Source organism: Lactuca saligna, chromosome 3, assembly GCF_052625555.1.
Source record: "Lactuca saligna cultivar CGN05327 chromosome 3, ASM5262555v1, whole genome shotgun sequence".
Classification (NCBI taxonomy): Eukaryota; Viridiplantae; Streptophyta; class Magnoliopsida; order Asterales; family Asteraceae; genus Lactuca; species Lactuca saligna.
The window spans coordinates 176,557,027-176,629,115 of record NC_136419.1 but is presented as its reverse complement, the minus strand read 5'-3'; the positions used below and the strand labels follow the sequence as shown (position 1 = coordinate 176,629,115).

General features: G+C 36.0%; 2 protein-coding genes and 2 long non-coding RNA genes across 6 annotated transcripts; 2 read left to right on the top strand and 2 right to left on the bottom strand.

The window, feature by feature from the left end:
- Window positions 1–17,173: 17,173 nt before the first annotated feature.
- LOC145036196 (F-box protein At5g46170-like) lies at window positions 17,174–18,046 on the top strand. Its single transcript, XM_078984661.1, has one exon. It carries the CDS (start codon window positions 17,174–17,176, stop codon window positions 18,044–18,046), a length of 873 nt encoding a protein of 290 aa, XP_078840787.1.
- Window positions 18,047–25,198: 7,152 nt separating this feature from the next.
- LOC145034051 (uncharacterized) lies at window positions 25,199–26,859 on the bottom strand. 3 transcript variants are annotated; one of them, XR_013677852.1, is made up of 4 exons: window positions 26,625–26,858; window positions 26,286–26,473; window positions 26,071–26,153; window positions 25,199–25,428 (listed from the first exon to the last, which is right to left on the bottom strand). It is a non-coding gene; the product is annotated as an uncharacterized LOC145034051 (long non-coding RNA). The 3 variants fall into 3 exon arrangements; XR_013677853.1 differs by lacking the exon at window positions 25,199–25,428 and adding an exon at window positions 25,637–25,949 and having other exon boundaries at window positions 26,625–26,859; XR_013677851.1 differs by lacking the exon at window positions 25,199–25,428 and having other exon boundaries at window positions 25,637–26,153; window positions 26,625–26,856.
- A 36,386-nt stretch (window positions 26,860–63,245) lies between these two features.
- Window positions 63,246–64,217, bottom strand: LOC145034049 (uncharacterized). The gene is made up of 2 exons (XR_013677850.1): window positions 63,675–64,217; window positions 63,246–63,452 (listed from the first exon to the last, which is right to left on the bottom strand). It is a non-coding gene; the product is annotated as an uncharacterized LOC145034049 (long non-coding RNA).
- Window positions 64,218–67,731: 3,514 nt separating this feature from the next.
- On the top strand, window positions 67,732–70,568 carry LOC145037523 (F-box protein AUF1-like). The gene is made up of 2 exons (XM_078986209.1): window positions 67,732–68,751; window positions 70,075–70,568. The coding sequence occupies exon 1, from the start codon at window positions 67,761–67,763 to the stop codon at window positions 68,739–68,741; it is 981 nt and encodes a 326-aa protein (XP_078842335.1). The 5' UTR covers window positions 67,732–67,760; the 3' UTR covers window positions 68,742–68,751; window positions 70,075–70,568.
- Window positions 70,569–72,089: the final 1,521 nt, after the last annotated feature.

Genomic DNA, 72,089 nt, shown 5'->3' with positions numbered 1-72,089 from the left:
AGATGAGGAAGGAAATAAACATAACTTAAACTATGTTACACTAATCAAGTCAAGAAAAATAGTTTATATGGTTAGGATGAACATACTTGAACATAAAACCCATTTTTGGACATAAAATGTCAAAAATACAAAACTTAGGGGCCAAACCGACAAATGATAATTTCTGGAGGTTCAAAAGGGTCCAAACAGTTTCTATAATAAATTTTCTAGAACATCAACATTGTTGAGGGGCTTAAAATGTAAAATTTGAATTTAATGGGCTAAATATGGGCTTTTCGGCCCAATAAGCTTCAAAATGCGAGATTTCTAAATTTGAGGGGCTAAAAATGCAATTTTCTGTAAAAACAGGGGATTTGAAGTGTAATAAAACTATTCCAATGGTCAAAAATGCTTTTCAAATTAAAAAATGATCAAAAATGTAAAAATTTCCTATTTTGGGCCAAAATTATCAAAGTTGCGAAATTGAGGGTTTTAACCGAGAAAACATCAATCTGGAAGGACTAAAGTTGTTTACAAAATAAATTTTGGCTAAAAATGTCTTTTCAACAAGTTTATGATACAAAAGTGTCAAAATAATGTTTTAAGGACTAAAATGAAATTCTTTTATATAAAGGACTAAAAGTGCTATTTTTATAAAAGAAAGGTTGTGAAAAGGTAAAAATCTTACTTTTAAACATATTAATTCATTAAGACAAAATACAAGATCCACGACTACTGACGAAATGTAAAAACAAATACACTCTCAACAACCAATATCGTTACAAAACGAATTGATTCGGTCTCGAATCAATAACAAAACAAAAATCAATAAACCATAATATTTCAATAAACGCGTGATAACTACAAGGAGTCAACATTCAATCTTTGGGCTTGAAAGTTTCAAATCGTGCTTGTTGGGCCTTGCTAGCCTAATAACATGATCTTTGGGCCCGAAGTGAACGCGCTTACATGTTAATGGGCCTTCTATGACCCAATTACATATAAAAGGACTTTCAATAGCTCTATTATGCTATTGGGCCCTAATGGTCCATTAGTACTGCTAGTGAGGTCGAGAAGTCAAATGCGAGTTGGGCCAAGTACCTTTCACATTCCCGATAGCCTTGAATAACTTATGGAAATAAAGGGGGCTTCGTACCCTCCTTTCTCCTCGGTTGTTGGGCTTATGAGAATTTGAGTTATCAGATTTGTGGCGTTAATCAAGAGAAGTCAGGGTGGTTGGATTGTGTGAGTAGTACGGACGACGCCTTAGGGATCATTCGTAACCTGTAGTTATAAACTAGTCATTTTCATTAATGCGTGATTGTCACCACTCACAAACCCTAGTTAATCCAATGTCACCTGGGTAATCAAAAACATTCGTCGTATCAGTATAACAATAAACAAGCATGTAATTTGCGTATTGGGAAAACATCGGGTTTTCCCGGAAGGTTCAACATTTTCACCTGTGTGATGTATACAAAGTTCAACAATTATAGATGTTTTCAAAATCGACAAGCATATTTACGGATCTTCACACTTTTTTTATAAACAAATACTCTTTTCAGAAAATATCGGATTTTCTGGGTGTTTCAAACTTCACGAAAATCACTTTTCCATAACATTACTTATGAACTCACCAACATTTCATATGTTGACGTTTTTCAAAATAACTTGTATTCTCAGGTAACAGGTAAGCCGAAGAATAAGTACCAAGTCATGTCATGGTGTTTTGCTTAAATTATCTATTAGACAGTCTATGTTATGGAATTGTAATGATTAAAACAATGTACTGAATGTAAACAATATCAGTTGTAATATTCCAATGCATGGTGATGATTTGTGTTATGATTCATGTATATTCATTGTGATGGTATTCAATTTGAGTCACAAGAGCCCTCGAACGTTTCCGCCGACACAAAATGCCATACTAACTCATAATATGAGATGGAATGAAGATTAGGGTTCACAAAGTTGATACTAGGGTTTGAAGGTTTATAAAAGATCAACCTCAAAGGATGTTATATAAGGTGCAAACCTAAAATTTAGGGTTTCTCAACCAGCCGCCAACTCGTCGTGTTTTCCTCACCAACTCGTCGACTTGGTCCAAGAAGATGTGTGACCCAAAAGCCTTCAACACGTCAAGCTGGGGCTATCAACTCGATAAGTTCCAAGAAAAATTTGTCTTTTAAGGAATAAATCTCATACCTAGAAATCGGAATGTTACAAAAGTCATCAAAACGAAGAAATCATGATTGTTATAGAGAAAAGGAAGAGCCCAATGACTCATGGGGAAACGTAAGTCTTAATGTCTATTCAATGTAATGAGATATAAAAACTCTTTGATCGATTAGCTCTTTGTAACAGGTAGATAATGAAAGCAAAACAATGAAACAATACTCAAGAATGGATCTGAATAAGTCGAATGATTAGAACGTTCAATCCTCAGCAGAGCTCGATGAAGAACTTCCGCTGTCGAGGATTTTAGGGTTACAAAAGAGATCTTCTTAATTACACGTAAAAAACGATCTATCGGTTACCAAAAAGATGCATGCAAGCATCTATTAATACACAAACCCTAGTAAAACAAGATACGGATGGACAGGCCCATGCCGTATACAAAATGGGCTAGCAAGCGAGCCCAAGACGCAACATCAAGTACCCAACAATCTCCCCCTTTGCGTCAATTGGGGCGAGACCTCACTCCAACTTGCTTACCCCCGCGACACTGGCTTTCTTTACAGTCTTGAACAGGCAGGGAATGATAGCAAGAAGTGTTTGTCGGAAGTGAATGTACCAATTGATCATATCGTTGAAGTACTTTTTATAACTTTCCGAGTTCTGTTTGCACCGATTGATGATACCCAGAACATGCTCCGAGCAGGTAGTGGTGTAAACATGTTTGTCAGCATTTCTGACCTTCTGCCTTGGTGAACATGACTGAGTTCTGTTTCGGATCAATCTTTCCCATCTTCATTCGGTTTATATCGCTTGCTGAACCGATTGGAGTGATGATGGGCTTCTTCCTGAGAACATTAGCAACCTCTTGATCCAGCTTAGCCACCTCCAAAATATAGCAAACTAACATTCTTTTGAAATGGTCTATGATCGGACCATATTCTGCTTCATTGACAAGAAGAATGTTGTGCAAGACAATCCAATCATGAGGGTTTAAGTTCGGAAGATCAGCCAGAGAGATGGAATGCTCGGATTTGTCAGATCCCCTTAGGACCTTGAATCTAACATTGACGAAGTTGCCCTCACGAACAGGTTTGAGAACCCGAACGTTGGTTATCTTCAGTGCGCTCCATGTCTGATACTAAGGTTGAGCGACCCTCAGATAATAGTCTACAAGCTCCCTATCAACCTTCGGGTGAGGATGAGGAACTTAAGCTATATGAGCGAATGCATGGAAGATAAAGGCTTTTCGGGTCAGGGGCATGTCGAACTGGGAATTGACCGAATTGAAACGGTCTAAGGAGATCACCGGTTTTAACCAAAGAGTGCAGGGGGACTCAATGGCTTCTTTGATAAGCACTTCGAGAGTCCAAGGAGGAAATAAAGTTTTCCTGCTTTCAAGGAGATCATGAGCCTCCTTTATCTTCCTCTCCTTGGCTTTGGCTTCTCTAACAATGCGAGCGTTTTCATCCATCTCCTTCTCTCTGGTTTGTTTCCTCACTAAGCTGACAATCGGTTTTTGATCATCACTTTCATCACTGTCATCAATAATTTGTTTGTCTTTTCTTGGAGCACTCAAACCTGATGCAGAAACAGTTGTTGGTTTGGGTGCTTTCGGAGGGACAAGTGATGAAAATGGAAGTGATTGAGCTTTGGAACTCGGAGGGGGTTTTGATTGAGCTGTGGGCTTCTTTTCTCCCCCTTGTTTCGGATGGTCCTCCTGCTTAGGAATGCCTTCAATGCGGCTAAGCAGGGCAAGAGCAGGAGCGAGCTTCTCTGCAAGAGTACGCCTCACCGAATAGTTAAGTATCGGATCATGGGCTTCGATAATGTTAGACAGAGCTCCATGGACATCTGAAACACAACTCCTGACCACAACTTTCTCAGACCGAAGAGAATTGATCTCCTTCTCGGCTTGGGAGAGCTGATGAGTTGCTAGAGTAAGCTCGGACGATTTTCGAGCAAGCCGTCCTTTGTAGTGGATTCGGCGGCAAGAGTGGCTTGAAAGGAAAGAAGACGATCCGCAACCAAAGATTGAAAAGATTGGTTGTCTTCTTTGAGTTTTTGGCGGAAGCTGGCAAATTGGTCTTTTTCGGTTTCGAAAGAATGGACCAGCGTCTCCACAACGGTGCGAATCTTCTTGGTGTTTGTTTCTGATGCCGCCTGCAAAGACTCCAGCCAGATCTGGGCGTCTTGAAATAGTTTTTCGACTTTTTCGGTCCCAACAGCACTAGCCTTTATCGATTTATCAATAGCAGCAGCAGCTGAGCTGATGGAGGCTTCGTGTGCTTTGGAGAGAGATTTCACCATTCCCTGAATGGCAGCCTCCGAAAAGTGAGATGTTGAGGAAGAGGAAGAAGCCACAAGATTGTCAATCTTCTCGTGGAGTTCCTTGATGTGCTTTTTAGTAACTGGAGTATCATCATCATCATCACTTTGAAGTTGGTAGGGTCTGTAGTAGATGGAATCAAAAACCATATCCTCCCCTCCCAAAAAGGTTTCGGTTTCAGCAGATGGAGTGGGAGATAAGGGTGCGGTGGGTGGTTCGGTAGTGGTAGTGGGTTCGGGAACGGAAGTGGGTTCAGGTTGTGAAGTTGGAACCCCCCGTATCAGATACGTTGGTTGGAACCTCATTGGTGGTGGTTTTGGTGGCTTCTGTGAAGAGTGGTGGGGGAATGGAAGTTGTTGTGGTTGAAAGGGTAGTAGAGGTAGTTATGGAGGGAATAGAAATAGGGTTAGATATGGAGGGAATGGAAATGGAGGAGGTTAAGATGGGAATGGAAGAGGTGATTATAGGAGAAGGGGAAGCAGGTTTGGATGAAATAGGTACCTCATGAGCAGGCGAGTGAGGAGGAGTTTCGCCTCTAGCCGACTCGTCTGAGTCAGAATGGTTATCTTCTGAATCGCTGGATGAAGAAGAGAGAATAAGTTTCCTCTTCGGCTGTACTTTCTTCTTCTTCGCTGGGGGGGGGGGGGGGAAGATCTGTCTTTGAGGGTTTTCGCTTCTTAGGAGAAGGACCCTTTGCCCCCTTTGCTGCTTTCTTGATCTTCCCTTTCTCGGGTTTCTTCCCTCTAGCAGCTGGTTTATCTGCATCATTGATGGACTGAACCATTTCTGCAGAAAGTTCCCGTGGACCCGAAGGACGAAAGTCCTTGTAGGCCTTCATTATAACGCTCTCCTTGGACACCCCAGCAGATATAGAATCCGGAATGGATCCGACAAAGGAAAACTTGGTCGGATCGGTAACGATGATCTTGGTGGTGTGGAAGACACTGATGGAGGAGAGAAGGGAACCTGCAACTGTAGGAACATGAAGTTTATCCATGGCCCACTTGGTGATTAGCATCCAAAATCTGGCGTAGGGCACTTCAGTGTGGCGAGAGGAGGAGGCTAGGCTCTGAATGAGTTGTTGCTAGAGAACCGAGCCGTAGTCGAGGTTGATGCCATGATATAGACCATAGAGAATGGTCATGAACAACTTGTTGGCCCCATCAGAACCAGAACTGCGCTCAGAGAGCCCTTTGAACAGAATGGTGAAGAAACCATTCCATGGAGGAGGAAGACACGACTTCTTGAACTTAGTGATCGTCGTGAGAATCTCCGTGTAGCCCATGTAGTAGAACATCGAAAATAACTGTCCTACTGTGATGGAATCGGGATTAACCCTAGATTCATCGGCTTCAAAACCTAGGAGCCAGTAGAATCGTTGCTTGGAGATGGAGGTCTTGTGAGAAAGAAGGTCGAAGTAGATTCGATCCACTGATCTATCATAATGGGCAGTGGAGAAGACCTGGGAAAGGCATTCCATGGGCACAATCTCGACCTTGGAAAGAGCTAGCACCAATGGAGAGTATTTGAGACACTCCACCATGGGATACATATAATTCTCGTAAGATTTAGGGTTTAAATCGATCACCAGACTTTGTTAAGCGCGGATGGGAAGAATGTTGGTGCGGAAAGAGGTTTCCTGAACAGAGGAAGAGTCCGTCATTGTTGAATGTGGAAGATGATGAACAGTAGAGTATAAATCGCCTTATTTTGCTCGTTTGATTTTTGAATCCTGTAAGTACGGAATGAAGCAGAGGTGTTCCTTTTACACTGTGGGTAGAGGAAAGAGAAAAATCATCCCCCAAATCTTCTTGATACATGAAACGGTTTCGGATGTGACAGAAACGCAACGGTTGGCACCCCCGATGATTACGCATGAGAGAGAAAAACTGTTCCGTTTTGCACGCCTGCCCGTCACCTCACTATTGAAGCCGTTACTCTGTCAGCTGAGTCAGCATCTTATCTGTTAAATAGCTGTAATCCAAACACAAGATTATAATGGAACCGAACGAGATTTTTGGAAAATCAAAGATTTTCGTGCATAGAGTGTGAAAGATAAGGAAATAAAGCGAGATATATGAGGGAATTTGTGATGTCAATATAGACACAAAACAGTTGATCCCGGGCACGAATCACTTTCTTCAAGGTCAAGAGAGACCTTAAAGTGTCTGTATGGATTCCCGTTGAATTACGATCAATCACTTTCTAAGAAGTGTTGAAAGGCATCTTTTTATAAGGCTTAAAAGGGTGGCTTTCGCTTCAGTTTAGAATCTCGGACCTTGACATAAGACCGAGACTAAATGAAGTACCTGTGAGACCGATGTGGTCTATTGAACAAGTAGGTTGGATTATGTATATAGTGACTTATTGAAGATGTTTGATGGTGAAATCTCAAAAAAAAAAAATTAAAACTGGATTCTAAGGGAAGAAATGTTATGGTAAATAACACTTTCATAAGAATCTCACAACGAAAAGAGATTTCATGTTTACCGTCAATTCATGTTAGGTATTGAATTTTGGGTTTCACTAAGCACGTAGTGACACGAGGCTCAGATCATAAACACAGAGATTGTGTAACCATAAACCTCAGTGGTTAATTCTGAGAGTCTCAAGGGTTACGATATGAGACCGAAATATGATGGAGAAAAATATTGAGGTGGTGAAGAGAAACTATAGTACCTCTGCTGAAAATAGTGACCAAGCAGTAAACTCTTAACCCATATGAGAAAAGAGTAAGGTAGCTCAGGATTGAATAATTGGAGCAGCCTTATTGGGAAGACAAGGTTTGTGTATACCTAGTCATTAAGGCTTTTATTCAAAATCAGTTGAGGCTTTGGACAACATGCAGCAGCATGCTTCTAGGGACGCTTAACTATTATAAAGTGTGAGAACGAAACCTGTCCCAACGATATTTAAACAAGAATGAAAGAAAAAGAAGAAAAATATTTTTGGAGATTTTAAGTTTTTGAAAAGAGAAAAACCAAATATAATTAAAAAAAAAATTGAACCGAACCCGAAATGGACCGAACGCTCGGTTCATTTCGGTTCCTAAAAAAATATTTTTGGATTTTTGGAAAACAACTTTACAAAGGTTTACAACCATAGACAACACCTTTTTGAGATTGAGCGAAAATATGTGCAATGGGACCGAACCCGAAATAGACCGAGCGTTCGGTTCATTTTGGTTCCCATGTGAACCGAACCCGAAATAGACCGAGCGTTCGGTTCATTTCGCTTCTAACTTTTAACTTTGAGATGGTGTTTTTGGTACCGATTCTGATTCCATCATTCCTAGACCTTGAAGAATTTTATTGAAACTTGCTTCAGGTAGGGCTTTGGTGAAGATATCGGCCAGTTGATCAGTGGTTCGAACAAAGTGAATTTCGACATTTCCATCCTCCACATGATCCTTAATGAAGTGATACCTCAGTGCTATATGCTTGGTCTTAGAGTGTTGCACTGGGTTATGACAGATCCTAATTGCACTTTCTGAATCGCAATATAGTGGGATCTTTTTCATGTTGAGTCCATAATCTCTGAGCTGGCTTTGGATCCAAATGACTTGAGATGTGCAAGACGCGGCTGTGATGTACTCTGCTTCGGCTGTAGAAAGGGAAACGCGGGTTTGCTTCTTTGACTGCCAGCTGACCAACTTCCCATCAAGGAATTGGCAGCCTCCTGTGGTGCTTTTCCTGTCTAAACCGTATCCTCCAAGGTCTGCATCAGAGAAGGCTTGAAGGAAGAAGCCTGAGTTAGATGGATACCAAAGACCGAGAGAGGTAGTTCGCTTCAGATACCTGAGTATATTTTTCACTGCAAGCATATGTGGTTCTCGAGGGTTCGCCTGAAACCTAGCACAATAACATACGGAAAACATGATATCAGGCCTGCTAGCAGTAAGATACATTAAGGACCCAATCATCTGGCGGTATAGCGTAATGTCAACTGCCGGTTTCTCCAGCGAAGGTGTGAGTTTGGTGCCGAATGCCATTGGAACTTTGACCTTTGAGTCTCCCATCATACCAAATTTGGCAAGAAGAGTTTTGGTGTGTGCTTCCTAGTTGATAAAGATGCCTTCAGGTCCCTGTCTAATATTTAAACCAAGGAAAAAATTAATCGGACCCATGGAGTTCATTTCAAATTTAGTCTCCATCAGCTTTCTGAATTCAGCTGTTAAGCTGGGATTCGTTGAGCCAAAGATGATATCATCGACATAAATTTGTACAATCATAAGGTGGTTACCTTCCTTCTTACGAAAGAAGGTTGGGTCAACCGAACCTTGTTTGAATTTGGACATCTTTAGAAACTTAGTTAGCGTTTCATACCAGGCCCTAGGTGCTTGTTTCAGACCGTAAACCGCCTTGTCCAGAATATAGCAGTGATTTGGGAACTTCTCATTGACAAAACTAGGAGGTTGCTCCACATAGATTGTTTCTTCGAGTTCTCCATTCAGAAAAGCGCATTTGACGTCCATTTGGTAGACCTCGAAGTTTTTGTGCGCTGCATAGGCAAGAAATATTTGAACAGATTCCAGCCTTGCAACTGGAGCGAAAGTCTCTTCATAATCAATTCCTTCTTCCTGGCAATATCCTTTCACCACTAAACGAGCTTTGTTCCTAATTACGTTACCTTCCTTGTCCATTTTATTTCTAAATACCCATTTGAGACCAACAACGGAGGCATCTTAAGGAGTTGGAATGAGACGCCAAACTTTATTTCTTTCGAACTCATTAAGTTCGTCTTGCATAGCTTGAACCCAATCAGAGTGATCAAGAGCAGTGTTTACCGTCTTTGGTTCAACCTTTGAGACGAAAGAATTAAACATCCAGAACTCAACTTTGGAAAATAAAGAAGTTTGTTTTGCCTTCAGTTGAGATCTGGTCAACACCTTTTCAGAGACATCACCCACAACCTATGAAACAGAATGATCTCTAGTCCATTTGACAAGAGGAGGGTAATTTGGATCATAGGAAGGATCCAATTCAGCGTTCACTAATTCTTCCAATTCTGATTGACTATCTTCGTCAAAAAACGTATTGGCATTCTCCCCCTCGAATGATGAGCTTTCTGGTGCAGTGGGACTTTCGGGTGTAGTGAAGTGTTCGGGTGCTATAGTACCTTCGGGTGCTACAGTACCTTCGGGTGTTGTGGAGCGTTCGGGTGCTACAGTACCTTCGGGTGCTACTGGATCAGAGTGCTCCCCCTCAACTGGTGCATTGTGCTGAGAAGTTTTATTTGGAGCTGATTCTCCGTCACCCAGTCGTTTGGCAGCTTCATCGACGATTTGCTTCAGATGATTGATTTTGTTGTCCGCTGCCTTGGCTTCAGAGAGAGTAGCTTTCTCAGGTTCATCGAATAACTCCACAAACTGCTCAAACAAATTAGCAATCGAGGCCGTAACATGACTTGTCTGAGTGAAAATTTCTCCAATTTCTTCTTCAGTAGCGTTTATCCTTTTGACGAAGCTGTCATCGAAAGTCACATAATATGTCTCTTCAATCTTCCTTGAACGCTTTTTTAAGACCCTATATGCTTTTGAAGTTAGAGAATATCCCAGAAAAATTCCTTCGTCGGCTTTTACGTCAAACTTGTTACGATGTTTTTTAGAATTGAAGATAAAGCATCGTGAGCCAAACACGTGGAAGAATTTGACATTCGGTTTTCTGTTGTTGATGATCTCATAAGGGGTGAGAGTGAAACGATTATTGAGATAGGACCTGTTTTGTGTAAAACAAGCTGCATAAATAGCATCATCCCAGAAATATAATGGTAAGGAAGCGAAACTTAACATGGTTCTAGCCGCCTCACACAAAGATCGGTTTCGTCTTTCGACAATTCCATTTTGTTGAGGGGTGTAGGGAGCTGAGAAGTTGTGACTGATTCCTTTATCTGCTAGAAAGTCTTCAAATTCTTTATTTTTGAACTCCAGCCTATTGTCGCTTCTAATGTTCCGTACAACTTTCTTTAGCTGCACTTCAACTTGCTTGATAAACAGCTTCAGCTTGTGAGTTGCCTCAGATTTGTGCTTCAGAAAGAACACTCATGTAAAACGTGAAAATTCATCGACAATAACAAGAATATACTTGTTACCGCCTATGCTTTCAATAGAAGATGGACCACACAAGTCAATGTGAATTAACTCAAGTGGTTCAATGACCTTTGTGTTTATGATGGATGGGTGACTTTGACAACATTGCTTCCCCATTTCACATGCAGCACACAAATGTTCTCGATCAAACTTAAGCAATGGAAGACCCCTAACATGACCTCCTGTGACGAGTTTATTAATATCCTTGAAATTGAGATGAGAGAGCCTTCAGTGCCACAGCCAGCTTTCATCAGAATGTGCTTTGGATAACAGACAAATAGTTGGGTTTCCTTTGATAGGTTTGAGATTGAGAGGAAACATTTCGCCTTTGCGCTCCGATTTGAGAATTACCCTTTTTGTCTTCTTCTCTATGATTTCCGAACCGTCATCATCAAACGAAACTTTAAGACCCGTACCTCCAACAAGCTGAGACACACTGATGAGATTATGCTGCAGTCCTTCAACATATGCAACCTTTCTTATTGTGAAGTCTCCATTCGTTATTATACCATAACCTTTAATCGTGCCAGACGAGTTGTTCCCAAACTTGACATTGCCACCATTTGAAAGGGATCGAAATTCCCTCAGCTCTTCTTTCCTTCCTGTCATGTGACGCGAGCATCCACTGTCAATATACCATTCTTCGTCGAACTGCTCGTCACTGATAACCTGCAAAAATTAAGCAGATTTAGGAACCCAAAGTTTCTTGGGTCCACGTGAGCCTTTCACAGGAACAGGAATAGTGAGAGAGATATCAATGAAATATGTTCTTTTTATTAACGTTGTTTCGTTTTTCTTTTGAATGGTGTAAACTTTAATTTTATTGGGATTTGTTGCAGTTGGTTTGATTTTCAGTTCAGGTGTTTGAACTTTGGGATTCTTTTGATCACTCTTGACCGAGGAAACCTTCGATTTTCCTTTCAAATCTGTTGAAGATTTTGGATTCTGAGTTCGAACAGAATTGGATTTAGAATGGGGTTCAGAAGAGTTAGAAAGAGAGAATTTAGGTTGAGAATTTTTCTTGACTTGATATTCTGGGTGACCTTTATGTTGGTGGGCATGGGATAGACCAAACCTTGAGCCTTGATCACCTGTGCTCTCAGGACCGAACCTGTGCTTTCGGTTGCTTGAGTGCTCTGAGCCGAACCTATGCTTTCGGTTGCTTGAGTGCTCTGAGCCGAACCTATGCTTTTGGTTGTTTGTGTGTTCTGAGCCGAACCTATGCTTTCGGTTGTTTGTGTATTCTGAGCCGAACCTATGCTTTCGGTTGTGAATACCTTCTTTCGGTCTAACATCCCTTTTCTCTGACTTCCTATTATGATCAAAAAATGATCGTTTTGAGATTTCCAGAACTGTTTTCGCTCTGAGAGATTCTTCTTGTATCTCAGATTCCTTTGTTGCTTTTGGTTTTTCACCTGTTTGGGTTGCCTGTGAATATTTGCCTTTTGTTTTGGCTTTGGAACAATCGGTTTGTTTTTTGTAGATGAGTTTTCGGTAGAAGGGGTGACTTCATCTAATGGGATTTCTTTAGTACCACTAGTGCTTGGCACGTCAAAGTTATCAGGCTTGTTCAGTGGCTCTGGAATATATCTTCCTTTTGTTTTCCAGGATGTTCGCTCTGATAGACCAACTGTTTCATCAGCATTGTCGATAGGGGCGGACCAGAAGAACTCATCACAACCATCAACATTATCTTCGTTTACAATGGCTGTGAGTTCGGCTGTCTGATGTTCGGATACACCTGTGACCTTATACACTTGATTTGGAGTTGTCCTTACCTTTTGGTATACAACAGCCTTTTCTTCAAGAATCGGGGAGTTTTGTTGGGACAACCGAACGAACTCCACAGAATTTTCTGAGATAAGATTTTTGTGGTTTTCAGGTTCGCTCTTGACAAACTCAGAATAGTCAACTTCATCCTCTACAGAAATTTCACTCATATCATCATCCTCATTAAGCTCAGATGCATTTCCAACATTAATTTTATTTTCTGAGCTCAAATTGGCATTCAATAAGTCAAACTTTTGTATGGTTTCGGTCCTTAGATTCCGTTTATCATTTTCATCCAAAAGGTTTTTCAGCATGTCCTTATGGTCCTTGGACTTTATGAAAGATTCGATTTTGTCTAGGCCATACATATAAGTCGGATTTACATCCTCAGATTAAACTACACTTTCACAATTGTACGCTTCAGCGTCTATTTCATCTTCCTGAAACTCAAGGAAGGGCAAAATCATGCGATGAATTTTCTGTCCTATTTCGCAGTTAAGATGAAGTTGAGTAATGTTAGAATAAAGACGCTTAGCGATCAAACAAAACACATTTCTTTGTTTCAAAAGTTTTAAATTATCTCTTTGCAAATAAATGTTTTCGTCTTTGGATTTGATCAGCTCTGCCTCCTTCAGCTCTATCCACATCCTCCGTTCTTCACTCTTTGAAGACACCCTGCTTATTTGGTCAGTTAGGTTAGAATTGGTGACCCGTGTTTGAGTTAAACTGCTATCTAGATGAGAAATTCTTGAATTTATATTTTTTTTAATTCCTTTTCATATGAGTTTTGTGGGACTTTGAATGAAACAAAAATAGATTGTACCTTCTTGATTAATTCATCAAGCTCATTAAACTGCACGCTGAGAGGTTTTGCTGTGAAACACAGGTCCTCTCGCTCCTTCATGTCTCTATTCCCACTGTCTGTGTTGTATCCCCTCATTTGGGATACATCCGACACCATCAAGCACTTTCCACCGCTTCCTTCATCTTTCGCAACATAAGCCTTTCCATGAGATGGCTTCCTGACTTCATCATCCTCAGAGTCGGTTGACCAGACCTCCACGCCACCGAACTCATCATCCGCTACAGAACCCTGTACAATTAAAGCATTCATTGAAGGGTTAGTGATAGTTTTCTTTCTCTTTATCTCTTCCAGCTTTTTCATTAACATAGCTTCTTCATCTTTCTCCTCATCCTTTTCTGCCATTTTCTTTAGGACACAGTCTTTGGCATAGTGGTTCTTTCCTCCACAATAGTAGCAGTTCACTCCTGAATCTCCTTCAGCTTTCGGTTCTTTCTTTGGTTCTTTTGTCTTTGGTTCTTCCTTGACCTTTTTAGAACTATAACTTCCCTACCAGTTACGGTTCTTATTGATAGGGAACCTTTTCTTGATGAACTTTTTCGGGTTTGACACCATCATTGCATAGTCTTCAGAGGTAAGGTCATGGTCTTCTAAGTTGAGATCTTCATCTTCCATTACGCCTTTGCTCTTGGACAGAAGTGCCAATGACCCCAAGCTCGAAACCACATTTTCCTCTTGCAAGACAATCTTTTCTTGGGATTTCAAAATCCCTACCAGCTTTGCTAATGAGTAAGATTTGAATTGCTCATGTGCTTTAACAGTGGACACAACTGCTCTCCACTCAGATCTAAGACCGTTTAAAAACGTAACCTTTTGTTCAATCAACTTCCTTTCAATATCGTGTTTAATCATCTTACTGAGAAGATGATTAAAGCGATCAAACGTCTGAGTGACAGTTTCTTCAGGATTCTGCTTAAATTCACCGAATTCAGACAAAAGTAATGTTTGAATTGAATGCTCGAGATCTTCGTTTGTGGAATATAGCTCTCGCAGCCTATCCCATATTTCTTTAGCAGTGCGGCATGAACTCACCAGCCTGAAAGTGTCAAATTGAAGAGCAAATCTGATTAGTCTCAATGCTTTAATATTGCATTGAAATTTATCCTTTTCGTCTTGGGCAACATCTTTTACATCTTTCAACAGATCATTATACTCTTTCTGAGTTTTAATGATTCTTGACGTTGCTGAATGAGCAAATGGTCCAGACACGATTGCTTCCCAAATAAGATATCCATTGTCTTCAGATCCAATGATATAATCTTCAAAGTGATGTGCCCAGACTTCGTAATCATGGGTGTAAAGAATAGGAATCTTTGTTGTTGACCCAGTATTATTTGAGATGTTGATAGGATTTGATTGAGAATCGTCGATGCTTGATCGTTTTAACCTGTTTGAAAGATCACACTTGTAATATATAATATTAGGGCAAAACGAATAAGTAATGAGATACGTCAATTATGGAGTGACGGCTCAATAAATATTAGTTAATGCGGAATAAGCCCTAATAGCTTCTTTCACAGAAGAGATGTGTATGAATTACACAGCCTCCTGCTCTGATACCAATTAATGAGATATAAAAACTCTTTGATCGATTAGATCTTTGTAACAGGTAGATAATGAAAGCAAAACAATGAAACAATACTCAAGAATGGATCTGAATAAGTCGAATGATTAGAACGTTCAATCCTCAGCAGAGCTCGATGAAGAACTTCCGCTGTCGAGGATTTTAGGGTTACAAAAGAGATCTTCTTAATTACACGTAAAAAACGATCTATTAGTTACCAAAAAGATGCATGCAAGCATCTATTAATACACAAACCCTAGTAAAACAAGATACGGATGGACAGACCCATGCCGTATACAAAATGGGCTAGGAAGCGAGCCCAAGACGCAACATCAAGTACCCAACACAATGCTTATAGGGAAATGGAGTTGATATGGAGAAATAGACTATTTGTGTGTCACTATTGATTTTATTTTAACTTATTACACATAATAAAAGTTTTAATTAAAATGCTAAAAATAATAAAAATAATTTCAAGATTTAATAAAAACTAGAAAAAATTTGGTTGTGCCTTTGTCGCTAGTTTGAATAATGTTTGGAAACATAAAACTAGAAATAGTTTTTTTCAACATGTGATTAAAAGTTATATAAATAGAATTTGTTTACCTTACAATTATTCATTTCATTCCATGAGAGAACGAAAAAAAAAAAACATTTACTAAGTAAAAAATGGAAAATTAACAAAATATGAAGAACGAAATGGTCTATTCCATTCCACCTGGTAATGGAATGAACAATTCCATTATTCCTTGATTCGATCATATCAAAAAAGACGGTCTACTTATGCATATATCATGATCTCTTATATGCAAAAGTTCACCACTACACGTGCACTCGTAGCTTCCCGACAAGGGGAAAATCATAGAAATAGAGGCCAAGATCATCATTTATCATGATCTCTTATATGCAAAAGTTCACCACTACACGTGCACTCGTAGCTTCCCGACAAGGGGAAAATCATAGAAATAGAGGCCAAGATCATCATTTACTTTAAATTAGCACATAGGGATGGCTTTCCCACCAACCAACATGATCGATATACTTATTCCGACCAATGTTCCACACGTGAGAACCCTTCACGGAATGAATTACAATAGGCTGACCGCTAACGGATTTGATGGCACCAACAGGGATTTAACACCTCCTGGCATGTACTTCTACCAATAGAATATTAATAAAAAATAATCACTTTTACTTATGCCTCGTGAGGCAGAGGGAAAACGTTTCGAAACACTTTTACTTACTTTTAATCTCTTACAATAATACATAGTAGAAGTACAACTTCAGAGTACAACTTCACGATATCAATAGAAAAATTGTTGATCGTTAGAAATTTTCCAAAAATCCACCAACTATCATATTTTAGAGCTTACAAAGTAGAGTTTCCGATATCCAAATTTCAAGGACATTTGAACAACATCAAATTTAATGAAGTTCGAACTTCGAATGCAAAAATTATAAATGTTCAAAGTTTGGTATTTTTTATATTTATCACCAAATAGCTAGTTTGGAGTTAAAAAAAAAAAAAAAAAAAAAAAAAAAAAACCTTCCCAGAAACCAAGTTTATAAAGTAATATATAAATAGATAGCTATTATAAAAAAAAAATTGTCTAAAACTTTAGGGATGAGCAAAAACCGAACCGAAAACCGAAAAACCGAAAAAAATCGATATAACCGAAACCGAAAAACCGAAACCAAAGCAATAACCGACAGTTTAGGTTTGAAATTTTATAAAAACCGAAAAATAACGGTTTGGTTCGGTTTTGACGTATAAAACCACCCATAAAACCGAACCGACCCACATATATATTATTTATATTATGATTTAAACTTTTATTTTTAGAGTTTAGACTTTATCTCTTTAATACTCTATGTTTATTTTCAACAACCTGTTAATGATGTTAAACTTTAATCTTTTGAACACTTTTATGCTTTTATAATACTAGAATTTGTAGTCTTTATTTTAGTATATTTAAAGTAGATACAATACTATTTATCGCAACGTCTTTTCATTAGGTTTGAACCCGAAAACTAGAAAAAAAAAATCAGGAGCTCGTAAACCCACGGTTTAAAACCGAAAACCCATAAACCCAACCCGGAAAACCGAAAAACCGACCCATGCAAAAACCGAACCTATATGGTTTTAAAAACCGAAAAACCAACTTTCTATGTTTTTGTTTGGTTTAACCAAAAACCGACCCAAACCGACGCATGCTCATCCCTACTAAACTTAAACATATTTTTGGTATGAAAAAGTTATACAGGTTAAAAATTGTAAAAAATCCATGATATTCTCGTATAACAATCTCCCAAAATCTCAGATTTTTGGAGCTGATATGCAAAAAACATGCCTACCAGACGGTTAGGGTTACAGTATCCCGACGACACTGATCGGTGTCCTGAACAATGAAGAAAATGTTGAAATCCCGCAAAGAAGACGCAGATGCTTCTTCTCCATTCAGTCGTTTACCAGACGAAATCTTCCATGAAATCATCAACAAAATAATCGATTTGAAAAGCCTCTGTTTTTGTTATCTCGTTTCCAGACGTTTCTCCTCGATTGTACTTCAAGTCGATGCCATCGCCTTCACTGGTGAGTCCTTTGCATCTGCCATCAATTTCTTTATCATGTTTAAAGGATTGAAGTACGTATGTATCGAACTTCCGTCTATTGATAATGGGTTTTTGTTCAAGTGGACGGTTAAGTTTGGTAGCAGCATCGAATCGCTTATATGTCTGTTGCCGGATTCAGTTTGTGATAAGGATGGAGTATATCTTTATGGAAATGGGGATGAAGAAGAAGACGACATTGGGTTAATACATGAATTTTGTGGCTTAAAACATCAGATTTCGAGTATGTGTCTTGAGGAGGCGATTCTGTGGCATATGATGTTGTTGTACTTGGTTAAGTATCTACCAATGTTGGAAGAGGTTTCCATTACTGATTCTGGAAAAAGAGGGAGGCTTTCTCTGAGTGGGAAAAAACTCATTGAGGTGAAGGAATGGGTACATTCAACTTCAGCTTCGGAAATTGAGAGGAATCGAATAGAGGATCCTGATATTGTGAGATACTGTTACATTCCCGTTTTGAAGCTGCCAGTTTCAGGGTACGTGATGAAGGGAGTAACTTTTTTTGTAATGGAGATGAAAGATCACCAGGGTGAGTATGATAGTTTTATGAATAGTGAAGATGGTGGTTTTGAAGATAAAGATGAGGCTGCATTATACACGGAAGCTGTGAAGGAAATTTTTGAGAAGATGAGGAGGTTACATACGTAAGGGCTCCAGTCCATACACTGAAATTTTGCATGCTAAGTTTTATATTTTTATTATTTTATATTAGTTTCTATGGGACATGTTTACTTAAAGATTAGACCATAATGATTGAATTCATATATATGGATTGATACATATACATTCTACTTACTATACAACTTTACCAATTAAACTTTACACTCCATTAAATTATATACAATTTAATGGATTCTCACATCATTTATCATTCTCTTTTTATTTATTGTTATTTTAAAAAAAAATTAATTAGCATGAAATTAAAAATTAAAAACTACAATTAAAATTAACATTAATTTAAAATAAAAAATAAAAAATAATATATATATATATATATATATATATATATATATATATATATATATGTGTGTGTGTGTGTGTGTGTGTGTGTCTGTGTGAGGAGAGAGAATATAGAGTTCAATGGGGATTGAACTCCTCATTCCATTGAATCCTCGTCATTTTTCTACAATGGGGATTTTGGGTTTAATGAGATTAAACTCCTCGTTAAACCCTCCATTGAACTCCCATTGGAGATGGCCTTAGGGTTGAATCCCTCACCCTTAAACGTTTGCATATTTAGGATCTTCTCCTTTGCAATATAAAGTTAGAACTTGTTTTTTTTTTTTTTTTTATGTTTTTCAAGATTAGTTTATGGGTTTTTTAGAAAGCTAAGACAAACATTTTATGGCTATTTTGATGGTGAGAGTATTTGTCTTTTTCAAAAAATAAGGAATTGAGAGCAAGTCCTTATCCTATATTGTTCTTTCTTTTCACACCAAATAAAAAGAATTGCAAATTTTGTCCAATTTAGATCGGTCCAATCTTGAGTGTAATGATGTCAAATGCAAAATAATAATAATAATAATAATAATAAATAAATAAATAAATAAATATATAAAATCTTCATTTGTTAGTGTTTTTTAAAGATATTGAACAAATGCAAATATATATATATATATATATATATATATATATATATATATATATATATATATATATATATATATATATATATATATCTTGATTATAAGTGACTAAATTCATGTGGTCACAAATCAATGTTATAGAAAAAAAATTTAAAGGGAACTTTCCTAACGAGAATTTTCGGGTCCACTTTCGCGTACCGACTAATCCCCTACTGCAAACATGAGATTTTGTCTCATGTCCTGGAGTCACTGCAAGCGAACCTCCATGGCCACAAAGGCTGAGTGGTGTCAGGATTTGAACCTCCATGGCTACAAGGGCTGAGTGGTGTCAAGATTTGAACATGAGTCAATAGGTTATCCACCATATATTTCACATGTCTTACCAAATCACCACAACCCAAGTGGTTATGTTATAGAAACTTTTGAGATTTGTATATGTTTCATACTGTGAGCCATGTAGCATGAATTCTTCGAGAGTGTATGTTTTTGTTTAGAGGTATTCATTAGGAGTTTAATGACTAAAAAGAGGGAGATTTATAATATAGTGACTTTTATAAGTACGATTATGCAATCAAAAATGTATTTTGGGAGCTATAAGTAAATTTTTCAGTTTCGAGGAGAAACTTTTATATAAGAAAAGTTTAAAAGACCAAAAGTAAGAAATGTAAGTCCAAGGTTAATAGGAGCCTAGCCCGAAGTCATGTATACCCTTCTAGTACCGAACCATGCATATACCTAACCATATACATTGGGACAAGTATATGCCGAACTAAATATATACTGAACCAGGTATATTCCCGAATCATAGGAAATAACGAAAAAAGTAAAAAAGAAACGTCACAACAATAACATGGTACATGGGAACTCACAATAAACAGGTAGTATAAGGATATTTGACTGATGGGTCATCGGACCAACAACGGATAGCTGTTGAACGGCTAGATAATACAAACGAGTGTACCTTCGAGAGTACGACCATCAATACGATAAGATGGCTGACCTGCTCGGTATAGGAAGAGGTTGTTACCTCTTCATGGCGACTATAAATAGGGGATGAAGATCATCCCACGAGGTACGTAATCATAATCCCACTTTACAATCGATCTCTTTCTTAATACATTCACAATATATCGCATTTTCGACATTCCTTCACAAGGTCTTTTATGACTTTATCATCAAATCGTTAGCCCGAGATCCCCTCCCGGTCAATTATCCTATGAAATGTTTGTTTTCTCTAAGTTACTTGTATTGTGAAGGAATCAGCTATCTGCATACTAAATGGAAGCCAAAATCGGGGGCGCATCATGTGGCGCCATCCGTGGGACTCCACAACAAATAGCCAACGAAGAGAGCCCAGTTGTTGACACGAGTCCTATCACAAGAATGCAGAATATTGAGGGGATGCCATAGATTATGATGGTGATAAAAGCATAAACATAGCGATATAAGGACTAAAGGAAATGGATATGGAAGAGTCTGACGTCTTCAAAAACTTCAGAGCCATCAGGAAGCGACAGATAGAAAGAAACAGTCGGAAGACTCACAAGGAGAAAGAATGGGATTTAATCTCCATACATACTAGTTATACGAAAAGCGCAGATGAAACTGAGGCAAAAACAAAGAGAAGTGAGGGAAAGTCAAGCAAAAAAGAAAGATGCAAAAAGGAGGTAAGATTAGCCCTTTCACGCCATGAAAAAACGAAGAAGAGCCCTCAAAGAGATCGATAGATGACGCCAAAAGTAGTTAAACCCAAGTGATATAATCAAGCCTTCAAGAATTTAAACTTTGGGTCAGTGTTTGTGAATGAAATCAACGAAACACCCATCCCTAAAGGGGTGAAAGGACCTATAGTACTGGTGTACAGTGGAACAAGAGATCTAGACGACTATGTTTGAAACTTCCAATGGGCCATCAACATGATCCTGATAGACCCAAAGTTATAGAGTTTGTACTTTGAAGGAAATCTAGACTGATCCACTTGGTATTGGTTAGCAAGCCTACCTCCTAAGAGTATAGGAAGTTTTGAAGAATTATGCCAAAAGTTATGCAATACTTTCATCCAACAACAAAGGAGGTTCCAACAACAAGCACACATAATATTCACTTACCGACAAAGAGAATGAGAATTCAATAAAGCCTACTTCAAGAGGTTCAACAAAATCAGTCGAAAAATGCCGACAAGAGACAATCCTATGATCATAGCTTCTTTTACATGTGGACTCTTAGAAGGAGACTTGTTTTGAAACTTAGTAGGTAGAGATTGGATAAACACGAAACAAATGATACATAAAATTAATTGTTTCTTAAGTCAAGAAGCAGAAAGTGCAGAAAAAATGAGAATACAGGGAAAAGTGGCCATAAGGGGGGCGGGGGGGAGAACAGACCAAAAAACATCATGTACCATTCACCAATAACAACACTCGGTTCAATCAAAACCGAAGATTCACTCAGAAAGGAAGAAGTAGAACAAACGGCAGATATCAACCATATCCACAAGAAACACACGAAGCATACGTCTGTAGAGGCTAATGCCGACAAAAGCATAAAATAACCTCGAGATCCGAATAAGTATTGCGATTTTCATAAAAAGTTGGGTCGTGCAACAAAAGATTGTGAAAGTCTAATAAGCAAAAAAGGAAAGAGTCATATGTTCAAAAAGGGAGAAAAGTGGGTCCCAAAGAAGGAGGAGAGACGAATATATGATGCCGAGATTTCCATGATACAAGGAGGAAAAGCTAGTAGTAAAGTAACCAAGAAATGAAAGGTGGTCAACATCGAGTTCAAGCATCACAATCTGGTACCTTTTTATCACCATGACACTAAACCTCTGATAATCATAGGAGTAGTAGGAAGAACGTTGATACGAAGAATTTACATAGATAATGATAGCTCGATCAATGTCATTTATGAGCATTGCTTGAAGTACCTCTCAAGAGATGTCCAAAATTACGTGCAACCCACCACGTTAGCTGTGGTAGGGTTTGTGGGTCAATATGTATGGCCAGTGGGAAAAATATCATTATCGTTCACTCTGAATGATTATAGGGGATCGATGATGAAAACCATCCTAACAGAATATATTGTAATAAGGGCACCATTCCGTTAGAACATGTTGTTAGGAAGAATGGGTTTATGGAAGCTACAAGCGATACCATCGACAGTACATGGTTTGCTCAAATTTCCCTCTAAAGAAGGTATCATGATCGTTCATACCACAACAACAAGACCTCAAAAAATATTCATGTTGTACAAACTAGCATGGTTGAACCAATCATAGTGGAAGGAAGTGCATTGGTAAACACCAAAGAGGCCGTTATCAATGAAAGGCGCGAAGATCAAAAGATAAAAATAGGCACATAGTTTCCGAAAACATGCGTAAAGGGCTAATATCCCTATTAAGGAAGTATGCAAATGTATTCTTATAGAAACTTGAGGATATGATTGGGATTCCTAGAACATTGATAGAATATCGACTCAATATCAATCCTAACCATGGCCCCATAGTTTAGAATAAACGCATCATTGAGAGGGAAAGAAATGAGATAGTAAAAAAAGAACTAAGAGACTTGGTAGCAGTAGGTGTAACCCCCGCAAATTCGAGCTAGTCAATTTAGAGACAATAAGCGTCAATATTGAATTTTTGATAGAAATTATTAAGAGTAAATAATCTTAACCAAGTTATAGTATATGTCACAAAGGTTCCATACATATAAAGAACACCGAAATCTGAGTTATAACTAAAAAGCTATGACTCATCAAAGTTTTACGGCAAAACCGACACGACTCCGAGAATCGTAAAAAGTGAGTTTGCGATAAAATACTTTTTAGCCTTAGCGATCTAAAAAAAGTCGTAGTATACGTTAAACCGAGAGTGCATAAAAAGAATGTCCATATCTGACTTCGTATGAGGAGGTTATGATTTTTCTAAGATTTCGCATAGCAGTACACAACCCGGAATTCAAATTTTAGATCGATCAATGTTTAGCTGACACAATCTAAATGAGAATTGAATATCTCATTAATAAGAGCTCGACGACAAAAAGACAGACGAAACCGGACGTCGGATGACAAAGTTATGAATTTTTAACGGATTTTACCTGTCCAAGCCTATTAAAATATAATTTCAAAAAACGTCAAAATTAGCCGATGGAGTCTAAACTAAAGTTGTAGAGTACGTCGCCACCTACATGTGGATATAAAGAACGTCAAAAATAGAGTTCTGATGCGAAAGTTATGGAATTTAGAATTCGGGAGGGTGCTGATGCGAAGAGGGTAACGTGGTCGAATCTCAGCCTTTGCTTACTCCCCAAGGTCTTCACTTCGGATGCTGACAGGTTCCTCCCTCCCCTCGTATGCATAGCATACCTAGAACGCGCAGCGTCCCTTCGAGGAACACCCTGTGTACTAAGGATCAGCCCCTTATAAATACCATCCGAGGGCACCCGATTTTCCTCACACCTTAACCCTTCTCTCTCTCTCTCTCTCTCTCTCTCATTTCTCTCTAAACCTCTCCCGACCCTTAGTACTTCCTAAGTGCTATAAGGCGAGTCTCGGAGCGCCAGAAAGTTCTAAGAAGAAGATCTTTTTGGCTCGGATGTTCTACCCCCGTAGAGCCTGGTTCCTAGCCAAACCCTCGATAAGTGAGATATACTTACCCTACTCTATGTATAGCTTATGTTTAAGTTTATTATCATTATTATGAACTTATAAACTCTCTCTCTCTCTCTCTCTCTATATATATATATATATATATATATATATATATATATATATATATATATATATATATATATATATATATATATGTATACATATAATATAAAAAGTGTTATTATAATACCTTTTAACTACTCACGATACGGTGAATCTGGTTTGAATGGCCGCATAAAGTTGTTGGATTTCAGAAGTGCTATAATGACAAAATGGTCCTACCCTCCGGTGTTTCATATCTGGCCCCTGTCTATACATAGTGGTTGAAAAGTAGTGTTTAACACTTATAAAATAATATCATTCGTAAATTGGCGCAATAAATATTAGATTAAAATCTAGTGGTAATAATACTAAGCTTCGTTCAAGGAAAATAGAATTAATAAAAGCGAAGCGCTGCCCAAGTTGAGAATCATCACTTTAACAAGTGAGTGCATACTTACTTTCACCTTACACATAGATATGAAGTATTTAATATAAATTATGTGCTCTGTGTGCATATTATATGTGTTCTTGATATATATGCTTGATGAACAAAATATACATGTTTTATTTGATGTAATATATATATATATATATATATATATATATATATATATACTAGTAGCGTACCCGCGCGATACGGCGACCGCGATTCATTTCACTCCGGCGATTAGTTTCTGAACGTTAGTGTCATTTCGGTGATCGTCAAACTGTTTCCTTTTGATTAGTTTCATTCCGGCGATTTGTTCCTTTCAGAGATTAACTATATCCGTAGTAACAATGAACTTGCAACTATATAACCCATAATAACAAAATATACTTGGATTTTGTTACCAATAAAGACAACATATTTATTTGCTACATATTGTTTTTATCCATAAATATATAGAAATTTGATGGTATTATAGCTAAGGAATTATACATCCATTATTATTACTTATAGTTAAATGTCAATACATTCTTTTTCACCATAAAAAAAATGAAACAATTATATAAAATTTTGGTTAATCACATGTAATTTTTAAATTTTGAAAAGGGTTTGACATTTATAACAAAAAGTTATTATTATGCATATTTTATGATGGTGAAAAACTCATTTATTACATACTATAGTTACTATAATTCAAAGTGAGTATCATGTATCCTTATATGTCCTTTAATTTTCCATATATTTAGTTTATTTGTAATCCACGTCTATATTTCTTTTTGTTTTGTGGATTTTAAGCAACAAGTAATAAAAATCAATTACTTAACTATGTTTAACTTTGACAGCTTTTTCTGTTTATGGACAACCATGAACTACCATATGCCTTTTCTTTTGGTTAAAAGTACAGCTCATGATATTTTATATAAAAAAAATTTAATCATGTATCACACCAACCAAACCTATTATTTTTTTTACTTGTTGGCTGCATAAGGTGGATACAAGTTCTAGATGTATATGATAAAAATAGAAACAAATCAACCCCAACATTATAAGTAAACTCGATACAAAGATCAACAGAGAAGAAGGCACTAAAAACAATTTCTTTCATTGTATACCCACCTAGAGATGCAATCTTCCAAATATTATTTAACCAAATATTTTATAATCATAAAAATATGACTTTCCTCTATAATTGGATACATCAGATCACTAACCAAAGAGAAGATAAAAGGCTCACATCACGATTAATTTTGTCAACTCAAAAAAAGACAGTTTTCTACTACAATTAAAGGTACATGCACCCAAATGCAACAAAGGCTACTCTGAACCTGTGAAAAAAAAAAGAAACAATCTTGAGGTGTTCAACAACATTGTTACATAAAAAATAAAAAGAAGGAAACAAAGTATAAAAAAATAGAAATTACACCAATGTAAGGTCAGATGTTTGTTACTCGAATAATCTTGAGGTTCAATGTACAATCATGCATAAGCACACAGTTACACACAGTCAAAACACACATAATAACAATTTAAATCTGAGAAAAAAAACATAATTTCATATTTCTAGATTCATATATTTTCATTTGAATAACATATCAGTTCCCCACAAACAATCACATACATACATAGTCACACAAACTCTTAGAGTCTAATTTAAGAAGTTACACTTTACATTATTGGATTTGTAGTTTCTTTCAAATTTCCCCAAATGAAACCATTACAAAATCAATCTATAAAACATATCAATCTTTCTTTTATCGCCATTTTTGCTTCTAATAAACCATTTTTCTTGAAAAGAAAATTAGATTCAACAAAAAGCTATAAAGATGATGAAACATGGGTCCAAGATCTAGAGTTCCAAAGTTGCCCAAAAGGATTCGCAGTTTGCAACAGAGAGTAAGAATATGGTCAAACAATCCAGAAAATTAAATTCAACAATGTTTATTGTTTTATGAAACAAACTGGATTACCAGTTGGATTCTTGAATGTCCTGCACATAGTATACACCGAATCCACCTTCTCTAAATCACAGTTAACAAAATCGTTTCTTCTTCTGTTAAAAAGAAACAAAATCATAAACACGCACATACATACACACACACACACAGAGATTGAAGGAAAAGGGAAAGAACGATGAAATTCATGGTGATGGGGTGAAGAACAAATGACAGTAGAAATATATTACCTTGCTTCCTTGTGAAATACATTATAAGTGAGTGAGTGTGAACATCCTAGTCAATGTATCTGGATATTATTATGGTGGTGAAGGCGATGGTGAACAATTGAAAGATCTGGTGTAGTAAAGCCGATAAATCCTAATCTTTTTCTCAAAAAACTTAGAACTCCTTCCTCTTTAAAGTTCTTCATCTGCTACTGCAACAACAAATCAAAATTATATAAATTAACCCAGTAAGATCAGGTTGAGGTGTAGAGAGATAATCGCGATTAACATTTAAAAAGCATTTATAAATCTTAGTTGTGACGAAAGATGAAAACTATTAGGGTTATAAACAAAAGAAATCACCGATGAAATGTGAATGTTTATCTGCCAATTCCGTTCTAGTGGGAGTCGATGAAGGTGATGGTTGTGGGAGTACCGGTGGAGACGATAGAACATATGCAGAAAATTTCCATTAGGGCTTCTTTGTTGGTGGGAGAAAGAGAAATGGCGGAAATTCAAATTTTGAATCAAATGAGTGAATTAGGGTGGCGAGAGCGAATATGATGTCAGAATTGATCCGTGTGAGGGAGTATGTTTTTTTTATCAAATATTCATTTAGCACACGGATTGCCAATATGGAGAAATCTATACTAATAAATAAAACCTATTTTCTGCCATATGTTGGACACATGGCATTTTAACAGATTTTTAGAATTTATTTATTTCCACATGGAATTTTTTAATTTGTTCACATGTCATAACTTATTTCGGTTACAATTGAGAGAAATAAATGCTTTTTTGAAAAAGAAATGATATATTTATAATGTAATAAATGACATAATTAATGAGAGCTCTAAAATTGATATTGATATTAAATTTAATGTTTAAATATTGATATTAAATTTTTATTTTTAATAAACTCGTGTAGTACACGAGTGTTACACCTAGTCTATACTATTCATTTAATAATTAATGGTCGGGATCATGTTTCCTTGGTTTTTTAAGATAATAGGCTTTATTTGTTGTACCTTGGGCTTTACAACTTGTAATTAAGACATTGATTATGTATGCTTTATAAGATGATATATATATATATATATATATATATATATATATATATATATATATATATATATATGTGTGTGTGTGTGTGTGTGTGTATGTATTTTATACTTAAAAGTATTTGGTAAAGATGAGTAAATGAATGATGAGGGATGAAAGATGATACAGATGAACATTGACACCTATGGACTTAGTGTCCTATAAATGAACATTGTGTCACACCCCCAAACCAGACAGCGGAAACGTCTGGAGGCTTACGCGTGACTTCATCTTGAAATATCATTACAATGAATATAATTGAAACATAACATCATCATCATCACATATGTAATATAACAACATTCATTGTTTACATCGAGTATTGTATTTGAATATTACATGCCAAAATAGTAAGAGTATGATGAAACAAAATATCACACAATATCCATTAGTTTGTTTCGTTCATCCTGCTTCAACGGTATCTTAAGAATACAAATTATTTTGAAAACGGTCAACATAAAAATGTTGGTGAGTTCATAAGCATGTTTGTGAAAATGATTTGTATAACTTTGAAAACCACCAGAAAATCCGATATTTTCTGAAAATTGTTTAGTGTGTTTGTGTTAGATCTTGTATTAATGCATGTATGCTATTGTTTATTTGACTAAAAAGGTAAAAAGAATGTAGAGAGAATGTAAGAGCATGTAAAGAGAATGTTCCCAGACAACCCGACGTTGCCTAAAAAAAAAAAGATGTCTTCCGTAAACTTCATAACGTTAATTCCTCTAAGCGAGCCGTCATAACCATACTAAATAATGACAATTTCACCTATCTTGGCGTCGTTGGACGCCGACGGAAAATAGAATAAGGTTTTCGTCACCCTAGACTGAGTAAGTCTAACTGTAGCGAACAGCTGAGGTGTGGGGTGTCAACCCCGTATAGATCTATATACAAATCCCCGTTCTCCCTCCAGGAGACTCTGGTTATAATTACAGGATACGATCGTACACTTAATAGGTGCCAACCGATAAAAAAAACTCGCTAGATCCTTAATCGAATTTACGCGAAGAAAAATGTATATCACGTAAATCATTTCAAGACCCAAATGGAATGAGATTATATAACATGGGCCCGAAATATATATGAAAGGACAACTAAGGCTCATTTCACATATAAAGTATTTACAGGCCCAAATAGCACACAAATAGTATCCAAGGTCTGTCGCACATGTTAATGGGTCAATGAGGTCCAATAAACATGTAAATAGTATACAGGACCTATCACACATAGAAATGGGTCACTAAGGCCCAATAACCTAGAAAATGATTAATTTAAATCCATTTGTTGGTTTATCATTGGTTTTAGTTCAAATATTCACTAAAATAGCATAAAAAGAAGAACGCATATAAAACCCATTCCCAGGCCCAATAAACATGTAAGTGGACCACTAAGGCTCACTATACGTGCCTACTATTTTCAGGCCCAACAAGGATATGAATATCGTTTTTTAACCTATTTGTTATTGTTTTGTTTATTTTAGCTTGATTATTTACAAAGTTGATATAAAAAGCCCTCCTTTTTGTAAAAACGACGTTCGTGGCCCAATAAGCCAAAATTTTACAATTAAGGCCCAATTTTTGTAAGAATAACACTTTAATCTCCAATTTTGTTAAAAACTTGTGATGATGACTACTTTTTGATAAAAATATCATTTTAAACCCATTTTTGTCAAAAATATCATTTTTGGCTTGGTTTTTGTGAAAATACACATTTTTCTAGTTTTTGGCTTTTCCGACCTAGTTTTTAGAAAATTTGTAGAAAATTCATCGTAAGTAGAAATTTGGATCCGTAAATTTTGGAAGTTTGGAAATGTTGTCTACTTTGTTCACAATTTTTCTCATAATTTTTGATGGCCTCAAACTAGTGTGAAATTACTCATCTTCACAGGTTGGTCCGAAATTATTTCAAATATGATAGGCAGTTTTGTAAAATTCACCAAAAATTGTAGAAAAATCCTATGAAAACGTGCGAGTAGTCATTTTAAAGGTATAAACCTGAAATTTATCCATGTAAAACAGTATTGAAAAATACTTTCATTTGGATGGTCAAAACAGTCCGAGATTGGACCAAAACGTTTCTGTCAAGAGCTGTTTTGTGAGTTTAGTTTCTAAATCTTTGAACACAACACTCATTTTTGCTATATTAAGTATACAAATCTCAGATCTACATGTTTACATGTAGTATTTGTGATAAACATACTTTTCTCAAGATGCATATGAAGATCCTAGTGATAAACTTCAAGTTTCTTAACATATTTTTAGATTAGTGAAGTAATCAACACATAATCACCAAATGTTTCAAGAAAACACACATAATCATGCATATACACATAGATCTACACAAATAAACTTGTATTCTCCCCCAAAAACAAGTAAAAACCAAAAACAAGGGGGTATGAACTCACCTTTGTGTTTTCAAGATGTAGATGAAGAAGGTGAAGGATTTATGAACCTAACTTGTCTTCTTGAGTGGATTTTCGAAGTTAAGGGTGTTCTAAGTAGCATGTACACGAAAATGGAGTTGTAAGAGGAAAGATATTTGTGAGAACTTGAAACAAAACAATGGAATTTATCATGAACTTACCAAAATTTATGAATTTTTGATGAGGTCTTCTTGTAGGCACACACCAAATCCGAAAATTTAAAGAGAATGAGGAGAGTTTTGGAGAGACTTCTTGTGAGTGTTTGAGAAAAATGAAGATGGTGGTGATGAGTGTGTGCTCTCGGCCAAATTTAGAGGAGGAGGAAGAGAGAGAATCAAATGTTTAATACTTGATGGTTAAGAGTTTTAAGCCTAGATTACCATTAAATAAAGTTTAGGTGGTAAGCCCACATAAACCTTGTCTTTTTCATTTTTTTTGTTTTAGTTGTTGGGCCGAGAGAAAGAAAGAAAAGGAGAAAGGAGAAGTGGTTTGGGCCTTGGATGTTTGATTTCGATATTATGGGCCCAAATGGAAGGTTCTTGGCCCATTAAAATAAAAGGAATGGAGTTTATGGCCCACTAGGGCAATTAATTCATTTGTGGCCCAATGAGCCCATTAGGGTTAGAAGGAATAATCCTAGGCCCAAATGATTCTAAATGTCATAGATTTATGAATTGGGTACATTTAGAATTCCAATTAGGGTAATTAGGCCCAAAGTAGTTAACTTGGATACTTATTGGTCCATTAGGCCCAACAAGAGAATCCTAGAACACATTAGACTTGAATCGGGCTTTCTAGGGTTTCCAACCCGTATTTGAACATATGAGATGTATTTGAATGAGTATAAAGTATGATATTTTCTTAGAGTACCAATCATTATACTGGTTGAATGATTGCATGAGAGTAGAATTTCCTAGCAAAATGATAGTTGTGAAACATTGGCTGCTGCGCCACAACCTCTATATGTTTTTGAACTACGGTGCACTCTAAGCATCCTAGTAGCTACGCCTAAACGATAATATCGTAGTTGCGCCTAATAGAGAACCCGCAGTTGTACCTAAATGATAATATTGGCAGTTGTGCCTAATAGATAACATTGGCAACTGTGCCATTGGTAGCGATGGACTTCGTGCCTATTCCTTAGGATAATCCTTAGGAATGAATGAATGAATGATAGATGATTCTTAGGGTAGATCCTTAAGAAATAAAGAAGATAATGGGGATGGGTAATTGGGTTAATTGTTTGATGATGAAACATAATAACTTTATTATCATGGGTTGAAAACCCTATGTACTCACCAGGTTTCCCAACCTGACCTACTCAGTTTATTTGTATAACGGGTGTCGATACGAAGCTACATTACACTGAGAGATTAAAGGAGATGTAAATCACTAATGTAAATAAATGTAAGGTTTATTTATGCTTATGTTTATGTATTGACGATGACATCCCAAATTTTTAATATAAACAAAAAAAAAAAAAACATTTCTTTAGAAATGATTTGATAATATATGTATCATGTCTTTTTGGGAACAAATTACACAATATTATTTTTTTAAATGAATACTATGATATTCAAATATGCATGAATAAAATTTTTAAAATGACTATGAATTTGGTGATGCCATCATAGGAGTTATGACGGCTACATAATTCTCAAAATGGATATCAAACCCAATATTGGTAAAGAAGCATGATGGCACCATGTGGATGTGTGTCAACTTCACGGATCTCAATAAGGCATGTCCAAAGGATAGCTACCCACTCCTAGAGATAGAAAAAAATATTGATTCGTTGGGAGGATTCAAATAGAAATCCTTTTTGGAAAGGGTATTATCAAGTAAACATGGAGATGGTAGATGAGGATAAAACGGCCTTCCACATGGAAAATGGAACATTTTGTTACACAAAGATGCCATTTCCAATCAGAAATGTAGAAGCCACATACCAAAGGTTGGTAGAAAAAGTATATGAACAATAGATAGGAAGGAACATGTACAGAGGTGTATCTTGATGATATGTTAATCAAGAGCAAAGACAATGACAATTTCTTGAAACACATAGAAGAAACTTTGAAACAACTAAGGCGGACCGGCATAAAACTCAATCCCAAGAAGTGTGTGTTCGGGCATAGAAGGGAAAGTTTCTTGGTCATGTCATAAACATGGAAGAAATAGAAGCTAACCTAGAAAAAAAAAGCACTGCTAAAGGCACAGACACCCAAGACAATGAAAGACTTATAGAGCTTGAACGAAAAGCTAACACCGCTAGGAAGGTTCATGGCAAAGTCGACAAAACATACCGTGAATTTGGGGATGTCACAGTTGGTATCAGAGCATTAGTTTAAGCGAACTAAGAATTTGTAGGAATTTTCTAGACTTAAACTTAGGAATGCTAAGCGATGATCGTGCGGAGTGTGTCTAATATATTAGGTAGTATACGCGAATAGACACATTCACTAGCTTATTTTAGGAAAGATGCCTAAATTTCTTTTATGTGCTAAATGAATTATGTTATTGCTATAAAGATGCCTTATATGCTATTATTTGATCGGATCTATGGTCTGTTGCTGACCGGATCTGGAAACTTCATGTGTTCAGATTTCTAAACGTTTAATTACGATATTAGAATCTGCATGTAACTTTTTGTAGTAATTAGGAGGATTACACATCTAAACCTTCTCTATCTATATTCTCATCTCGATACACTGAATGCCTGATTTGGTGCATAGAATGTCATGATAAGGACTTGTATCAGACTAAGCAAATGGACGAAATGAGAAGGCTTACGATGGTGAATGATACCTTTTGGAAGATATCATAAGAGTGGTATATTGCCTTTAGAATGCATCTAATAAATAATATGTCTAGCACGAGAGAAGTACACTTTCGATTGGAAAAAAGAAAGAATTTTTGGTATAATCCATAAAGTTAGCTCAGCATCTGGCATTTCCACCACCAACCGAGTTGAAGCAGAATTGATGATTGAAGAGATGCATGGAAGAAGTCCTAAAAGAGTATAAGGAAATTTCTATGATTATTTGGACACATTCGTCTGTGTTAAATTGTTTTGTTATTTGAGGAAATAAGAAATTGGGGACTACGAGTATGACTAGGTGTGAAAGGAAGAAGAGGCCTATACTACCGGAAGCATGGGACTCGCACTTGTATCAGGGAAAGTCACAAGGTTACCAAGAAGCTAATAATTGATTCCATTTTGTTCAAATATGTCATTACCATCGTTTTGGTAATGCTAAGAAGATGATTGTTATTCCAAACCTAGTTGTCATATCAAATTGAGTCCGACTAAGACGAGTATGTTTTGTGGTTTAGAGAACCAAGTTCGATGTAGTATCTGACTTAAGCCAGAAGATCGAAATGAAAGATAATCGAAACGTTCAGTAGAAGTATCGTGATCGTTGTTAAAGTAAAAAGATCGTAGCTAGAAGTGATGGATTCTAGAATATGATTATATCACATTAGAACATGAAGGAAAGTATATTCCACTATGGAATTTGACTCTAAAAGACCTGAGTCTAAGCATTGCATCATATGATGAGAGGTCATTAGAACATGACCCATCGGTCTATTATGGAAATTGAATGAAAGAACATATCTTAAGGAGAAGAAGGAGTCTCCAATAATGATTGATTTTGTAAATCGAAGGTTACAATTGAAAGTCTAACGTGACATAGAGAGTGGGTGCAAGATTGAGCAGAGCCAGCAGTCAAGCAAGTCCAAGAGTTAGATACTCATTTGAAAGGACATAAGAGCTACGGTTACTACCTAGGATCAAAAAATAACGTATGGAGTTATTATACAACCCTGTTTTTTTGATGATTCCGGGACGTAATGTCACATGCCCAAACCAAAACGGCGGAAACCTTCGGGGCGGACGACATCATGTCAAGTATCATAACAATTGAATAGTAAAGAAAGTACACACCACCATAATATAAATATATTTGAAAAGTTTACATGATTGTATGTGTTACATGTTTGCAAAAGAAATCAAATACAATATGGTGACCCAAAATATCTTACAAATGCCAGCGCGTTAGTCTTCAAAAGTAGTTGCTACATGGTTTAGCAGTTTCCTGAGAATACAAGTTATTTCAAAGAAAAAGTGTCAACATTTAAGTTGGTGAGTTCATAAGTAGCGTTTTGAGGAAATGTATGCCATTCGAAAGTGCATGTGTGTTTTCCAGAAAATCCGATATTTTCTTAAGAGTGTATGAAATGAATATGAATGATTGTTGTATAAATTGTATGTACTTGAACCAGGAAAATCCCTTATTTTCCTAAAAGTGAAATGCTGTCTCAAATGACCAAGACCGTAACCTCTAAGCAACTATGACATGCTCAAAAGAATGATGTTGTAAATCGTTATTGTACAAAATGAATGTATATGAACCAGTAAAATCCTATATTTTCCTACATGTTAAATGCAGTCTCAAATTACCAAGACCGTAACATGTAAGCAATTATGACATGCTAAAAAGAAGATGTATAGTTATATTGTTAAGTAAAACTAGTTATGGAAGTGTTTATCCTGAGTTTTTGATTATGCTGATAATACCCTAGAATATAGTTATTACCCCCCAAGCATGATTGAGTTATGTATTACTACGTGCTTGAGTCATTGTTTCCGCGTGTTGTGAGTTCCTCATAACCATACTAGATGCAGTACCTATGTTGACATTTGTCACCCCTAATGACGGACTGTAGCTAACAGTCAGGGTGCGGAGTTGTCAGCCCCGTATAGATCTATACACACTTGTCACGCTCTCCCTCCATGAGACTCTGGTTATAGGTGGGGACTTTCGTTTGGTACAAACAAAGCCATATGACACCACATGATTGCTAACAACGAGTTCACGAGTAATATGATGAAAAATCGTTTGTATGAAATGATTTCCTTTTCTACCATGTTGCAAAGACGTGATGATGAGTTGATTTTTCTTGTAAAAGCATCATGTTATAGTTGAAATGGTTACCCTTGATATGATGTAGTATGAAAACGTATAAATAAAACATATTTCTATTTATAAAACATATTGTATCCCAAGAGGGTAAAGTTGTGTTGTGAGGTATTTTGCATGATAATAACTTCATAAAATAGTTAAAACAACAGTATGAAAAGTATAGCAAAAGATCGATGTTTCACATGATTTTAGTCGTGTGTTTACTTGTATTCCCCCTTAAAAGTGTATAAAAGCATTTACAAAACATTTGAAAACGTAGTTATAGGGGTATGAACTCACTTGATTGATTGAAGAAAGCGAGACGAAAACCGAGCAGAACTTCTACTCGAGAAAGCGGATTTCTCGGGATTCTTGGGAATCTCGGGAGCGTAAAACTTCCTTCCAAACTTGGATATGAAAACCGGGACTTTGGGATGGCTCTAAGGGTTGAACCGCAGAGCTTCGGTGCGAAAAAGGAAGGAAATGAGCAAAAATAGTCGGCACCGTCGTATCCTTTTTATAGTGGTTGAAAGCCTCGCGTACGCGGGGCGTATGCAACGTTAGGCATGACCGCATCCTCGGTCGAAGCATTGGAGCGACGTGGACGAGCCAGAGCCTAGCATCCGAGTATGCTGGGCGTACGAGGGTACGTTGGGCGTAACCTAGATTGGTCCGATGACTCCTCCTTCGGATAATATCGGATTTTAATTAAATTTGTATTTTAATTATTTAGTAAATTTCAAAAATTCATATCTTCCTCATACGAACTCCGTTTTTGACGTTCTTTATATCCACGCGTAGGTGAGACTATGATCTACAACTTTTGTTTTGACTCCGTCGGCTAATTTTGAATTTATTTTTAATATTATATTTTTAGTAGGTCGGGACAGGAAACGTCCGTTAAAGTTCCATAACTTCTTCATCCGACGTTCGTTTTCGTCAGACTTTTTACCATTGCGCCACTATTGTTGAGACCTTCGATTCTCATTTAGTGTGTGTTGGCTAAAAGTCTCTTGATCTCTATTTCGAGTTTTTAGTTGTCCACTGTTATATCCGTAACTTAGAAAAATCACAACTTCCTCATACGAAGTCAGATTCGGATGTTCTTTTATGTACGTTTACGATTTAATGATATCTAAAACTTTCATTTAGATATCTAAGGCTAAAAATTATTGTATTGAAACTTCGCGTTTTACGTCTATCAGTGTTGCCGGTTTTGCCGAGAATCTTTGGTTGGTCATAACTTCTTCGTTATAACTCGGATTCTAGGGTTCTTTATATGTATGAAAACCTTGATACGAATCCTACTACTTTATTTAACACAAATATGATTTTAGGAAAGTTAAATTTTTACCTATATTTTAGTTGCGTTCCATCATATTGTCTCGAAATATCGGGTTGTCACATCATCCCCCCGTTACAGGGAATTTCGTCCCGAAATTAGAGTTTAAACAGAATTAATAATCATGCTATGGAAAGAAGTTTTATTTGTTTCTCGTGTTCTTAAGTGAACTCTGTTCCTCTCTTGGCATTCCAGCGAACCTTTCACTATCGGGATACAACTTTGCTTCTTTCGTTTGACTTCTCTGGCATGATAACTCTTCTTGGTCGAACGTATGTTGAATGCTTTTGTGGACTGTGAGAATAGTACATCTTGTACCCTACAATTAGTGTCTCCAGATCTTCAGAGCAATTCCCGCTACTCTTGAATCAAGATCATGTGTTGTATAGTTAACTTCCTATGTCTTAAGTTGTCTTAAGGTATAGGTAATGACCTTTCCTCTTGCATAAGAACACAACCAATTCTTAATGATTATGATGTCAGAACCTTGTGGTTGATTAAATGTTCGTGAAGATCTAAAAGAAAGTATGATTACTCATGAATTAAGGAAAAAGGATAGGTACTTTTGTTCTATCTGTCTCTCTTGTCCCAATCGACAGAAAGTGCATGTGTTTGGCTTCTAAGTTTATTCGCATGGCAGCACAATCACTCGTAGTCTTAGGCAGTCTCCATCCTAAAGTTCATATTAGACCTCATACGTCGTTCATCAATCACAGTTTCGCGTATACGAGTCGTATATAATTAAGATTGAAAAGGTATTCGAATAAATGATTCTTCTTTAAGCCGACATACCAACGAGGAAAAGAAGTTAAAGTGGAATCATCAATGCTAAACCTGTAGAACCTTGATTATATACCACCCCTATGTATACCTTCTTCACCGATAGATCAACCGTATGGGTCTTTGGATTGAACTTGATGTACTGTAAGAGTGGTACTTCGGGGAGGTTTTCTGAGGTTTCTTCGGAAGGGTTACAAAACATAAGGTACTCTATGCATGAGTACTTCGTAGTTCTGGAATGACGGCTTTGCTAGAAAGACGTTTTCGGAGAAGGAGACGTACGCAGGAAACTAGTATTGTGCGGATCGAATTGACTCTAGTTGTATGATAATGTCAGACTTACTTAGAAGTAAGAGATATCCGATTTGAACATAAAGGCGTTATAGACAAAATACAACGGTTCAAATTTTAATAGGGTTACAGTACTTTAGGGTAACTACAAGAATACTTCTGCGAACAAAGTATACTACAAAAGGCAAGTATATGCAGCACGAGGGTCCCCAATACTGTCGGGATCTCACAAAAGATAGGACTCGAGTTGCACTAGTTTTAAACATGTTTCAAAAAGATATCCATAATATTGACGATTGGAAGTGAACCTATACTATAGTAGGGTCCTTTGTTGCCTCTTTCCATTCTGAGGTCAAACTCCTCCCGACTCACCGTTATTCTTCTTTGTTGGGCAGTCCCTCTTGAAGTGTCCCATTATGCCACATAGATGGCATATACGAGAAATTTCGACGTTGGTGGTTGAAGTAATGTGTTGGATCCAAATCTTGCAGAAGCGGGTAGTGTGTCCGTTCTTGTTGCAGGCCTTGCAGTGTAACAGACGACAACTACCTAGGTGATGGAAGCTGCACTTATTGCATTTTGGTAGGTTTCCAGCATATTGTCTGGCTGGGTTAAGGGAAATTGGGATACCAGAAGGGATGGTAGTAGGAGGTACAGAAGTCGTGGCCGCGAAGGCTGCCACAGTTTGTTGTATTTTGCTCGCCCCTTGGGGTGATTTGCCTTTAGCTTTAGCCCAGAACTTTCATTTGCTATTCTTGCGCTTGGGATTCGGGGTGTCGTGGTAGTTTGTTGCTCGTTGAGGTATTTAATTGTTACTTGTATTGGAATTATTGTTAACAATCCTGCTAACATTCGCGTTGTTAGTGTTAAGGTGTTTCAGAACAGGTGACACAATAGCCGAGACTGCAGCTTGAAAGGTAGCTGCATCAATCTGAAGAGTTGGTGTTTAGTTGATGGGTTGGTTGTTTTTCTTCGGCGACATGATTCTGTTACACGGAAAGAAAATGAATTTGTGAGTGAGTATGGTTGAACCTGGATGTACTTCGATCGCTTAAGTAATGTGTAGAAGTATGTTCTTGAAGGTTTGACCTACATCCCTATGATGCAGCCCTAGTACAGATTAGAAGTATGTTCATGATGGTTTGACCTACATCCCTATGATGCAGTCCTAGTTTAGAGTAGAAGCATGTTTGTAGAATGGTCTTACATCATATTCGGAGTAGAAAAGTCTTTGACAGCATAAAGTCCTAACTAAAAGTACTTACAGTACAAGGTAGTCACAGGGAACAGTGCTACACAAAACTTAGATAGGAACACGGTTCTTTTTAAAACAAAGAAGGAAGTAAGGTATCTCCTACTGGTGACGGTCACCCCTATGGTGAACCCTTAGTTCGGTTAGTTGACGTTCCATATCAAGCAGGTACTTCTCGTACACCCTCTGGCGTACTTGGAGCTCTATGACTTCAGCTCGGGTTTCAGCTAGTATTCGTAGTAGGGTTTCATGGTCTCTCTCAGATCTCTCATGGATGTGTTCAAGGCGATTGGTGCGGATGGTATGCATCCTTGCATTTCCCACCAACCTCTGCGATGCGATGGAGAGTCGTCATGCCCTGAATTTCGTTTCGGGCAACTCTACGGATTAGGATTGGTAGAACTCTGTCTGCTGAGCTCCCTTCATTTACATTGTAGAAGCTTCGGTATCCATTAAACGGCATAGGTTGATCTTACTCTTCGCTCCATGTTTCCAAGTATTCTACCCAAGGAGGCGTCGGGCCATGAAAAGCCGGACAAGGGTTAGGATTTGGAAATGGAGCTACCGGGGGTAGGTTCTCAACCTCAGGTTCAGAGTTATCAACATCCGAAAGGTTTTCAGCATGGTGATCATTCAAAGGGATTGGATGATCATTCTCGGGTTCTTCTTCAAACCCTCCAACATTGCCTTCATTCGGAAGGTACGGGTTGCCGTGGGGATAGAGTCCAGCCACTGTGTTTGTACGAGAATAGGGAGATAAGGATTGTCTAGAACTAAGGCACATAAGGTTGACATCAAAGTTAAACTATCGTATGCATAAAATACTCCTATAGTATTCTAAAGTTTATAAGTTTGGTAAGTTTTAGACATGTTGTCCATTGTAGCTATCCCCTGGCATACACAGTTCGGCTCCCGGACAAATATAGTTGATCAGGCTATATTTATCCCAGTCCCGATTACATATCCCAAGGCATACGTGTATTGCACAACTCATCTATAATACTTCTATATTGTTTTAATTATGACACTGACCCTGTTATTAATATGAAATGAATGCATGCCTACTTTAAAAAAACTAAATAAATTTAATTTTAAAAGTATGACTCTTACTCAGAGTGTTTTTGCCCAGTTGTGTTTATAGATGTATATCAAAAATGGTTTTGATATCCTTAGTTCACTATAAACAATGCTCTGATGCCAATCTGTCACACCCCAAACCAGAACGGCGGAAACGTTCGGGGGTGGAGGACGTCATGTCAAGTATCATAACAATTGAATAGTAAAGAAAGTACACACCACCATAATATAAATATATTTGAAAAGTTTACATGATTGTATGTGTTACATGTTTGCAAAAGAAATCAAATACAATATGGTGACCCAAAATATCTTACAAATGCCAGCGCGTTAGTCTTCAAAAGTAGTTGCTACATGGTTTAGCAGTTTCCTGAGAATACAAGTTATTTCAAAGAAAAAGTGTCAACATTTAAGTTGGTGAGTTCATAAGTAGCGTTTTGAGGAAATGTATGCCATTCGAAAGTGCGTGTGTGTTTTCCAGAAAATCCGATATTTTCTTATGAGTGATTGAAATGAATATGAATGATTGTTGTATAAATTGTATGTACTTGAACCAGGAAAATCCCTTATTTTCCTAAAAGTGAAATGCAATCTCAAATGACCAAAATCGTAACTTGTAAGCAACTATGACATGCTCAAAAGAATGATGTTGTAAATCGTTATTGTACAAAATGAATGTATATGAACCAGGAAAATCCTATATTTTCCTAAATGTGAAATGCAGTCTCAAATTACCAAGACCGTAACCTGTAAGCAATTATGACATGCTAAAAAGAAGATGTATAGTTTTATTGTTAAGTAAAACTAGTTGTGGAAGTGTTTATCCTGAGTTTTTGATTATGCTGATAATACCCTAGAATATAGTTATTACCCCCCAAGCATGATTGAGTTATGTATTACTACATGCTTGAGTCATTGTTTCCGTGTGTTGTGAGTTCCTCATAACCATACTAGATGCAGTACCTATGTTGACATTTGTCACCCCTAATGACGGACTGTAGCTAACAGTCAGGGTGCGGAGTTGTCAGCCCCGTATAGATCTATATACACTTGTCACGCTCTCCCTCCAAGAGACTCTGGTTATAGGTAGGGACTTTCGTTTGGTACAAACAAATCCATATGACACCACATGATTGCTAACAATGAGTTCACGAGTAATATGATGAAAAATCGTTTGTATGAAATGATTTCCTTTTCTACCATGTTACAAAGACGTGATGATGAGTTGAGTTTTCTTGTAAAAGCATCATGTTATAGTTGAAATGGTTACCCTTGATATGATGCAGTATGCAAACGTATAAATAAAACATATTTCTATTTATAAAACATATTGTACCCCAAGAGGGTAAAGTTGTGTCGTGAGGTATTTTGCATGATAATAACTTCATAAAATAGTTAAAACAACAGTATGAAAAGTATAGCAAAAGATCGATGTTTCACATGATTTTAGTCGTGTGTTTACTTGTATTCCCCCCTTAAAAGTGTATAAAATCATTTACAAAACATTTGAAAACGTAGTTATAGGGGTATGAACTCACTTGATTGATTGAAGAAAGCGAGACGAAAACCGAGCAGAACTTCTACTCGAGAAAGCGGATTTCTCGGGATTCTCGGGAATCTCGGTAGCGTAAAACTTCCTTCCAAACTTGGATATGAAAACCGAGACTTTGGGATGGCTCCGAGGGTTGAAGCGCAGAGCTTCGGCGCGAGAAAGGAAGGAAATGAGCAAAAATGGACGGCACCCTCGTATCCTTTTTATAGTGGCTGAAAGCCTCGCGTACGCTGGGCGTACGAGAGTACACGGGGCGTATGCAACGTCAGGCATGACCGCATCCTCGGTCGAAGCATTGGAGCGACGTGGACGAGCCGGAGCCTAGCATCCGAGTATGTTAGGCGTACGAGGGTACGCTGGGCGTAACCTAGATTGGTCCGATGACTCCTCCTTCAGATAATACCGAATTTTAATTAAATTTATATTTTAATTATTTAGTAAATTTCAAAAATTCATATCTTCCTCATACAAACTCCGTTTTTGACTTTCTTTATATCCACGCGTAGGTGAGACTACAATCTACAACTTTCGTTTAGACTCCGTCAGTTAATTTATATATTATTTTTAATATTATATTTTTAATAGGTCGGGACAGGAAACGTCCATTAAAGTTCCATAACTTCTTCATCCGACGTTCGTTTTCGTCAGACTTTTTACCGTTGCGCTAATATTGTTGAGACCTTCGATTTTCATTTAGTTTGTGTCGGCTAAAAGTCTCTCGATCTCTATTTCGAGTTTTTAGTTGTCCACTGTTATATCCGTAACTTAGAAAAATACAACTTCCTCATACGAAGTCAGATTCGGACGTTCTTTTTATGTACGTTTACGGTTTAATGATATCTAAAACTTTCATTTAGATATCTAAAGCTAAAAATTATTGTATTGAAACTTCGCGTTTTACATCTATCAGTGTTGCCGGTTTTGCCGAGAATCTTCTTTTGATCATAACTTCTTCGTTATAACTCGGATTCTGGGGTTCTTTACATGTATGAAAACCTTGATACGATTCCTACTACATTATTTAACACAAATAAGATTTTAGGAAAGTTAAATTTTTACCTATATTTGACTTGCGTTCCATCATATTGTCTCGAAATATCGGGTTGTCACGCGTAATCATCCTAAGGGGAGATAATTGTAACGAACGCAGATTCGGGCTAGTCAATTTAGAGACAATAAGCATCAAAATTGACTTTTTGATAGAAGATTATTTAGAGTAAATAATGTTAATCAAGTTATAGTATATGTCACATGGGTTCTGTACATATAAAGAATGCCAAAATCTGAGTTATAACGAATAAGTTATGTTCGTCGAAGTTTTACGGCAAAACCGGTACAACACCGGGAATCGTGAAAAGTGAGTTTGCGATAAAATACTTTTTATGCTTAGCGATCTAAAAGAATGTCATGGTATACATTAAACCAAGAGCGTGCATAAAAATAATGTACAAATTTGACTTCGTATGAGGAGGTTATGATTTTTATAAGATTTCGCATAATAGTACACAGCCCGAAATTTGAATTTTAGATCGATCGATTTTTCACCGACACAATCTAAATGAGAATCGAAGATCTCGTTAAAAAGGGCTCGACGATAAAAAGATAGACAAAAAACGGACGTCGGAAGAAAAAGTTATGAATTTTTAACGTACTTTACGTGTCTAGGTCTATTAAAATATAACTTTAAAAGTAAATTCAAAATTAGCCAACGGATTCTAAATGAAAGTTGTAGAGTACGTTGCCATGTACGCGTGGATATAAAGAACGTTGAAAACGGAGCTCATATACAAAAGTATTAGAATCTAGAAGACGGTAGGGTGTTGCTGTGAAGAGGGTGACATGGCCGAATCTCAATCTTTGCTTTGCTCCCCAAGGTCTTCGCTTCGGATGCTGACAGGTGCCCCCCTCGTACACACAACAAACCCTCGTACGCGTAGTGTACCTAGAACACGCAATATCCCTCCGAGGAATGCATTTCATACCAAGGATCGGCCCCCTATAAATACCATGCGAGGGCACCCCATTTTCCTCACACCTTAACCCTTCTCTCTCTCTCTCTCTCTCTCTCTCTCTCTCTCTCTTTCTCTCTAACTTCTCTCTAAACCTCTCCCAATCCTTAGTACTTCCCAAGTGCTATGAGGCGAGTCTTGGAGCACTAGAAGGCTTCGAGAAAAAGAGCTTTTCAGCTCAGAAGTTCTGCTCCATAGAGCCCGGTTCCTAGCCAAACCCTTGGTAAGTAAGATATGTTTACCCTACTCTAAGTATAGCTTATGTTTAAGTTTAATATTGTTATTATGAACTTATAAACCATATATATTTATATATATATATATATATATATATATATTATAAAATATAAGATAAAAAGTGTTATTATAATATCTTTTAACTACTCGCGGTATGGGGAATCTGGTTTGAAGGACTGCATAGGGTTGTTGGATTTCAGAAGTGCTATAATGCCAAAATGGTCCTGCCCTTCAGTGTTTCATCTCTGGCCCCTGTCTGTACATAGTGGTTGAAAAGTATTTTTTAACACTAATAAAATGATATCATTCGTAAATAGTCACAATAAATATTAGACTAAAATCTAGTGGTAATAATACTAGGTTTCGTCGAAGCAAAATTGAATTGTTAGAAACGAAGCGCTGCCCGAGTTGAGAATCATCACTTTAAAATGGGAGTTCATAGTTACTTAATCTTACATATAGATACGAAGTATTTAATATAAATTATGTGCTATGTATGCATATTATCTGTGTTCTTGATATCTATGTTGGATGAACCGAATACACATATTTTTGTTTGATGTAAATTAAATATGTATTTTATACTTATAAAAATATTAGGTAAAGATGGATAGATGAATGATAAGGGATGAAAGATGATATAGATGTACATTGGCAGCTATGGACTTAGTGCCCTATAGATGAACATTGGCAGTTGCGCCACAATCTATAGATGTTCTTGAACTACGATGTACTCTACACATCCTAGAAAAGGTGCCTAAAGGATAATATTGGTAGCTATACCTAATAGAGAACATCATAATCCTGGAAACTGCGCCTAAATGATAATATTGGCATTTGTGCCTAATAGATAACGTTGACAGCTGTGTCATTGGCAGCGATAGACTTCGTGCCTATTCCTTAGGGCAATCCTTAAGAATGAATGAGTGAATGGTAGACGACTCTTAGGGTAGATCCTTAAGAAATAAAAAAAGATAATGAGGATAGGTAATTAGGTTAATTGTTTGATGATGAAACATAATAACTTTATTATTATGGGTTGAAAACCATATGTACTCACTAGGTTTTCCAACTTAACCCAGTTAGTTTATTTGTTTCACAAGTGTCAATATTAAGCTACATTGCACTGAGAGATTAAAGGAGATGTAAATCACTAGCGTAAATAAATGTAAGTTTTGTTTATGCTTATGTTTCTGTATTGACGATGACATCCTAAAGTTTTAATATAAACAAAAATACATTTCTTCGAAAATGCTTTGATAATATATTTATCATTTTTTCTAGGAACAAATTATACAATATTATTCTTTACAATGAATACTCTGATTTTCAAATAAGCATAAATAAAAATTTTAAAATGACTATGAATTTGGTGATGCCATCATAGGAGTTATGACGGCTACATAATTCTCAAAATGGATATCAAACCCAATATTGGTAAAGAAGCACGATGGCACCATGTGGATGTGTGTCAACTTCACGGATCTCAATAAGGCATGTCCAAAGGATAGCTACCCACTCCTAGAGATAGAAAAAAATATTGAGTCGTTGGGAATATTCAAATGGAAATCCTTTTTGGAAAGGGTGTTATCAAGTAAAGATGGCGATGGCAGATGAGGATAAAACGGCCTTCCACATGGAGAATGGAAAATTCTGTTACACAAATATTCCATTTCGACTGAGAAATGTAAGAGCCACATACCAAAGTTTGGTAGAAGGAGTATTTGAAAAATAGATAGGAAGGAACATAGATGTGTATCTTGATGATATGTTAATCAAGAGCAAAGACAATGACAAATTCTTGAAAGACGTAGAAGAAACTTTGACACAACTAAGGCGGACCAGCATAAAACTCAATCCCAAGAAGTGTGTGTTCGGGCATAGAAGGGAAAGTTTTTTGGTCACTTCATAACCACTGATGGAATAGAAGCCAACCTAGAAAAAAATAAAAGCACTACTGAAGGCACAGACACCCAAGACAATGAAAGACTTATAGAGCTTGAACGAAAAGCTAACATCGCTAAGAAGGTTCATGGAAAAGTCGAAAAAATAGACCCTACAGGTTGTGAGCCTACTACTGTTCCACTGGACTGTCTAGAATAGTCCATGGTTGTCATCCATGCTCTGCTGAATGATGGAGCCATCATTTGGGAAAGGCTTCTTACATCGTCCACCTCTCACCCTCACCTCGTGGTCTATAACACCTCTCAGCTCATCATCCAACTCATATTCCATCAATTACATCTACCCATGTTTTACCCCAACATTATCGTAGATATAAAATACATATATACAGTTTAAATCATTTAAAACATGTATAAAATCGTTCATCTAGCATAGACAGCAAGTTCTCAAATAATATGCACACATAACACGTAATTTATATAAAATAATTCATATCTATGTTTAATATGAAAGTAACTATGCACTCACCTGATAAGGTGATGACTCGGTACTCGGACAACACTTCGTTACTGTTAAAACAATTTCCCTCGGACAAAACCTAGTATCATTACCACTAGAGTTTAGTCTAACGTTAACCGAGACTAATTAATGGTCTAGATATTTTTACTATTATATAAGCGTTAAGAAACACTCTTATATAACTCATAATAATATCCCAAATACTCATTATAATTTCATAATAACGTTACTATATTAAAACATAAGCTATACAAAAGATATGGTAGGCATAGCTCACTTACATCGGGTTTTTCGCAAAAGCGGGCTTCGCTGGAGAAGCATTTCCAAGCCGAAAGGCTCTTTTCTCGGGACTCCGGGAGCCTCGGGGCTTCCTTCAAGAGCTAGGGGGTTTACCTAGACTTTAGGGGGCATAAGGGAGGTTAGAGAGAGAAACTAGAGAGAGAAACTGAGTTTTGAAGGTATGAGGAAGTGAGGTAACCCAGAACCTCTATTTATAGGGGTGCTGATTGATGGAATCGCTGAGTAGGAGGACCTACTCTCCGAGTTGGGTCATGTGGCAGCCTTCTGGTGGTGCCATGTGTCCAATTTTGGTGGTGCCACATCACCCCCTATCGCGTATCAGCCTTCAAACTTATAAAAATCATAACTCTCTCATAAGAGCTCCGTTTTTGATGTTCTTTATATCCACGCGTAGGTAAAAAAAAGATCTACATCTTTCATTTAGACTCCGTCGGCTAGTTCTCGACCGATCTAAAATTTAACAGTAGGAGGAGTTTAGACTGCTAAATGACCGCGAAGAATTCGTAACTCCTTCATACGGAATCCATTTTCGTCTATCTTTTTACTGTTGAGTTCCTATTAATTAGATCTTCAACTCTCATTTAAGTCGCGTAAGCCAAAAACTGCTCGAACTAAAAATCAAGTTTCCGATCGTGTACTGCTAAGCCAAATCTTAGAAAATTCATAACTTCCTCATACGAAGTCAGATTTGGGCGTTCTTTTTATGGACACTCTCAGTTTAACGTATTCTACGACTTTCATTTAGATCGCTAAGCCTAAATCTCGCTCTATCGTAAATTCACTATTTACGCTTCTAGGTACCGTGTTGGTTTCGTCGCGAAACTTCGACGGGTCATAACTTTTTCATTATAACTCGGATTTCGACGCTCTTTATATGTAAGGAAACCTTGTGACATATTCTAAAACTTGGTTAAGATTATTTATTCTAAATAATATTTTGTCAAAAAGTTGTTTTTGACCCTTATTATCTCTAAATTGACTAGCTCGGATCTACGGGTGTTACAATTATCTCCCCCTGAGGATGATTACGTCCTGAAATCATTAATGAAATAGGGATCATATAATGACTCCATATGTTATATCTTCATCCTAGGTAATAATTATAACTTCTATATTCCTTCGGAGCTATCTCTTAGACTTATTGACTGCAAGCAGTAATCGATCTTACACCTGCTCTTTATCTTAGGTTAGACTCCGAATTATGACCTTCAAGTCACAATCTCGATCCTTACTGGATACAAACTTAAGATAAGTTCTTTTATTACTACAATGGAATGATGTGTCATATTCTAATGACCTATCGTATGTTGCAATGCTTGGACTCAAGTCTTTTAGAGTCAGATTCCAAAACAGGCTATACCTTCCTTCATGTTCTAATCACATCTTAAAAGGTAGTATTTCTAGCTACAATCAACCATCGCGATACCTCTACCGATCACTTCGATTATCTTTTACTTCGATCCTATGGCTTAAGTCAGATGTTACATCGAACTTGGTTCTCTGAACCACGTAACGTACTCATCGTATTCGAACTCAATTTGATATGACCACTAGGATCACAATAACAACAATCTTCTTAGTCATTACCGAAACGATGGTAACGACATGCTTGAATAAAATGGACTCAATTATTGGCTTCTTGGTAACCTTGTGACTTTCCCTGATCCAAGCGTGAGTCCTATGCTTCCGGTAGTATATGCATCTCCTACCTTTCACACCTACTCATACTCGTCCCAAATATTGTCTCGCAGTTTTCCAAGTCACCATACAGGAAAATCACATAACGGTTTAACACATCAGATAACAAAACGAGGTCTTTATTATATCTCGAAACTATTACATAGGTGTTCAAGTTCACCCTATACTATGCCTCTAATAGGCTACATCATACGATACTATGGCTACTGCATAACTTGATCTTCGTATATGAATTCCTCATCCTTGGTTCCTCATATTGTTTTCTGCTTCGTCGAGGATCATGTGGAATGCCCTTGGCCTTGGTGGCGTGTTTTGCCTTGCTGCCTCGTTTTTCTTTGGGCAATCCCTAGAAATATGCCCTTCTTTGTTACATCCATAGCACACCTTCTTGTTGGATGCATACTTGCTGGCGTAATGCCCTGTATTTCCACATTTGTAGCAAGTCACATCCTCGCTACACTTCCCGAAGTGCTTCTTTTCACACTTTTCGTACCACTTGGCTTCACCTCCTCCTCTTTCTTTAGTCTTTGAGAATTTCCTTTCTTTGTTGGATTTTGAAGATCCTTCATGCTTCCTTTTCTTGCCAACTTCAGCTCTCTCTAGACCTTTTTCCCTAATCTGGGTCTCAACATTCTTGGCTACCCAAATGATGCCTTTCAAAGTGGTTGTTTGCTTAACCATTGGACCAAAGTCTGCTGGTAATCCAAGGGCAAATTTGTTAACCTTGGAGAGTTCAGTTGGGACGAGGTGAGGAATAAGCTTCATTTTCTCATTAAAACTTGCAGCGTATTAAGTAACGCTCATTCTTCCCTTCTTCAGATTTTGGAACTCGTTGTTGATCTCCAGAAGATCCTGCTCAGAGCAGTATTGCATCTTCAACTGCACCAAAAAATCCTCCCACGACATCTTGCTTGCTTCACATTTGGGCATTGAATCAGCTAGTAGCTTCCACCAGCTTAGTATTCCAGATTTCAATAGAGGAACCGCAAGAGCGGTCTTCTGCCTGTTGCTACACTCGCAACTCTCAAACATCATCTCCATCTCAAAGATCCAGTTCATGACTTCCACAGGCATCGGGCTTCCAAATAGACTCGGTGGTTTGGACGCCATGAAATCCTTGTATTTTCATCCACGTCCGTCATTTCCTCCATCCTGGTGGTTTTGCCTAACTGTTGGTGGGTTGGCCTGACCAATAGTCCCACTGTAGTTTCCCTCCTCAGTATGCCCTTCGTTCAACTCGGGTTGTTCTATCTGTATGGTCGCTTCCTCTCGATTTTGTTGGAGCAAACGTCTGATTTCCTCCATTTGATGATCCAACATCGCCTGGATCATCACTTGCACTCTGTCCATTATTATTGGCTCAGCAGCGGCTACCACAACAAGTATTTGCTCAATCATTGGGGGTTGGTTTCGGTTCCCATTTGCATTCACGTTTCCACTACGGGTCCTTGCCATCTTTATCTATACACCGAATAAGGTGAATCTAGATCTTTATTTAGGATTGACGTTTAAATCATCCTTATCACTCCGAAACGTTTATATGCTAGTTCTAATATCGTATTCGTACGTTTAGAATCCTAAACACATAAGGTTTCTAGATCCGATCGGCAACAGACCATAGATCCGATCAAACTATAGCATAAAGCATAACAAATCATTTAGCACGTAAAAGCAATTTAGGCAACATTCCTAAAATAAGCTAGTGCTTGTGTCTATTCAAGTGTATTACCTAAATCTATTAGACACACTCCTCACAATCATCACTTAGCATTCTAAGTTTAAGTCTAGAAATTTCCTACAAATTCCTAGTTCGCTTAAACTAATGCTCTGATACCAACTGTAACATCCCCATTTTCACGGCCAGAAAAGACCGATTTTGTTTATGCTTTATGAAAACCAGAGTACCTCTTTTAATAAAAATGTTGCGGAATTTATTCCCAGAAAAACACGATAAATACGTTATCAAAGCATTTCCAAAGAAACCTATTTTATTCATTTTAAAACATTTGGGATGTCATCGTTAATACAGAAACATAATCATAAATAGAACTTACATTCATTTACACTAGTGATCTATATCTCGTTAATCTTTCAGTGTAATGTCACGTCATATCGATACATGTGATATAAATAAACTGAGTGGGTCAGGTTGGGAAACCTGGTGAGCACATTGGGTTTTCAACCCACAATAATATAATTATTATGTTTAAATAATCAAACAATCAACCCAATTACCCATCCCCATTATCTTCTTTAGTCTTAAGGATCTACCCTAAGAATCAACTATTCCTCGTTCACTCATTCCTAAGAATTGTCCTAAGGAATCGGCACGAAGTCCATTGCTACCACGGTTTACACAACGGGCACTAAGTCTGCATAGTCGCCAGGGTTTAGGCATCAAGTCTGCATGATCACCAGGGTTTAGAGTACACCGGGTGAACACATCGTTAACAACACCTACAGGTTGTGAGCCTGCTAGTGTTCCACTGGACTGTCTAGAATAGTCCATGGTTGTCATCCATACTCTGCTGAATGACGGAGCCATCATTTGGGAAAGGCTTCTTACATCATCCACCTCTCACCATCACCTCGTGGTCTATAACACCTCTCAGCTCATCATCCAACTCATATTCCATCTATTACATCTACCCATGTTTTACCCTAACATTATCGTAGATATAAAATACATATACAGTTTAAATCATTTAAAACATGTATAAAATCGTTCATCTAGCATAGACAGCAAGTTCTCAGATAATATGCACACATAGCACGTAATTTATATAAAATACTTCATATCTATGTGTAAGATGAAAGTAACTATGCACTCACCTGATAAGGTGATGACTCGGTACTCGGACAACACTTCGTTACTGTTAAAACAATTTCGCTCGCACAAATCTTAATATCATTACCACTAGAGTTTAGTCTAACGTTAACCGCGACTAATTAATAGTCTAGATATTATTAATATTATATAAGCATTAAGAAACACTCTTATATAACTCATAATAATATCCCAAATACTCATTATAATTTCCTAATAACGTTACTATATTAAAACATAAGCTATAAAAAAGATAGGGTAGGCATAGCTCACTTACATCGGGTTTTTCGCAAAACCGGGCTTCACTGGAGCAGCGTTTCTGAGTCGAAAGGCTCTTTTCTCAGGACTCCGGGAGCCTCGGGGCTTCCTTCGGGTGCTAGGGTGTTTACCTAGACTTTAGGGGGCTTAAGGGAGGTTAGAGAGAGAAACTAGAGAGAGAAAGTGAGGTTTGAAGGTGTGAGGAAGTGAGGGAACCCGACACCTCTATTTATAGGGGTGCTGACTAATGGACTCGCTGAGTAGGAGGACCTACTCACCGAGTTAGGTCATGTGGCAGCCTTCTGGTGGTGCCACATGTCCAATTATGGAGGTGCCACGTCACCCCCTATCACGTATCAGCCTTCAAACTTAGAAAAATCATAACTCTTGCATACGAGCTCTGTTTTTGACGTTATTTATATCCACGCATAGGTAAAAACAAAATCTACAACTTTTATTTAGACTCCGTCGGCTAATTCTCGACCGATCTCAAATTTAACAGTATGAGGAGTTTAGACTGCTAAATGACCGCGAAAAATTCGTAACTCCTTCATACGAAATCCGTTTTCGTCTATCTTTTTACCGTTGAGTTCCTATTATTGAGATCTTCAAATCTCATATAGGCCACGTAAGCCAAAAACCGCTCGACCTAAAAATCGAGTTTTGGGTTGTGCACTGCTAAGCCAAATCGTAGAAAATTCATAACTTCCTCATACGAAGTCAGATTTGGGCGTTCTTTTTATGGACGCTCTCGGTTTAATGTATTCTACGACTTTCATTTAGATCACTAAGGCTAAATCTTGATCTATTGTAAATTCAGTATTTACGCTTCCCGGAGTCGTGTCGGTTCCGTCGCGAAACTTCGACGGGTCATGACTTCTTCGTTATAACTCGGATTTTGAAGCTCTTTATATGTACGGAAACCTTATGATATATTCTAAAACTTGGTTAAGATTATTTATTCTAAATAATCTTTTTTCGAAAAGTCGTTTTCGACCCCTATTATATCTAAATTGACTAGCTCGGATCTACGGGCGTTGCAATAGTTCCGAAGGAAAATGTAGGCAAATATATTTGCGTATATTTCCGAAGGGAAAGTCTCAAGCCGTGTGTCATAACTAGGAATTCTAATGCTTTTTAAACATTAAACAATGATAACATTGTGACTAAAACTTGAAAGCATGAATGATGTTTATTCAATGACAATAAAATTTTCATCAAACACTCTATACAAACATTCAAATAGTCATCAAAAGGTTGGGAACCCTAGAAATCCCGGTTTAAGTCCATTATGGACTAGGATTTCCTTATTGGGCCTAATGGACCAATAAGCTTCCAATTTGACTATTTTGGGCTTAGAACCCTTAAATAGGCCCTAACTGGACCCACTTGCATGAAACTTAACATTTTGGGCCATAATAGATGTAAAATGGATTAGTTTACCTATAATGGGCCTTATTGGGCCATAACAAATTTAATTAGCCCTAATGGACCATAAATTCATTCTTTAATACAAAGTTGGTCCGTGAATTTCCCTAAAAGCCCAATGGGCTGAAAAATTATTATTTGGGCCTCACAATTTCGAGCCAAGACTAGAAATGGGCCAAGCAAATCTACCTCCCTTATCTTTAACCTATTTTCAGCCCAAGTAAAAAAAAAGGAAATGGGTAATTATCCAAGCCATGCCACCTCACTAATACATGGAGGTAATCCATGCAAACTACCCACTAAACAATACTCAATCCCATACATCCATGCACTTATAATGTATTAAATTTTTCCCTCCCCTCTCCTCTTCTATTTACGGCCGACACCTCACAAACAAACACACACTCTTCCAAAGTTCTCTCCAAACACTCTCAAAGATCATTCTTCTTCTTGTTCCTCCAAAATCTCGAAATATTGTTTGGTTTCAAAAGGATTTTCATAAGAAAATCATCATTCTTTGGTAAGTTTTTACATGTCTAAGTTATATAACTCTTCTCTCTTGTAAGATCACTCCTTCTAAACAAGTTTTTGGTGTTCATACTCCTAGAAAACTCCTTAAGCTCGAAATCTACATCAAGGTGTTGCTAGGACCGGAAATAACACCAAACTCTTCCATTTCTTCTTCAAAACCGTGATCATCAAATCAAGGTGAGTTCATACCACTCTATTTTTGGTTTTCACATGTTTTATGGGGGATAATACAAGTAAAATGTGTAGATATATGTGTAGTTGTATGTTATGTGTGATTTCTTGTGTTTATGTGGTAAATATGTGCCAAAAACAGTGTTGTAAAACTTGCCAAGTTAGCCGATTACTCCTCCAAGTACTCGCTACTCGGCCCCTTACCGAGACAAGTTACAGAATCCCGAGTACTCCCTGACTGACCCCTTACTAAACTGAGTAGTGTTGTCAAACCCGGTCAGCTCATTGATTAATATGTATAATATACTTAACGATTTATTGTCTAACACACACATGTGATTATTACTACATATTTATCTTAAATGTTCAGTAATTATTCACGAAGTGAGACCATTATGTGTTTTTCAGTTTTTGTGTATTCACATGTATCTAATTTTGTTATATCAAATTAATATTTCAACTTATGATTTTGACATATATAGGTTCCCTAAAAATATTTCTACATAAATTACTGAATCCTAGTACTCCCTGAGTACTCCCGAGTACTCGCTACTCGGTAGTTGGCCGAACAGGTGTCGAGTAACGAGTTTTACAATCATGGCCAAAAATGAAAGATATTTCGAGATCTATAGTTCAAGAAGGAAAAATATGTGATCTAGGATATATTACACTTAACAAGTTAAGAAAAACTACCATATAAGGTTTATAATAAGCATGTTACAACATAAAACTCATTATTGGACTATTTTTGTCAAATAAACAAAATTTGGGGAAAAAGTTGTCATTTACGGTGTTTACAAGGATCAAAAAGGTCAAAACAGTCAAAATAGAAGTTTTTATAAACACCACGCTTTTTAAAGGACTAAAATGTAAATTTTAGCCTAATGGGCTAAAATTTTGGGCTTCTCGGCCCATAAACCCAAATGTACGAAAAATTTGGTTTTAAGGGGGCTGAAATGGTAAATCGTTATAAAACAATCGACAAACTTTATGCCTTTGCGATTCAACAATTGTTCAAACAGAATTCCCGACATTTATACTATACAAAACAAGTAAACATTCAAATTGTTGGGCTTGAAAGATTCTAATCATGCTTATTGGGCCGCCATGACCCATTAACATGACTTTCGGGCCTAACATAAATAATACATGTTTATTGGGCCTCCTGTGACCTAATTACATGCTTAAGGGACCCTCAATGGGTTTTACATGCTATTGGGCCTCAGTGGCCCATTTACATTGCTAGTAAGGTCTAAATAAATTATATGAGAAATAGGCCAACGCGTCCTTCGTATACTCGACAGCCTTAAATAACATATGTGATTAGTAGGACCTAGTGGTCCTCTTCTCCTCGTCTGTTAGGCTTATCTTCTATTCAAGTAAACAAAAATTAGGTCGTTAATCAAGGTTAATCAAATTCATTTGGATTAAGTGAGTAATAACATGCGATACCAATAAGTGTCGGTCGTAGTCTGTAGTTATAATCAAAGTCTCCTGGAGGGAGAGCGAGAGTTTGTGTATAGATCTATACGGGGGTGACTCCCCCACACCTAAGTTGTTCGCTACAGTTAGACTCGGTCAGTCTAGGGTGACAAAATCTTAAGATCAATTATGACGTTCATTAGAATGCCAAGACAGACGAACTAGTCATTATCATTCATGGTTATAACGACTCACATAAAACTCCAATACAATCTAAGTAATCAGGGGAAATCATATTCATTCGATGTGACGATACAATAATACAAAACGATCATACTATTTTATTGGAAAACATCGGGTTTTCCGGGGAAATCAACATTATTCACTTGTATTTTCAATAACTATAATGTAAAACTTCTCATTTATACACGTTTTGAAATCATTTATGCATATACCTATGGATTATCACACTTTTTGTATAAACAATTGCCGTTTCAAAAATATCGGATTTTTTGGGTTTTATAAACTACAAAAAAACATTTTCATATCAAACCTGCTTATGAACTCACCAACATTCTATATGTTGACGTTTTCAAAATAACTTATATTCTCAGGTAACAGATAAGCTGAAGAACAATACCAAGTGTGTTAGGATGTTATTTTTTGAAAACTCTCAAACAATTTATGCTATGGATATGTAATATTGAGACAATATACTTGATGTGAACAAGGTCATTTGTAATGTATTAATGCATGGTGATGTTTATGTTATGTTTCATGTATATTCATTGTGATGATATTTCAATTTAAGTCACACGAGCCCTCGGACGTTTCTGTCGTCTGGTTTGGGGTGTGACAAGTTGGTCTCAGAGCTCTATTTATAGTGAACTGGTATATCTATCCACACATTGATATGCAACTATAAACCCAACAAGGGACTAAATAACTCTGAACAAAACAAATAAAAATATAATAATAAACACTCTTACGTGTGCGACTTAGGAAAATAAACATAATAACCATTCAGAGAAGATGATTGGAGGATCCCGACATCTCGGTTAAGCCAGGACGGTTCACAGTTGTATTAGGGGAGAATGTAGCATGATCAACTACATTTCCTCCGAAATGCAACTATCACATGCCCTGGGGAAATCGCGATGGCCGGTAAACTTAAAACATACCCCTTTGTTACCAAGAAGAGAAAATCAACCCAATTTATATAACAACTAAAGCATCTTAGGACTAATAGTGGTTTATTTACATACCCTCCTTGCGTGTCCCTCATCACAGTCACTATGAAAGAGGAGCATCAAGGCATTCAGTTTCACTAGGCCTTAGTGGCCAACAAAATGATTGAAGACGACCCTAGGGAAGGACAAGGAGCAGCTCATGACGTTCGAGTACACCGATACGGATTATGAGTTTGAGGGGACCGATGACGACACAGATGTAGAAGGAGACGTGAACAAAGCCCCCGTCGTATCCCATACCGATGAAATGGACCAGGACCATCTTGCCCCACCAGGAAACCCCGTAGGAGAGGATAGTACGCTGGAAGAAGAGGTTACCACACTTCAATAACAGTTGTTCGCCATGGAGGCACGAGCCATGCAAGCTGAGCAAGAACGGGATGAAGTCATCGGAGAGATGATTGAGATGGCTCAACTATTTGTTGGATAAGGTGTCTAAGTCCATAACTATTTCTGGTATGTACTTGACCCGACCCGGCATGGTCCATTTGGGTTGCATGGCACCATGCAATTGGAAAGACTAAATGAGAGAAATAACACTTGGAGATTATTAATATATTATAAGTTCTAATATATTAATAATATTATTTGATTAGTTTGATCAAGAATTAATTTAGAATTAATTAAGTGATCAAAAGAGAACTAATTAAATATATGGGTTGATTATGTAAATCATCCATATCTTGTATAGTGGGCTAAGAGGCTCCATGGATTATCAAGTTGGGTTCCACCCATAGGATGCTCCATGGGAGTTACAAACCCATGGGTCATGGAAATGAAGAGTCATGACACATTAGGGTTTACATGGTGTAACCCTAGATGTGTCAACACTATATAAGAATCATATTCTCCACCAAAATGGCCACACTAAGGAAACAAGAGGGCCAGGCCGATTTGAAGAAGTGTGTATTCTCTCAAAAGTCTTTCCAAGAGCATTTGGTGTTGTGTGAAGCATTTGAGGCATCACCCTTGGGGTGCTAGGCTCACAAGGTTTCAAGGAACATAAGCAACAACAAGGTAAGTTGTTCTATCTATCATTCAAGTTAAAAATTGTTCCCCATGTATGCTAGATAGGAATATAGCCTTGGAATTCAACTTTGCATGATAATTAGACAAACATAGATCCAAGGTTAATAGGGTTTCATGTACACTTAGGAAGTGTTAGAATGCTCAAATCCCAACACTATTGGCACAACATTTTGGGATATGATATCATTGCCACCATTAGGAAATTTCAGTAGGTTCGGTAGTATGTGTATTGGTATTAGGTCTCTCTTATATGATCTATGCTATGTACCATCGACTCTATGTTTAAGTGATTACACTACTCATAGAGTCGTTATGCTGCCGAACTTTGTACTCTTTATGTATGCTCTTTCAAGCAAATTTTCATGTATCAAAGTACGGATTATTAGTGGAAAATAATATGTGTTCTATCATAACGTTATTATCTGCTATGTGCTATATTTCTATGTTGTATGTCAATATGTGAAACTACTTAAGTACATGTTATACACCTAGCTGACCACAAACTCACAAAAATTTTAGGCACTCAACATCTTCCCGTTCCATGACAGAAGGATGCCTCAACGACCCACCCGTGGAAACCCCGAGCTGACACCACCAGAACTCAACTCAGTTGCATTTCAAGCAACTGTATCTACTGCAGTCACGGTGGCAATGTCGTAGATCCACAATGGGAACAATGGTGAAGGAAACGGACAAGGTGCTAGAAGCTCAGACAACGAAATGAACCAGGGGCCTACCAAGACTTGCTTCTACAAAGATTTCACCAACGCCAAGCCACGAACCTCTAATGGCACAGGGGGGATGATAACCCTAAAGAGATGGATTGAAAAGGTGGAATCGGTGTTCGAGATATGTGAATGCCCCGAAGAGGTGATAGTGAAGTTTGCAGCATGCACATTTGTTGATCAAGCTCCCACCTGGTGGAATGGACATGTGGAGGCCATGAATCTTCCCGTAGCCAATGCCAAGCCGTGGGCGGAATTGAAAGAAATGTTGATGGCCGAGTACTGCCCGTGTGGCAAAATTCAGAAAATGTAGCAAGAGTTATGGAATCTCATCGTAAGAAACTCCGACATCAATGCTTAATATCAAAGTTTAGTGAACTATCTATGTTGTGCCCTGGCATGATTACTTCGGAAGGAAAGAAAATCGAACGATTCATTTGGGCGTTAACCTCCGCATATCAAGGAAATGTGATAGCTGCAAATCCTGAAACCTTTGACAGTGCCAAGAGGTTGGCCAAGAAGTTGTACGACCACAAAAACAATAAGGGCGAGAAGTCAGGGGAAACTAACAAGAAGGAGAGTGACAACAAGAAAGGAAAGAATAACAAGAGAAAGGGACGACATGGCTTAGAGTCGTAAAAGAAACAACAAACAACGACAGTTCATGCAGTAACCACCCAAGTTCCCTCCACACCACATGCTCTAGTTTCATCCACTCTAAGTTCCCCTAAGCAGTATTCTGGGAATCTCCCAAAGTGCAACAAGTGCAATCTCCATCACAATGGCGAATGCAGAAAGATGCATTGTACCAGTTGCAATCGAAAGGGTCACACGGTAAAATATTGCAGGACTTATCCTCCCCAGAACCAGCAGTAGGGAAACAATAACAACATCAACTTCAACTACAATAACAACAACACCAACAACAGCGGCAACAACGCTGGGGCAAGCCACACCTGTTATGGATGTGGAAAGATTGGGCATTTCCGTCGAAACTGCCCCAATGTCAACAACCGTGGGAATGTATCTTCAAGAAGAAGACCGAAATGGATGGAAAGGTGCACACATTCAAGGATCGACTGTTTGCGAAGGGTTTACTCAAACCCCAGGGGTTAACTATGATGAGACCTTCTCACCGGTGGATAAGATTAAACCTAGTAGGGTTATATTAGCCATAGCTGCATTTCATGACTATGAAATTTCGCAGATGGATGTCAAAACTGCTTTCTGTAATGGAAAGTTGCTTAAGGATGTTTACATGAGTCAGCAAGAGGGTTTTGTGGATGCTAAGTACACCAATAGAGTGTGTAAGCTTGAGAAATCAACCTACGGATTGAAACAAGCTTCTCGCAGATGAAATCTTTGCTTAGAAGAAAAGGTTAAAGAGTTTGGCTTCTCTAGAAGTGAAGATGAATCTTGTGTATATGTCAAAGATGAATCTTGTGTATATGTCAAAACTAGTAGGAATATAGTCACCTTCCTGGTATTATATGTTAATGATATACTACTTATAGGAAACAACATTCCAACCTTGCAGGAAGTTAAGTCCTGGCTTGGAAAGTGTTTTGCCATGAAGGATCTGGGAGAGGTTTCTTATATTCTGGAATAAGGATTTTGAGAAATAAGAGTAGAAGACTAATTGGACTTAGTCAAAGTACATATTTGAATAAGGTGATAAAGCATTTTAGCATGGAGAATTCAAAGAAATGGGAGTTACATATCCAGAGTGATGCCAAACTGAGTAAGACTCAAAGTCCGAGTACTGATGTTGAGATAGCAGAAATGAGTCAAGTTCCATATGCTTCTGACGTTGGATCGATCATGTATGTTATTACATGTACTAGCCCTAACATAGCTTTTGCTTTGAGCATTGTTAGTCGATATCAGGGAAATCCAGGTAAAAACTCATTAGATAGTTGTCAAGAATATTCTTAAGTATGTACGAAGAATTAAGGATTGGGTCCTTGTGGTTGGTGGAAGTGATGACTTAAGAGTTATAAAATGTGGTGATGCCAATTTTTAGACAGATAGAGACAACTTTCGTTCACAGTCTGGTTGGGTGCTTACCCTTAATGGAGGAGTTGTGACTTGGAAGAAGACCGAAATGGATAGAAAGGTGCACCCAGGTCGTAAGACAGTTGGGTGCAAATGGATCTTCAAGAAGAAGACTGAAATAGATGGAAAGGTGTACACCTTCAAGTATCGACTGGTTGCGAAAGGTTTACTCAAACCCCAGGGGTTGACTATGATGAGACCTTCTCATCGGTGGCTAAGATTAAATCTATTAGGGTTATGTTAGTCATAGCTGCATTTCATGACTATGAAATTTGGTAGGTGGATGTTAAAACTACTTTCCTTAATGGAAATTTGCCTAAGGATGTTTACATAAGTCAGCAAGAGGGTTTTGTGGATGCTAAGTACACCAATAGAGTGTGTAAGCTTGAGAAACCAACCCATGGATTGAAACAAGCTTCTCGCAGATGAAATCTTTGCTTAGAAGAAAAGGTTAAAGAGTTTGGCTTCTCTAGAAGTGAAGATGAATCTTGTGTATATGTCAAAACTAGTGGGAGTATAGTCACCTTCCCGGTATTATATGTTAATGATATACTACTTATAGGAAACAACATTCCAACCTTGCAGGAAGTTAAGTCCTGGCTTAGAAAGTGTTTTGCCATGAAGGATCTAGGAGAGTCTGCTTATATTCTAGAATAAGGATTTTGAGAAATAGGAGTAGAAGACTAATTAGACTTAGTCAAAGTACATATTTGAATAAGGTGATAAAGCGTTTTAGCATGGAGAATTCAAAGAAATATGAGTTACCTATCCAGAGTAATGCCAAACTGAGTAAGACTCAAAGTCCAAGTACTGATGTTGAGATAGCAAAAATGAGTCAAGTTCCATATGCTTCTGACATTGGATCGATCATGTATGCTATTACATGTACTAGCCCTGACGTAGCTTTTGCTTTGAGCATGGTTAGTCGATATCAGGGAAATCCGGGTAAAACTCATTAGATAGTTGGCAAGAATTTGTTTTTAGTATTAGCGAAGAACTAAGGACTGGGTCCTTGTGCTTGGTAGCAGTGATGACTTAAGAGTTACAAAATATGGTGATGCCAATTTTTAGACAGACAAAGACAACCTTTGTTCACAGTTTGGTTGGCTATTTACCCTTAATGGAGGAGTTGTGACTTGGGAAAGTTCCAAGCAGGAGATGGTGGCTGATTCAAGCCGTGAATCAAAGTACATTGTCGCAAGCGAAGCATCGAAAGAGGCTATATGGTTGAAGAACTTCATTGGAGACCTTGGAGTAGTACCAGCCATTAAGGAGTCGAAGGAAATTTTCTGTGATAATGAAGGAGCGGTTGCCTTGACCAAGGAACCAAGATATCATGGTAGATCAAGACATATCGATAGAAAATATCACTTTATCAGACATTATGTAAATGAAGGAAGCCTCGTCGTTAATAGGGTATCATCATCATAGAATCATGTCGATCCCCTCACAATGCGTCTTACTAGGATTAAGCATGTTCAACACACGGGGATCATTGGTCTGAAGAATGATATTAGTTTTAGTGATTAGATAGATATTTAGAAAATTTTAACAAATATATGTAATTGACATTTGATGATTATATAAATGGAGATTTGTTTATAAGTATTGTTAACTATCTTTTGTCAATTGTTTATCACTGTGTTTCTTTTGCATGTTTTACTTTCCGGATAATTAGACTATTCAAATATCCACAGTCGGTCATACTTTGGAAGTAAGTAATGAATTAAGGTTGTCATGAATTGGTTTGTATATTGTCTAAGTGTTTAGACGTAGAAATAGTTTGCTACAACATTCCAAAATACTTTTGAAATGGGGATTTAAGTATTTGATTAAACCCACACTTGGTGAATTAATTCATGGAATTTATCATGAGCGATTCTGAGACGATAATATTGTATAATCTTTAAAACAAGATATATGAATTGTTGTTTACGAGTTGGTTGTGCATTGATAATGTGTAAACGCATCAGTAACTTGGTGTTATAAAATGTATTATTGTGCATGATTTGATGAGTAAATAGTACAAGCATATGAGTCAAAGTTTATTTGTTCCTTTTGCCCTAAAGGGAAAAAGTGATATCTTGGGCCCCTCGATGATTTTGTGTTGACTTATGTGTCGGGTCCGGTCAGGACTGAATTGATGTGTTCTATTAAGTTCTAAGTCATTACAAATCAAAAATCGGGAAACAAACAGTCAGACAATGAGAATGCTTCAATTCCATGTCATTTTTTCACATGATATCTTGTAGAAATGAGGATTATATGATCCTTTATCGTAGGACACGCAACTGATTAGGCCAGAGTTCGACAAAAGCTTTGAGAGCTGCGATTGCTTGTCGGTTTTTAAATTCATACTTACAACTATAGTTATTAGACTTATCCAAGTGGGAGACGGTTGGATTAGGTGTCTAAGCTCATAACTATAAATGGTATGTACTTGAATTGATAGTGGCATGGTTCTTTTGGGTTGCCTTCACGCTTGCAATTAAACATGATGATTAATTGAGGAGGAGGAAGAATTTATTAATTTGATTAATAAATTGAAATTAATGATTTACTAATATGTTATAGAAATAATATATTAATTATTAATCATATTATTAATTAATATTTAGTCAGAAATTAATTGGAATTAATTTTGGGATTAAAGGAATTAACTAAAACTACAAGGACTAAAAGTGCAATTTTTAATAGTTTAGCAAAAGGGTCCAGAACCTTCCTAGGGAAGGCGGTGGACAAAATTTTATATATATATATATATATATATATATATATATATATATATATATATATATATATATATATATATATATATATAAAGATTATTCTAGAATGTCTAGAATATCTTATCATATATGGATAATTAAAGGAGGTGGATAATTATCATACTTGCAATAATGATATTTTATTCATATTAGGGTTATCCATAACATCATTGGTGCACTATATAAAGGGTTCTAAACCCTATGATTTTCGACGAATCATTCTAAGAAGAAGAACCGAAAATTATCCTGATTCATCTTCTCTCATATCATTCTCTTGCATTATGTATTTGTGAGCCATTAGAGTTGTTACACTTGTGACACTAAGTTCTCAAGCTTCAATATCTACAAGGGAATGGTCCAAAAAAAAAAATCTTCAAAGCATTCAAGAACTTTGAAGATCCACTTTGAGCAATGGTCCCAAGATAGTCTATAGTTCTTTGGTCATTCCAATATTAGTGTCTCTACAAAATGGGAAAAACTTTATTTTGTAAATCTCTTATAATATATAAAGAAAGCTTCAAAAATCAAGTGAAGTAAGTAATCTTATGATAAAGGATGCATATTGGGTACCAGATAAATAAAATCTAAAGCAATATTCAGAAATAACACCTCATTATTCAAATTTGTCAGTTTAAAGTATCTTTAAAATTCAGCTTTTGGTGTATTTTCCAAATCCTCTATATCTACACTAACACATTGTAACAAAATATTCATAGTGAGTACCATACATCAAGAAAAAAATCTAAAATACCGATGTGTTTGTTGTGCCTACCTCTCTATTAATAATCAAATATCCAATGTATGAAATCAACATAACTAAATCATATTAATATTTTGTAGATGGCTACTATCATTCAATAAACCAGACTTCAATGGCCAAAAAAATAAATTAGCGGTATTAAATAAAAGGAAACCCAGTGAAGAAACTTGTGTACAAAAACCCATTTTCTTGAAGATTCAAATAAAGGAAAACCAATGAATAGCAAATTAGTCAATTTCAACTAAATTACCTAACTTCTTGTAACGTAGAAAACACTATCACGAATATGTATCAATAGATAAATAAGTATATGCATGATGAAAACATCTACTATAACAACAAAGTCTCTTATACAAATATTCCATTATGAGGTCATTCTAAGTGTACAACATCAACAATATTCGTAAGATTGAGTATGGTTTTTCCTCTTTTAACCGTATTTCAAGCTACCATAATTTGTGGCTTTCAATCTAAATTCTCTGAAGAAGCGATTTTGCAGAGCACCCAACAACAACAACCTGAAAATCAAGTCAAATTCAAGTCACTTTTAAATATTACTGAGAATACGCCTTGTATGTATAAACCTTTGGCTATGAAAAAAGTCAATATAAATCAGAAAATATTGATTTTCTCTAAGGAAAATAATTGGGAGTTTTGCTATGTGGAATGTGAAACCCTAGAAACAGAGTTTTGGGAGTTTGTGATTATATAGCAAATGGAAAAAGCGTTATTTCACTTACCCCTGATGTGTAGTGAAAACGGAAAATCGAGAAATCGGCAAATAGAAAATCATTCAAACCATTAAAGCATTACATTGCTTGCGTCAAGATCTGGCTTCAATACTTCCTGACTTCTGTCGACTAGTGTGAGTGTGTCATCTTCAGTATTCACGAATCAGTCGATGGGGAAATCGGCAGATGGTGAACCGGAGTCTTCTTATATTTATCCTTGTTTGTTGTTGCACCCGCCGGAGTTTTTCCGACCAATAGACCATTCCCACCATTTCTGGCCATCTTTCCCACTTACACAGACGCTTTACAGAAAATAAACAAAGAAACTGTTAAAAAACCTTGAAGAAAATTAATAGTGAACGTATCTGCGTTACGATTAGGGTGCAAGTAAGGTTTCTTGGTAACGGACTTTTCAAATTCCACCTTGTGAAAGTGATGAGCCATGAAGAAATCAGAAGGAGAAAGGATAGGAGAAGGCGCTGCAGAAGGGAGATGATTGTTTAAAAGTGGATGGAAGACAAAATCCAGTCGGTCGACCGTGACTCCGTGAGCTATGTAGAGGAGGTGTTTGGATATCTTTTTAAAAGTTTTTTTTGGACTTTTATCGGAAAACTACAATAAAGTCCCTACATATTGGTCTTATAATCGATTTAGTCTCTATATATTTTTTTTATTCAATTAAGTCCCAAATACCGGTAATCGTATTCAATTTAACCCTTTGACCCGGTCAACAGGTCATCCAACTTTCAAAAATTACATTTTTGGCCTAGATTTCAAAATTTATTACAAATTTGGTCCAAAATTTACACTTTTGGCCCGGATTTTAATTTTTTTTTACAAATTTGGTCCAAACTTTATCTTTTTTGCCCAAATTTTAGAATTTTATTATGAATTCATCCTAATTTTAGTTTTTTTTTTGCAACTTTTTTTTCAAAAAATTGTTTCTAATATGTTTTTTCTTTATAAAATCATATTTATACCAAAAAAAATGTATTTTCACATAAAAATCTTATATTTTCTATATAAAAACTTATTTTAAAAAGTTTTTTGTATATGAAATATCTAGTTATAAAAATATGTATTTATTTAGTATATAAATATATATAAATTCGTATTTATAAAAAAATGTATACAAACACCTATCACCTTTATATATATATATATATATATATATATATATATATATATATATATATATATATATATATATATATATATGCACACAAATAGGTGTGTATCAATATTTTTATAAAATCGTATTTGTTTATATTTTTTTTATAAAAACGTGTTTGAATAATTTTTTATATACTACGTGTTCGTATACATTTTATAAAATGTATACAAACACGTATTATATAAAAAAAATATTCAAACCTGTTTTTATAAAAAAAAATATAAACAAAAACGATTGTATAAAAAAAAATAGATAAAATAGGTGTTTGTATACATTTTTTTTTTGTAAAATACGTTTTTGTATACATTTTTTTCATAAAAACGGATTTCTATATATTTATATACTTAATAAATACTTATTTTTATAACTAAATATTTCATATACAAAAAACTTTTTGAAGAAAGTTTTTTTATAACTAAATATTTCATATACAAAAAACTTTTTGAACAATTTTTTATAACTAATTATTTCATATACAATTTTTTTATAAAAACGGATTTCTATATATTTATATACTTAATAAATACTTATTTTTATAACTAAATATTAAGTATTTATTTTTATAAAATATCGTATATAAAAACTTTCTTCAAAAAGTTTGTATATGAAATATTTAGTTATAAAAATAAGTATTTATTAAGTATATAAATATATAGAAATCTGTTTTTATAAAAAAAAATGTATACAAAAACGTATTTTACAAAAAAAAAGTATACAAACACCTATTTTATCTATATTTTTTTTATAATATCGTGTTTGTTTATATATTTTTTTTATAAAAACGTGTTTGGATATTTTTTTATATAATATGTGATGTATACATTTTATAAAATATATACAAACACGATTTTATAAAATATATACAAACACGTATTATATGAAAACTTATTCAAACACGTTTTTGTAAAATGTATACGAACACGTATTATATAAAAAATTATTCAAACACGTTTTTATAAAAAAAAAAATATAAACAAACACGATTTTATAAAAAAAAATATAGATACACACCTATTTGTGTGCATATATATATATATATATATATATATATATATATATATATATATATATATATATATATATATATATATATATATATATAAAGGTGATAGGTGTGTATACATGTTTTTATAAAAACAAATTTATATATATTTATATACTAAATAAATACATATTTTTATAACTAGATATTTCATATACAAAAAACTTTTTAAAAAAAGTTTTATATAGAAAATATAAGATTTTTATGTGAAAATACATTTTTTTTGGGTATAAATATGATTTTATAAAGAAAAAACATATTAGAAACAATTTTTTGAAAAAAAAAGTTGCAAAAAAACTAAAATTAGGATGAATTCATAATAAAATTCTAAAATTTGGGCAAAAAAGGTAAAGTTTGGACCAAATTTGTAAAAAAAAATTAAAATCCGAGCCAAAAGTGTAAATTTTGGATCAAATTTGTAATAAATTTTGAAATCTGAGCCAAAAATGTAATTTTTGAAAGTTGGATGACCTGTTGACCGGGTCAAAGGATTAAATTAAATACGATTACCGGTATTTGGGACTTAATTGAATAAAAAATATATATAGGGACTAAATCGATTATGAGGTCAATATGTAGGGACTTTATTGTAGTTTTCCCTTTTTGTAAAAAGAACAAAAGATGTTTATAAAAGAAATTGTTTTTAAAAGGGTAAGTTACACGGATGGTCCCTATGGTTTAGGGTAATTTGCATGTTTGGTCCTTAATAATTTTTTTTAACTCGGACAATCCTTATTTTATATTTTTGTTGCACGTCTAGTCCCTGTCCAAGATAAAAAGACTATATTACCCTTTTATATTTCTTTTTTTTCTTTTATATTGTTTATTTGTTATTTATTTATTAAAAAATGTTTCATAAATAATGTGGTCCCAACCTTAGCTTCCTTCACTTGTACCCTTGAACATCATGACTTCATCTTCTCCGAACAAGCAAATGGGGTTTCACTCTAGCAGACAAAGGCGAAAGCGAAGGTTTCTAAGAAGATGGTGGTGGACCAACATCACCGGTGATACCACCTTCACTTCGAGAACCATCCATGACATACTTCCTTATCTCTTCAATCCTTCTCCATTGCTATTAGGCATCAAAACACGTGGATTTGAACATACTAGGAAAGAGAAAAGCTCCAACACTTTAAAACAATTATGCTTACAACAAATATTAAAAACAAAAAACAAAATTAGAGGTGGTCTAGGAACATAGTACTATTTCTGAGGGGCTTTAATATATATATATATATATATATATATATATATATATATATATATATATATATATATATATATATAATGAAGAATAAAGAAAAAAAAGATTTTTTATATTATAGTAATGATATAAATCAAGGTTCTAAATAACGTAAGGCGTCACTTAACGGCAATGTTAAGTCTCAAACTTTTTTGACTCTTGGTGAGCCACGTCATTTGTAAGGCGTGACTTAAGGCGGCAATTTTGTATATAATTAATATTTTTTATATGTATTTTCAACTATTTTTCTATTTTATACTCATATATGAGTTAAGTTGACGTTTTTGTAAAGTTTTGCGATAGATACAAGCCTTGGAGTTATAACGTGTCATAGCGGAGCCATAACAAACTTTTTAAAACCCTGATATAACTTAATTTTTAAAATGCATAAGGTTTGATAGGAAAATTAATAAAAATACAAGCGAATTTAATGTATAATAAAAAGTAACATCATCTAGAAGACTAAACTGAGGAGAGAACTTTATTGTAGAAAATTAATTAAATATTACAAATGGTGGATGTTTTTTTTTTAAGTAACCATCACATTTACACGCTTAATCGTGCGAAAAAGAGCACCTTTTTTTGTCATCAATATAAAAGTTAACAGGAGGATGATCAGGGTTACAATGTGCCATGAGCACACCATCGATTTTCTGTCTCAAAACTTTGAGGAACCTCGAGAAATCCCGCGAAGGATACGCAAATGAATGGTCTTCAATCAGTCGTTTACCAGATGAAATCATCCTCCAAGTATTAAACAGATTAATCGATTTGAAAACCCTTTGCTTTTGCTATCTCGTTTCCAAACGTTTCTCCTCGATTGTACTTCAAGTCGATGCCATTTCCTTCGCTTCTCCTCTCTCAAACCCTCGCATTTCCAATAAGAACACCGTCAGTGATGTCGCCCCAAGTTCGTCGTTTGCGCGTATCATTTCGTCGTTATACGGTGAGTCCTTTCTATCTGCCTATTGGTTTTTAATCAAGTTTAGAGGAGTCAAGTCCTTATGTATCGAACTTCTATCTTCGGGTCTTCGTGCTGTCGATAATCGTTTGTTAAAGTGGAAGGTTAAGTTCGGTAACAGAATCGAATCGATTATATTTCTGTTCCCGAATTCAATTTCTGATAACGATGGATTATTATATCTCAATGGAAATGGGGATGAAGATGAAAACAAAAGACGTCGCATTCCGTATCAGTGTCTGAAGGATGTAACGGCTAGGCATATGATGATGTTGTACTTGGTTAAGGATCTGCCATTGTTGGAAGAGGTTTCTGTTACTGATTCCAAGGGAAGAGGAAGGCTTTCTCTGAGTGGGAAAAAACTCAGTGGGGTGAAGGAATGGGTACATTCAACTTCGGAAACTGTGTTCAATCGTGTAGAGGTTCCTGATATAGTAAATAACTGTTATATTCCGGTTTTGAAGTTGCGAGTTTCAGGGTACGTGATGAAGGGGATATATTTTGGTGTAATTGAGATGAATGGTTTCGAGGGTGGAAATGATTTTGTTATGAACAGTGAAGATGGTTTTGAAGATAAAGAAGAGGCTGCATATACTGAAGCTATGATGGAGATTTTGGAAAAGCATAAGGGAATGATGCACAGGTTTATGTAGTATGAATCAGGTGCATTGTGCGAATGTCAATATTCTTATAAGTTTCATATCTTAATCAATTATTTTCTACCACAGTTTTTTTCTTCTTGAAATGAAAAATCAATTAGGTTGCATATTAAGCTAGGCAACGTTGGTTGTTTAATCGTATGAAATGAAGTTGTATAGTATAAATCGGACATGGTTACAGTTTTAAATGTTGTTTCTGCTTTGAAAGTTAATGAAGGCGATGTTGAGGGGTTCCTTTTCTTGTTTCCTTGAATCTCATTTGGTTAGTTTTGTGTCCATAAAACTTGATATATATATATATATATATATATATATATATATATATATATATATATATATATATATATATATATATATATATATATATATATATATATATATAGTTGAGATTACATAGAATTGATACATTGGTCTTTATATAATTTATAAATGTTACTTTGACAATTTGTAGATTTTGATTAATTACATGTATTGTAATATATTTCTTGTATTTAATGTTATTTTCTAGTAATTTTAAAATATAGAAATATTACATATGCTTAATACTAACAAATTATATGAGAAAGCTTTATAAAATATTCTCAAAGATTTTTCCAAAGATGTGGGGTAAAGTAGATATTTTCATGAGAGCTTTTAAAATGGTAAATGATTGGAGATGATTTAAGTTAATAACATTTTGTTTAATAAATTAGAGCATCTTTAATTATTAACTCAAAAGTTTTTTTTTTTTTTTAATTTTTTTCACCTTATTTTTCCACTTACTTTTATTTGATAAATAACTTTTATAAAATAGTTTCTCTAGGTTAATTTTTTCAATTTTCTTTTCTAAAATTAAACAATTTATCATTTATCTTTTTTTAAAATGTTATTTTAACCCCCCTCATATCATTTATCATTTAACTAACACATCATATTTTTTAAAAGTTACATGACCTTATAATTAAAATAAATAAAATTTAACTAACACATCATATTTTTAAAAAGTTACCTGACCTTATAATTAAAATAAATAAAAATAGTACAGTATGAATAGACACTTAATGCCATACAATAAAACTTAAAAATAAGTTCGTCGTGTATTTTTTCCAAAACTATAAAATATAACAATTTTAAACATCTAGTTACAAAAAAATGATAAAAGATTATTTAACTGCAACGTTTTATAATATTTGATATTTTATTATTCTAAAAGTTTTGACAAATATTTTAAATTATGTTATGATATTGCCATATTTAGTCATATATTTTATATAAACTTATAAAATTTAGGTACATTTGTCTTAAATGAAATATTTGGTAATTATAATATTTAGAATTTGTTTTGTAGCATCGAAGATATCATCGGGTGAAAAGGAGCTGAATAAAAGGAGCTGAAGTGTTGTGTTGGAAGTTGAGAAGCTGGAAAAAATCATCAAGGAGCAAAAAGTCAACAACCTATCAAAACCACATCTTGGCAAAACACTTATCACACCACGGTGAGGTGTCACGGTCGATATACTTACCGAATAGAGTACAACACAGATTACTTGGAGGGTACACAGAAAGGGTACATAGAGGAGACGACACCACATCATGGCAATCACATCACCATTGTAGCATAATTTTTGAAAAAAATTCTAAATACGAACCTCTTTCATTCTCTAGAGGATACATCGATTATTATTCAAAATTTAACGATTAGAGAACCCTCAAACTAGAGATCGAGATCAGAGTGAGAATTGAAGAGATTGAGAGTTAAAACATGTTTAATCATTCAGTTTGCTTTGTTCAATCATGTCAAGCAACGTTTACTACGATTTTATCTATGTTTTTACTTTGTTATGGGCTAAAAACTCTTTACTTTGGTTTAGAATAGATGAACTTTGAACCTATGTGTTGATTTCATGATTTCGGATTTAATCTAGTCGTTTATTTATTATGATTGCTTGATAAGATCCTTATGTTTTAAAGTAATTATCTTTTTTATTTATTGTTGAGTATTATTATGGTTAGATTATCATTCTATCTTAATATGCTTGTATCACTCGATTTTATGAACTATAAAATTGGTTGACTAGAGTTGGATCAAAATCTAGCGTTAAATAGAAAAGTTTGTAACCTAGTTATGGGGATTCATCATAGGTAGATCTGTAAAAGAATTATGAACTTTTCATTGTTGCTCCCTTGCAATGCTTTGAACTTGTATTTAATGAACTCATCGTTCATTACGCTCTCAGCTTTGTAGTCTACAATTGCAATTATCTTTTTAAAAGTCCATACTACAATTGCAATTATCTTCTTGGTTGTGACTCCATTGTTTATTGCAACACCATAAGTTTTTCGAAAACATCTAAACAAAAGGGCTCTTGTTGTCATCAGAAAATCCAATTGAAAATTGTCACACCCCCAAACCAGAACGACGGAATCGTTCGAGGGTGGATGACTTCATGTACAGTATCATAACAATGCAAAATAGTAAACAAGCAACAACATCGTCTATTGCATTAATAGTAATATTTTAATACATGTGTGTTCTTTCATAGTAATAAGACATTACAACAAGTAATCAAAATAAAAGACGAGTCTTGACTGCTCCGTCTTTGCAAAACCTGATCATTGTACCTGTCTACTGGTGACTTCAGAATACATGTCTACTGGTGACTTCAGAATACAAGTTATTTTCAAAGTGTAGGTCAACATTTGAGCTGGTGAGTTCATAAGTATTTAATATCATTGTTTGTATAAGTATGATGAAAACAATTGAAATTGTTCAATGTAATTGTTTGTATATGTTTTGAAAACTCCTAGAAAATCTCATATTTTCTACTTGTATAAAAGTAGCCTTTTATCGAGGCCTGACTGTTTTTGAATATTTGTTTCTAAAAGTCCAACTTTTATCCATAAGTGTGTGGTAGTTTAAAAGTTCCAAAACTATAACACAATGATGTTTTTCATGCCTAAGTAATAGATTTATGTATGTATTAAATCGCCAAGGCACTTGATGACTCTGTAAACCAATATATTTTTAATACTCCCTGTGAGTCTTTTGTTTAAGTAAAACTGGTTAAAAGGGTGTTTTATCCTGAATTGTGAACATGCTAATAATATCCCATGGTATAGTTATTACCCCATGAGCATGATTGAGTTAAATGTATATTACTATGTACAAGAGTTGTTGTTTCCGCAGTTTGTAAGTTTCTCATAACCATACTAGACGTGGTACTAATGTCGACATTTGTCACCCCAGACCTACCGGTCTAACTGGAGCTTACAATTTAGGTGCGGGTTCGTCAAACCCGTATAGATCTATACACAAATTCGCGCTCTCCCTCCAGGAGACTCTAGTTAAAGATGGAGACTTTC

Coding starts and splice junctions, on each gene's coding strand:
- LOC145036196 (XM_078984661.1), top strand. CDS start 17,174: ATGAAGAAAATGTTGAAATCCCGCAAAGAAGACGCAGATGCTTCTTCT.
- LOC145037523 (XM_078986209.1), top strand. CDS start 67,761: ATGAGCACACCATCGATTTTCTGTCTCAAAACTTTGAGGAACCTCGAG.